General features: G+C 34.3%; 5 protein-coding genes and 1 pseudogene across 5 annotated transcripts; 1 reads left to right on the forward strand and 5 right to left on the reverse strand.

Annotated features, from left to right (window-relative positions):
- Positions 1–20,659: 20,659 nt before the first annotated feature.
- On the reverse strand, positions 20,660–23,032 carry LOC105770284 (probable BOI-related E3 ubiquitin-protein ligase 2). The gene is made up of 4 exons (XM_012591410.2): positions 22,874–23,032; positions 22,648–22,748; positions 22,069–22,394; positions 20,660–21,267 (listed from the first exon to the last, which is right to left on the reverse strand). The coding sequence occupies exons 1-4, from the start codon at positions 22,945–22,947 to the stop codon at positions 20,740–20,742; spliced, it is 1,029 nt and encodes a 342-aa protein (XP_012446864.1). The 5' UTR covers positions 22,948–23,032; the 3' UTR covers positions 20,660–20,739.
- Positions 23,033–29,891: 6,859 nt separating this feature from the next.
- On the reverse strand, positions 29,892–31,895 carry LOC105770754 (hypothetical protein). The gene is made up of 3 exons (XM_012592089.2): positions 30,914–31,895; positions 30,655–30,840; positions 29,892–30,564 (listed from the first exon to the last, which is right to left on the reverse strand). The coding sequence occupies exons 1-3, from the start codon at positions 31,403–31,405 to the stop codon at positions 30,280–30,282; spliced, it is 963 nt and encodes a 320-aa protein (XP_012447543.1). The 5' UTR covers positions 31,406–31,895; the 3' UTR covers positions 29,892–30,279.
- Positions 31,896–34,327: 2,432 nt separating this feature from the next.
- On the reverse strand, positions 34,328–40,439 carry LOC105771401 (subtilisin-like protease SBT3; annotated as a pseudogene).
- A 1,303-nt stretch (positions 40,440–41,742) lies between these two features.
- LOC105766837 (subtilisin-like protease SBT3) lies at positions 41,743–44,022 on the reverse strand. The gene has a single exon (XM_012586395.2). The coding sequence runs from the start codon at positions 44,020–44,022 to the stop codon at positions 41,743–41,745; it is 2,280 nt and encodes a 759-aa protein (XP_012441849.1).
- Positions 44,023–45,489: 1,467 nt separating this feature from the next.
- On the forward strand, positions 45,490–47,742 carry LOC105766839 (subtilisin-like protease SBT3). The gene has a single exon (XM_012586396.2). It carries the CDS (start codon positions 45,490–45,492, stop codon positions 47,740–47,742), a length of 2,253 nt encoding a protein of 750 aa, XP_012441850.1.
- A 2,623-nt stretch (positions 47,743–50,365) lies between these two features.
- LOC105769517 (probable serine/threonine-protein kinase At1g01540) lies at positions 50,366–53,691 on the reverse strand. Its single transcript, XM_012590202.2, has 7 exons — positions 52,762–53,691; positions 52,464–52,568; positions 52,216–52,338; positions 51,936–52,106; positions 51,716–51,845; positions 51,395–51,604; positions 50,366–50,790 (listed from the first exon to the last, which is right to left on the reverse strand). Exons 1-7 carry the CDS (start codon positions 53,427–53,429, stop codon positions 50,629–50,631), a joined length of 1,569 nt encoding a protein of 522 aa, XP_012445656.1. The 5' UTR covers positions 53,430–53,691; the 3' UTR covers positions 50,366–50,628.
- Positions 53,692–54,864: the final 1,173 nt, after the last annotated feature.

The following is a 54,864-nucleotide window of genomic DNA, read 5'->3' on the forward strand; positions in this document are numbered from 1 at the left end:
CCTCCTTCCCTGTTCTTTTTCCTCCCTTGTCACATTCTATATTTTAATGTTGCTTATCTTAATATAGTCAACAGTTCCTTAATGCAGAAACTTGAACGAGAAGGGTAACCATTGTTCATATTTGATCTTAAAAAAGTCTTTTGCATTTTTGAGTATGTTCGTGCTACTCATAATTAGAAACTAAGGATGAGTATTGGGTAATATGGTCAGAGTGGGCGACTTGTTCTTTTGATGCATGAAACAAACAAACAAACAAAAAAAAAAAAGGAGAGGTGGTTTCACCTCATGTCAAAACGAGGGTCCTCTTTGCCATTTTGTAGCTTTACGTTTGTTGTTTAATATCAAGAAAGCAAAGCAAAGCAAAGCAAACCCAGCCCAGGACACCCTCCTATTTGGAATCCCATGATTTTCATACACCAATATACGACTTTGTAATAGATATAAGGTAAACCATATACATCCAACTACGTGGTCACCACATTTGTTGTTCTTTTTGATAATCCTCATTTTGTTTTTTGTGATTTGCTTTCGTAATGTTCCGAACTTCAACGACGAAAAATAGACATGCCCTGTGGATGTAGCCGCTAGCTACCACCGTTACTGACTATTAATTAACTTACAATTGTAAAAACCCATATAGCTCTATGTGTTGTAGACCTTTCTCTTTGAGCCTCACAACTATGTATCAGCTTCTTTCTTTGCTCAGGTGATTGAATTATTGGCTCTAAAAGTTTCCATGGATAACTGAAAACATCACACCTTTTCCCTTTCTTTCTTGTAATCTTTCAAGAAATATTTGTTTTATTTATGTCTCTTCTCTCTCTGAGGGGCCAGGGATAATTTTCTTAAATTTGCGAGTAAAAAATGACGTTCGAAAACAGCAAGCTGAGACAAACATTCAGTCTTGGAATATTTATGGATTCTCTAATAAAATATACTATATAGAAAAGCAATACCAATAATAACATAAAAGAAAAGGGGTCGTCTAAGATTTTACTCCAACAAGTGTCAAAATTAAAACGAGATTGCATGAAAACCATATAAGCAATGAGTGGACAGTGAGGGATCCTATAAAAGCGAGGAATGGATTCATGTTGTGATGAGTGAAGGGTGGAGAAAAAGTAAGCAACATTAGGGACACCAATGGCAAAGGTGAGGTCCAAAGTGAGAAATAAAATAAAAATGATTACTAATTATTTCACATAGATCCTTATGTGATTTTTTTTTTTGATAATGCCAATGATTCTCATTATTGGAAAAACAAAGTTAAAATCTGATTCCACCTTCGAACCAAAAAAAAGAAGATATAACTTGTTCCACCACCCATTATAATTCCTCTCTTTACATTTACTTTGTGGCAGGAGAGGGTACTTTCCTTTCTCAATAAAGGAGTTTTTTTCTCCCAAAGTTAACCACCCTATAATTAACTTTTGAATATTTTTTATTTATTTACACTCACAACAATATCTTTTATTTTCATCCTATTATTAAATTAGATTTGAAAATAATTGTAACTTAATTTAGAATTATAATGTTAAAAATGTTGTGCTAATTTAAGATAAAATTATATATATAGAAAAATAATTGATGTAAAAATTTTGCATTAATTTTATTTTTAAAATTGTGTTTATTGATGTAAAATAGAATTGTTACTTGAATAGAACTCTAAGTATCCTAATTATCACTTAATTAATATTAGTTATATACCAATTAAAATTTAAGTTTAGCTTGATAAATAGTATTAGGTAATTTAGCATATTCAATCAAGTAGCATTTAAAAAATTTACTTGTAAAAATTGGATATTTTAGCATTTATAAGTTAGAATTATAAAAATAATGAAGAATTAAAGTCACGATTCATCAAAGAGGCAATAACGAATTATATTCGAACAACAATGACATCGAGACTGATCAAGATTATATTAATTGATGATGAGGTAATATGACCCTATGATATTATTATTTTTTTAAAATTTCTATAAATTTATATTATGCGAAGCAAGCACTCTTAAAACCATTTCTTTTTATTACGTTATTTGTTTAGTATAGGTGAAAACTGTTTTGTGGATTTCTTTTAAAAAGGTCAAAGTTCAACCATTGTTTTTAATCATTATTATCAAATATTTTTAGTGATTTAGTTTAAATATATTTCCTATTTATCATGAACTATTATTTTAATTGCTAAAAGTTATTTTGCCTATTTTTAAATTTGTTTTCAAATTATCATTATAGTTTACATTTTATATATTTCCAAATTTGCATGTTATTTAAAATTAATAGTAATTTTATTATCAATAAAGGTAACAATAATTAAAAATAAATTGTTTAAAAATTAATTAAAAATAAAGGTAAATTTACATGCAATGATCTAACATTAGAAACTAGTCTAAATAAAAGGTTAGTAATTAGAATTTTATAAGTTATTGACCGACACTTAAGGTTTCTATAAACAATTCATTCGTTTTACTAGTATATTTGGACACCACAAGATAATTGGATGAAAGTGTAATAAAATTGAAATATTTTATTATTATTGTATAAAAATAACTAGGCTAATATATTATAAAAGCACTTAAACTAGACATGCTTAAGGGTCTAGCTACCCAACTAAGCTCGGAGGCCCACTTGAAATTTAAAAAGGTTTGAGCAAAAATATTAGATCCAAAAAATGGGTTTTAAAAAAAGCATTTAAAATATGGGTCGGGTCAAGCTTGAACATTTAATACTCAAACCCGACTCGACCCGTTTTATAGTTTTATTATATAATTATATTATGTATTTTATATATGTAATTTATAATACAAAAGAAACTAAATCTGTAGTTATATATAATACTATAATGTAAACATTAAAAAATATTAAGTTACATATATATAAAATTATAATAACTGAAAAAATATAATTATTAAATTCTACATTAAAAATATATTTTGAAATTTGATTACTGTTTTTGAGATCACGATACCAAGCCCTGGATATCACGACACCCACCTAACATATTTTGAAAACTTTTAATTTAGTCCTGATTTGACCCCTGGATGGTACTGAGCTTTGGTAAGCTCGATTTAGACCTAGAAATGATTGTTATCATATTTTTAGTTTGATTAACACTTGATTACATGTATAAATGTTTGTATGTTGATTGAATGACTATAGTTGTTTCTGCAACAAATGTGGCAACCTGTAGCTTGGACCCAATGATTGGGTCTGGCGAATTACACTCTATCCCCTTAAAACCTTTATAATTTATAAAATTTTAAATTAGTAAAGATAAAATTACACTTTTCCTTTTAAAATGATAAAAATTTGATTTAATCATTTAAAATTATAAAAATATAGACTATTAAAATGGTGAAATTACATTTTTATTATTATAAAAACATATAATTTAATTTGGTCCAAAATTTTTTTTTCTTGGATGCATACAATAGCTTCCACAACAAATGTCGTAGGTACGTTCATATTCATATGGGTACATGTGGGCATGATCAAACCTTCTTAATTTCTTACCACTACTCCAGACCTTGAAATTTCCTGCTCCCTTCTAAACGTAGTGTCAAAGTTAACTTCGATCGGAGCTAACGTCTGGGCGAAGAACTAAAGATTCCTGAAATCGTGCAATTGGGCTAAGCTCCAATAAGGGTATGTAACTCTCTATTCTTCCTCTAATGAATATGCTTATTACGAGCATATGCCACGATGCATACAATAAAAATAAATATAATATATGTTAATAGACTATCTCAATAATAAGGAATTTAAATATATAGGGGAGAGATCTACTTATACAGTATAAAATTAAATTAATTTTACACACTTTTGTAATTATTTATATAATTAATGTTATGGTCTATTTACATAGATCATGCATGTCAAATATGATATAAATTTAAAATTTTAAACTATTTTTATGTAACAAAATTCAATCGTTAAATATATATATTAACATATACGTAAATTTATATGCATGAAAAATATAATTATATTGATAAATTAAACAATTGAATTGTTAAAATATTACTCATATTAAGATGAACTAAATCCCTCTTCATATATGATTTAAACTTATCTTTAATCGGTGTATTATAGGTTTATTGTTTTAATGGTGGAATAGATTTATGAAGGAAAAAGCGTGCTAAAAAGATTAATTGTCTCTCACATCATATCTTTTTTCTTTGTAAAATATACACCTATTTCTAATTTCACTTTAAAAACCATAATTAGTCGGTGCAAAGTAAATAACCGTACTAAAGACTAGATTTGATCCCTCTTTTTTTTTTTTTTGGGGGGCTGTTTGTTAGCTCCTTTGTTTCCAATGCATTATCATAACAAGAAAATAAATATAGAGATTTGCTAAAACAATGGCAAGAAGAATCGATGTGAGCTTCTAAGAGAACAGATAATGCTCAATAGTACATTATTTTATACTTTTATATTATTTTTAAATAAAATAATTATAAATAATTATTATAATTTCGAATATATCAAATTTATGAGATTAATTACCGAAATGTAGTGCCATAGACGGTGGCATACTAAGCAAGGACGTACCCCAAATCTTGTCCTCATTTTCCCACCAATCATTGTAGAATCAAAATTAAGATAAATAGCAAGGTTGCTTACTTATGTAGTGCCATAGACAGCGGCATACTAAGCAAGGACGTACCCCAAATCTTGTCCTCATTTTCCCACCAATCATTGTAGAATCAAAATTAAGATAAATAGCAAGGTTGCTTACTTATGTAGTGCCATAGACAGCGGCATACTAAGCAAGGACGTACCCCAAATCTTGTCCTCATTTTCCCACCAATCATTGTAGAATCAAAATTAAGATAAATAACAAGGTTGCTTACTTATTAGTGAATAATGCATAACGTGACTGCTTGTCACATCTAAGGCCACCGGTACCCTTTTCCTTCTCCCCCAAAACCAAAATACCTTACCCTTTGTACACATAAGTTTCAATTCCAAACAAGATAAAAAAAAAAATTGGAAGGGATAGATTTACTAGTTTCGATTCAAGAATGGTTTCACTTGATCTTGAATAGGTTTGGAGAGATACTATGTTCAGACTTTGATACATTTTTTTGAATGGGTTTGTAGAAATGCTTTGTTAAGAATTTCATCAAATTTAAAATTTCTTTTTACAATTCTCCCAATGTACCGCTAGAATAAACTCTTGCACTGACAGAGGCGAGAACGAGGGGCAGGCAGGGGCCTTAGCCCCCCAAAAATGAGAACTTTTCAATTTAGTCCTCTCATAAATAGAGAAACTATAAATTAATATATAGTGAAATTGTATTTTAACCCCTCAAAATAAAAAAAATTCAATTCAACCCTCTTATAAATAAAGAAATTATAAATTAATTTATAGTAAAATTGCACTTTAGCTTCCCTAAAAAAAATATAAATAAATACATTATAAACTTATATTTTGATTTATGAAAATTTATATGTTTTGCCCTGATTATATGATTTGTCCAAATAATTAAATAGTTTTGCTATAGCCTTTTATTTAGACGCCCAAACTTCAAGATTTGAGAGGGTGTATTTGAATCGAGAATGCATGTCAGCAATCAAGATGAAACTCGAAATTATATGCTTTGCTTTCACCAACGACATTATATAGTTGCAGATTAAGTCACAATCCAGTTTCAATTATCTTGTATAAGTCGTGCAAAAGTGCATGTGTGGGGTCCAACTTATTTTTGAATACCCTAAAATAGTTTCCTCTTTATCAATGGTTCCTTAACTCTCCAATTGCACCTTTCCCTAAACCTTCAACACTCCCAACATATAATGTCATGGTAATATATCATGATATTTCAAAATTTTTAAGGCATGCATTACAGCTATGTTAATGTTGCACATATGATATAAAGGTTCATTTGTTATAAGAACGCGAGTAGAACCACTAGACTGAGGGGAGTTTGTAGCAATATTGGTTGAGATGTCTCGATCAAAATCGAAATCATCACCATCACTATGGCCTTCTTCTTCGTCATCGATGTCATCAAGTACATCGTGATCATTAAATTCAGTGATATTTACATCGTTGTATGCAACATCATACGAGGCATCCTTCATACTCGACTTGAAAACATTTTTTTGAGTGCAATATTTCCAATTGGAACTTTTGCTAGGGGAGAGCATTCGTTTTTTCAATCGGCTAGACCATTTATTTTGTTAATCCAACTTTGTAACACCTCACATTTGACTCGATTGCCAGATTCGAACGTGTGATGTCACATTACGTTGCCGAAGCAACTCAAGCTACTATAACACAAATGCATTTAATTTAATCATCATATAATTCATATGCATGTATTTATAAACTCAATGACTTCATTTCATCAATTTAAAAGGTATAAGGGTTAATTTTAGAGTTAGGGCTCGAATTCCAAATTCATGTCTAAAGGCAATGATCTTTATGTCTCAAGACAGGTCATAAATTATTATACGATTTTTAGTTTTGAAATTAGCATGTCTCGAGACACTAGACATTGTGTCTCGAGGAAAGGTTCTTTGTAGCACCCCTTACCCGGTCCCTATACCTCATTTTTTGACACCACTAACTTTCGGGACGCACTACTTGTACCTTGACTAACTGATCAATTAATAAAATATATCAAATCATGATTCACTACTATATTATATTTAACTAAAAAATATTAATTAAATATATCTACAGACTCTCTCGTCGTAATTGTGGACCTGATACCACTATTTCCATCACCACTGAAAAACAAGTTGTTACAACTCTCCTCCCTTAAGAAATTTTATCATCGAAGTTTTTACCTGTGAATAGATTCGGGTAATGTGATCTCATAAATTTTTCGTTTTCCCACGTAACTTCTTCAGTATCATGTCGGTGCCATAAAACCTTCACTAACATTACTCATTAAATTTCGTAGTTCTTCTATTTACAAAGATAATAGTTTGAATGGTTTTTCTAAATATAACAAGTCAGGCTGTATTTCTCTCTCGTCGAGAGTAATCACGTAAGAGGAATTTGATCTATACCGTCATAGAATCGAAATATGGAAAACATTATGAATCTTTTCGAGCTCCGAAGGTAATACTAGTTTGTAAAGCACATGACTAATTCTCTAAAAAAATTCATACGGCTAAAAAATTCTCGAACTAAGTTACCTTTTTCTACTGAATCGAAATACCTTCTTTCATAGGGAGACTTTCAGAAATACTTTATCACCAGTCTGAAACTCAATATCTTTTCTTTTCAGATCAATATATAATTTCTGACAATATCAACCAAATGAGATTTAGACCAAAACACATATATAATTTTATATGGTAAAATACCAACTTCAACTTAAAATACATCATAATTCATTTTCTATTCTATCACCTTGTTCACATTCACCATTCAATTTGCATCATACACCTTTATCATAAACATTCATTAGCCAAAATCAAATTGCATATATTCACATTTCCATTATTTTATTTCTACCCCATGAAACATCGTAAAGAATTCAATACACTGGTGAAAATAATAGTGTCTGGTTACCTGATTGGATTAAACTTACACGAATAATGAGTAATAGTGTCTGGTTACCCATTAGGGTTGAACCTACACGATGAATAGCCTAATTAAGGCTTAGTGTACATGTATTCTCGAGTCCGCAACACATGTTGGAGCTCGGAACCTTCAGACATTAACCCGTAACCTCGTATTCGAGACTTTACCTGAGTTCATCGGGATTTAACATCAAATTATACCATAATTCATAATCACAAACAAATAACTATTTCATAATTAAGTATTACACATCAGAAATAGGAATTTAGTTATATTGTATTAAGTTACCTGACAAAACAATAGTGGTTTAGATAACAAGGGCTATTCGACAGTTTTTCCTTTTTCGTGTAAACCCTCTGGTTGTCGTAATTATTGATCTAAATCATAATTCATCTCAATCATCTAATTTAAATATCTTTTAACAATACATTGAAGTTAATTAACAGCTCAATTTCATTTATACAACAATTCTTCAAGTTTTACATTTATTTCAATTTAGTCCCTAAAACCGAAAATACCATAACTTTCACATTTGAGCTTTGATTTCGAAATCGATATCCATTCTATCATCCTACAATCTAATAGAACTCATTATTACAAAATTTTCTATTGTAAATGTTTCAAAATGGTACTGATTTTGTATCGAGCTTGTTTAAGGGTTTTTGTAAGCTCGATTAAGACTCGGTTTTGTTGTAATGCATGTTTAACATAGACTTAACTTATTTACATTGAATTATTAAATATTACTGAGTAATTTGTATGTGAATGTTTCTATTTACTATTATGACATCATATAGCTCAGGTCTGATGATTGGATCGGGTATGGGGTGTTACATTCTTTATGCCTCGAGACTAGGTCTCATGACTAACTTCTCCTGTTTTCCTATTTTTGATTCAGTGTTTGAATGTCTCAAGATAAGGGGTTCCTGTCTCAAGACTTGGTGCAGGGCAAAATCTATTTAGCTTCGATATTCTTCTGTTTTGAGACAAAGGCAATTTGTCTCGAGACCTAGGATCAATTGTCTCGAAACTATACAAATATGTCTCAACACCTCAGGTTCTTAAATGAAAATTTAAATGAAATTTGCTCCAACGGTCTTGAGACATGTTCTTTCTGTCTTAAGACTTAATGGTCAAATGGCCAAAAATACACATTTTCAAACATTCAAACCTCATCTAATTGTACCAAAAACATACCCCATTACTCCACCAATACAAAATCACCAATTTAACACATATAAACACAACCAAAAGTCATTAAACCATTGTATCCAAAACATTAAGACTTAATATACTAATTAACACATTCAAACTTACATAAACAAGCATAGATAATCAGAATTCAAGTGATAGAACTTATTTTTAAAACTTTATAGGTCATAATACCAAAAGTACCAAATATTAACTTAAAACATTCCGACAAAACTAGGTACATGCCATAAGACCTAAAACACTTATATACATGCAAAATAACACGAGATGGCTTCTGAGCTGAGTGGGAGAAATTGGATGCTTAACCCCGAATCTACTAAGCTCTTGTATAGGACTTGCGCACGGAAATAAATAAAATTGTACGCTGAGCAACATGGCTTAGTGGTGCTAACGTGATTTAAAACAACAATCAATTATAAGTAAAATAATCAAATACATTTAATATAAAATTCAACTATAATTTAAATCATGATTGCAAATCTTGTCTCGTGTATATAATATGATGTTTTACACTTATTATCATGTTATCTGTCAATATTTGAATTCGTCTATCATTGTATATCAATTACATGAAAATTAAGGCATATCACATGAAACATTTCACATTCTCATTATATTTTTGAATCTACTGATTCATTTTATAACCATATCGACCCTCAGGCTTGTAATAATCGTATCGCAAGGTCTTTCACATGCTCTATCTATGTTCTAATTTTCACATACAAATTCAACATGGTCATTCAATATTCATTATCATTTATCAAATTGCATATTTTATAATCTCCATTAACCGGACACAAACTCAAAACGGATACACAGATCATCCAACCATCACACCAATATATTCGACACTCAGTGCCTTATTGATACGTCCGAAGTATAACACACTCTGCGCCTCATCAGTATAAACCGAAGTAATATATAAATGTGCCTAGCACCTCATCTATACGTCCAAAGTAAAATGTACGTTCTATGCCTCATTAGTATAAATCGAAGTAAAACCTCATACACTAAATCCTATTTGAGATCGTTAATAGGGTATTTAATGTTTCAGAGCATATATGATTCGTATGTTAAAGGATATTATGTAACAATTTCAAGTCATACTCAAATCATTATATACTGTTGCATAAAATCACATAACATTTCCTACTCAAATCTGTGCACCAAAACATCATATCTATATCATCATACATATATTCATCACATTTTCACAATTATCTAAAATGCATATACTTACCAAATAATGAGAAAAGTATCTAAACATTACATTGCTCATTTTAACATCAATCAAATTATATATATTAAAATCAAATCATGAAAGCACAAATCAAAATAGGCTACTCCTCTACAACATTCGCCTTTCTTATATCTTAAGACTACCCAATGTCGTCTTTAGCTACGTACGAAAAATTCGATGATAGAAATAATATCAGTTTCACACAAACATATGAAACCATAACAATGTAATATAAATTGTATTTTATTCATTTTAGTCCTTATATCCGAAATTCTCATATTTTTTTATATTTAGCATCAAATCAAAATCTAATTTTGTAATCTTTCCTAAGGGATCTCGTACTTTTAACCTATAGCATAATTTCTTAGCAGCTTTCACTTTAGTCCCTAATATCATAAATTTAACTATAAAGCTAAACTCAATTTCTAACTTAATCCAGCTATTTCCACCACCTTCTAACATGATCTTAACATCATCTAAACTTATTATTCATCAATTCATCATTTTCAAGCTTAATCTCATCAATGACAACTTGATATACACTTAGAAATCAAATGATCTAATATATGAGTTAGCTAGATCAAGCTTCAATAATCATAATTCTATAAAAAATTTAAGAAAAATTACAAAATTGGATCGATTAAGCTATAGCAACCTAACCAAATTTCTTTTTTTCTTCTTCTTCTAAACAGGGACAACACTTTGGGGAAGAAGAAGATGTCTCTTCTCTCTCACACTATCTCATCTTATACTTTTGATCAAGCAAGATTAAACTTAATTAATCATGATTAAATAAATATCATAAAACCATTATACATAATAAATCAGAATAATAATGAGTGGATTTAACCATAACTTTCCACTATTCATAAAGTAATAATGGTTAAATAACCATTAAATCCCTTGCTTAATTGCTAATTAAGTCCTTATGATTTTCAAATTAAAATTCAATAGCGATTGCACGTTTACAATTTAGTCCCTATACTATAATTAACAATTTTTTTGATTTAATAACTTGGTTGTCCTCTAATATATTTTCATACTATACGTAAATCTTTCTATCCATAATTTCATTGTCTTGGTGTACGAAATTCAATTCCAAAATCACATTTTTTGACACCAATCAAGATTAGGTCGTTAGAGACTTAACTGACCATAATCCACAAAAACCAACTTGAACGAATTACGGCTTAAGAATTGACATAACTGAATCGAATTTAGGTCAATCGATTAACCCACTTTAATTGTTCGGTTGCATTTTTAGGCTAGGATAGTATATATTTATTTTACATACTATAAATATATTTTAAATAATTAAAATAATAAATTAAATTAAGTTAGTTTTTTTGGTTGAGTATATTTCAAAATTCAAAAATCGATAACCTACAGAAATAACCAATAAAACGAGACCCATAATCAAAAAATCGCTCAAACCAAAATCGATTAAATTGATTGGGCCGGTTTAGTCTACTTTCTTAATTTTAACAAAAAAAATTCTCCCCTAACTTCTACACTACCCTCTCAAAATCCTATTCCAAATTCAAACCTAGAGACTAAATGTTGTATTTCTTGATTCAAACTTGGATTATATGCACTGTTTAGATTAGGAGGTACAAATTCTAGCTAAATGTTGAAGTCGACCATACTCATATGAATAAATCAAGCTTACATTCAAATCGAAATCCAACCTGCACATAGAAGATTGTCTACCCACAATACATGCAAGTTCTGAACTTTTTATTATTAATTTATACGTGGGAAATTTTGAGTAGTAAATCTAGGTGAAGTTGGAAGAGTAGCTACATCGTACGCTTGCTCACCCTCGTCCAACTCAACATGTAGCTCCATTGCAACATTCTTATTTGAACAATGTGTTGCTATCATTGTTTCCATGCCATTATTATTAACAAATTTAAGCAAACTATATATGTATGGATTTGAAGACATTGGAAATATGTAGAAAAATCTGGATAATACCTTTCCACATAGGGTTGCAATTTTGGGATTAATATTTGATTTATTCCTTCAAGTTCTACGCTCTTCTTAAACCTCATGTTTGTTTGATGATTAGACTCAAATACAACACCAATTTTCATGAAGTGAATTTCTCCATAATAATAGACGTATTCAAATAATTGGTTAGTAATCCAGTAGGCTAAACCTACAAAATAAATTGCAATAAAGCAGATATATTTAGTTAAAATTCAATAAATATTTAAGGTAAAATTTAAAATAATAGTAGAAATTAAATAGAAGCAGTGTAATTTAAATTTTTCAATGACATGAATTTTATTATTTTGCGTGCTAAAAGAGAATTAAAGTCGTATGTAAGACATTAACAAACATTTGGGTGTAATGATAAATCACTAAACACTTTCAATAAACAACATTCTTAGAAAAAATAGTTACGAACTAAAAAGTTATATTTCGTAAGTAGTTTTTAAATTTATTATGATTATTAATTAAAAAAAAACTCTCTTCTGTAACTTCATATCTCTCCATTTTTCATTGCCTGCACCTGACATGGCGACAGTCATTGTTTTTTGTTTATTGTTGTTGATGAACTTCTTTGTTTGTTGCCATTTTCCTGATTCTTTCCTACACAACCTAAATACCGCTTCTCTGCATGTTTCATACACATTTCTGGTCAATATTATTTCCTTTGAACTACGCTAGATATTGTTTGTGTTTCCTCACCTACCACAATAATAATAGATTAACAGTACTTTGGTCTCTCTGCTACACCTTATCCTTTTCAGATTTACAGACCATAATTAGTTCGAAATTAACTAATAACCTACCTCCTTTGATTAACCTAATCATGTAATTAACCCATGGCGGTGGTGAACTGTGAAATTAGAAAAAAAAAAAAAAGGGGGTCCCAATCTCATTGATTAAACTGAACAAATTTGGGGACAAGGAACGGATTTTGAATGAATGATGATGAAATTGAAAAAGGAAGGTGAAAACCGAATGAAAACTTTTTCTTTTATTTTTCTTATTCTTTTATCTACTGGGAATGAAATCAAAATTTGTTTGCATTAAGGCATTCATGATATCTAAGGGTGTGATAGGGTCCCATGAAATGAATCGTATGGAAATCTAGAGAGGAAAGGCTCATCTTTTTCACTTTCTTTCTCTCCAAACAAGTTGTCAGCAACTTGGACACGGATCCTACTGAGCCCACCATTATCACTCCCAATCTCTCTCTCTCTCTCTCTCTCTCTCTCTCTCTCTCACACACACACACACACACTTCTTCCCTATTTCCGTCTCTGCACTTTTGAGGAGCCAAGAAGATTCGATTCTATTTTCTAAAACGCGGTGAAAGTGAAACCCACCACACCCCTGCCCTGACCCCACCTTTCCTCCTCTCTCACATGACCACCGCCGATTCACTTTCCAATAAACTGCATTTTAGTATATAATTAATACAACAACCTTACCCTTATTTAAATTTAGTATTGGTGGATATGGGAATTTCAAGGAGAGACAACTTAGAACACAGAGCGAATACGGATAAAGCCCTACTACTATACTTTATATTATTTTAAGGGCTGGCTGATGGCTAAGTGTTGGGTTAAATAAAAACTTAGGGGTAGCTCCTATTATTTTATTTGATCTTCTTCCAACTCTGTTTTCTTATTTCTAAAGTGTTAAAAAGAAAAGAAAAAGAAAGAATCAAAATCAGTATTCTATACGACAACGACAAGCTACAAGGTTCTTCCTTCTGTCTCTTCTTGCACTCTCTTTTGTCTGTTTCACTGTCTCTTTTCCTCAGCAGAAGCGAGGGAGAGAGAAAGACATTGAAGACAAATCTCATTTGCTGATTTTGCATTTCAATAAATTAATACTACATATTATATTACACATTACAAACTGGATGATACATACATATATAAATAAAATATAAAATATACCACTATATGTTATTGTTAGGTTCATTTGTTTATAAATGCAAAAGACAAGAGCATCTAATCTGTGAATCGTAGTGAGAGAAAGTTGAGAACATGTAGAAAGGTAAAATTAGGCGAATTAAAGAAAAAGGACTGAAATGCGGGTAAGGAAGAGGGATCACGAGGAAATGGCAGAGTGAAGTAAATGGAGAGAAGACAAGATAGGAAACTGTGTTGACAGTGCAGATATGGAAGGCAGGGGTTTGTCTTTAGAGTTTTTGTTTGTGTGATTGACATCTCTGTTCTTCTAGATGACACACCTCTGCACCAGTCGAAGAGAGCTACACGATCTGCCTGCCCGCTGGGTGCTGGCTGCTCTCTGATAGTGCATGCAAAAATGAACAACGTGCTATTCTTTTTCCCTCGGTGGATTAATAGTAACATTTTTTATAATCTTTGAGATTCATTTTTATAACTTTTTCTTATAATTTTAATAATAATATTAATACTTTTGGTAAATATATTTGTTTAGATATTCAAGCTCTTAATTTACTTCATTTTGATGAGTCAGCCAGGTTAAGCTCAGCATTTAGGTTCACAATTTTCTAGGAACTATGTGAGGAAAATTGTTTTCAATAACTTGGCTATGTCTCAAGTGTAAATTGTAAAGCTTTCGTTTATAAATGCATGATTCTCTTTCTCCGAACTGAATTATCTTCTTCAAATTCTTTAAATGCTGAATGCATATGGTGGTCCACCGTGGTTTCCATTTTCCAACAAAAGGAAGAATTTGACTAATAACATAACTATTTTGTGTTTTTTTCCACAATAATAAAGTTTCTAGATGTATATTTATACTTAAGAGCGTTAACATTGATTTTATGAATGTGTTTCAAATGGGGTTGATTGAAGAAGTTATCGTTTTTATCAATTGATTAAAGGAACCTGTTCATGAAAGGTAAGCTATTAGAATAATGGAGGGTTATTAGGTTCCCATGCAAAAGTTGTATTTTTTCCATCTAAAGAAAAAAAGAGGTTAAAAAGCAGCTTCTTTCACGACCAATATCTCTTTAACAATGGGTCCAAAAGAGGTGGTTTCCATATTGAAATTTTAGACTTGCATGGGCTGTTGTTTCTAAAAAAAAAGCTCATTTTAACAAAAAACACTTTAGAGAGTTTACATTAAAAGGAGAGAACAACAAGAGATATCTTTCCTCCATTATCTTCTCCTTTTCCTTTTCCTTTTCTTCATTCCTTTGTTAAAGACATGAAAATTCAACTTCTCCCTACTATAAAAAGTGTGCAACTTTGTCATGTACAAAGGACAATATATATATATATATATATATATATATAGATTATGCAAGTATATTCTACCTACGTACTACAGATGAAATGAAGATCAGAATTAATAAAGTTAGTACTTTCCTCCACACGCACAAAAGAAAGAAATAAAGATATCAATCTAGTTGGTATCAGCCAGCTAGGTATGGTTTGATGGGATTTGGCTGTGGTGGTGGCCTCTGAATTCCACTACTACTGAAACAAAAACAATTTTGCTTTTAATCAGTGCATGATGAAAACATGACCGACCTTGCATGTCTAAGTATGGGCCCAAAATTAATTAAGTTTTTCAGAACCAAGAAAAAAAAAACACACACATCATTAACATATACATGTAGATCTATATTTATATAAATGTGGTATGTTATGTGCTAAACATGGTTAACCAGAAAAGCAGTTAGCAACCGAATGTCAAAAAGTGAGTTCGAAGGAATGTAAAAGGAATGGTGGATTTTGGATGGGATGGAAGAGGGGAACATAAAGGCTGTTGGATCACATGCACATCACATTCTTTTTCTTTCTTCCTCTTCGCTTCTTTTTATACTGTGGGTGATGAACGTTAAAGAAGAAAAAAAAAGGTCATTAAAAACAAAGGTCCCACGATTCAAGGCTGCTGCTTTGCTTCATCCTCCTCCTCAATCCAAGGGATTCTTTGTGTTGATCAACCCAAATTCTGGGTCCCCCCGTCATCATCACCATCATTTCATGCATAAATAATTTATTAATGCATGTATATATGAAAGTCCCACCTCACTTTCTATTTTACTCTTGCCAAACCAAAATGCTTAAAGGTGACCCCTTTTTTTTTTTTCTCTGTTCACAACCAATAATTTAGGTTACAACATTAAACTTTGAAAGTTCTTGATTTTTTGTTTCATCGAAATTCGACTTGAATTATTGTAATTTGATCTCATTTGGGAAAATGCAGTTAGGCTCGAATCATTTGCCTTGTTTGGTTAATTCGAGCAGTCCAGTTTCCTAGTTCAACTTCTTTTCATATTTTACTACTATATATATATATATATATATATATTATTGGCACCTAACTATCCACTATATCAGGTCAATCATGTCCAACAAAAAGCTTGCAAGTCACTCTGGTCTTCGATCATTCCTCGAAAATGACCATCCATAGATGAAAATGATATAACTCCATTGTTCCACTAGACCCCGGTTAAGAGGTCTTGACATAATATTGCTAAATGCAATTAATTGATGTTGATTGTAGCCACTACGAAAATGATTTAACTTTGGCTACCAAAAGTGAGCAATTAAAAGCTCATCAACTTGATGACAAAGAACTTGCGGCTACTCATTATTAGAGAGGAAAATGCAAATTCAAGGGCTAGTGGCTCTCACGCATGAGAATTAAGGGAACTGAAAAGGATAATTATAAATTACAGTCCTCCAATGAAAAAGCCATATTTGAAGAGAATAGGACAAGGTCGTGAATTTAAGGTGGGTTTTCCTACGTAGGACCACTGTTGCCAAAAGTGAAGCCAACAAGCAATAGAGAGAGGGATAAGACTTCGCTTTTGATTGGTTTCTTCTCTTGTTTAAATAAGTGAAATTCTAGTGCAAGTCCCTCTACTACTGTAAGTTGTTGATTTCCTCTCTATAATTCAATTTGGTCAATTTTAGTCTATGTATTTTTCAAATCTTAAAATACGTTTAGTCTTTGTAATATTTGAATTTTAAAATTTCAATCCTGATATTGGATATGTTTGGTTATGATATTAGTTCTGTACTAAGCTCAAAATTATAGACTTAGTCTATATTTTCTAATTTGATCATTTTTAATCCTTATATTTTTCCAAATTTGAAATTTTAGCCACGACATAAACGACATCTGTTGAATTCATTAACCGGCTTTTTGTGAGTGATATGAGGAAATATCAAGTTGGCATGGCATTGCACATGTAATAATGCGTATGCCATATAAGATTTTAAAAATAGTAGTGCTTAATGAATTTACCCGCTATCATTTGGTCAACATTGAAATTTCAAAATTCAGAAGTGCATAGATTGACAAGGGATAAATCTCAAAATTACACATGAACTTTGGCTTAATGTGCAATCGTATACATGAACTTTAGTTTGGTGCAATTTTACACGTGAAACTTTGATTGTGTTTCAAATGTATACATGAAACTTTAATTTTGATTCAATTATTCACATTTGAAGAAATAATTGCACATTAAACTATAATCGATGTATAATTTTGAGATTTATTTAAACTAAAATACAAAGATTAAATTCACAACTAGGACTAATAGTATGAAAAGAAACCAAAAAGCTCATTTATACGTAAAATTACAAACATAGGATTAGGGGACAAAATCTACAATTAAGATGTTGAATGGTGGAGCCAATAAGAGATAAAATTCCAGTCCTGCTTTGTATAGAAAAGCCTACAATGAGCAATTGAAACACCAAGAGAAAATTCATCTTTTCCAATGACAGAAGGTGCGGTTTTTGCATTAATTGTTATATAATATTAGCCGATCGAGGAAATGATAGAGTAATAAACTAAAACTAAACTGATATGTTAATAATGAGATTATAATATGGGGGGAATGGGTGTAAAGAGATTCCACATGATACAAAGACAGTCCAAAAAAAACATTAAGAAAAACGAGGAAAGACAACGCTGGGAACTATGAAAATACAAATATTCCATTTTACATTTGGGGACCCCTTCAGAAACTTAGCAGATTGCAACGCTCGTCATACCCGAGGCTGACGCTGTGGGTATCACAAGATGCATTTTCAGTTTAAAAATGGAATAAATTTGACAGTCTAAGATCACATTGGAGTCCCCCAATATTTATATAATTTTCACGGATGTACAACTACATCTGACGAATAAAAGGAAAGGTTAAAAAAAAAAAGGAAGAGAAAGCAAAGTGGAGGTAAGCCCCTCCATTAGGGATAACTCGAAGACCCCACAATGGAGGGTGGGGGGGAGAGAAAGAAAAAAAAAACAGCTTTTTGGGGAATAAGGAGGAGGTTGGATGATTGGACTAATATAAAGTGTTACTTCGATAACATTTCAAATTTCATTGATTTTTGAAGGATAAAAGAGAGAATGGAATGGAATAAAAAAGGGGGAAATGTGGGGGTGGTGGGGGCAATGACAAGACTGAGATCGGCTGGGGTTAGCGGTGGGAGGTGGTGGTGGAAGTGGAAGTGGAAGTGAAGGTGGAAATGGAATAATAATAACAGCAATAATGGATAGCAGATAGTTTATAATCATGGGGGCAACCAGATTCACTTTCTTCTTTGTCATCACTTTCCAAGGCATGATTAGAAAAAAGTTAATCAATCTTCCACCCCCACTCTTAAAGAAATTAAAAAGCATTCCCTCCACTTTTGTCCATTTCTGCATCAAATTATTATAACCTGTTTTCCTTAATAGACTTGTACAAATATACTAATTACAATATTAGTTAGTAGAGAAAAAGTATGGGGTTTTCGGGTTATTATTCCTTTTAGGAAGTACTTTGTATAATGCACATCGGCCTTGCAATTTGATTTCTCAGTTGGGACGATGGCAGTTCAACTACTAACAGTACTTGATATGAAATTTTCTTTTTCACAAGTACTGCAGATTTGAACACAAATCCTAAAGTTGAACAGTTGGTTTTTAGAGTAACACAGAATTCAGTCAGAAACAGCAATTAGATCTCACTGATATCTCCCACCATTTTTCTCCATAATGTGTTGCAGTGCATGTGCATTGTGCATGGCCCTTGCGCTATCACTTTCCTTTTCTTTTTTTTTCTCAGTTGCCTTCAAAAGTTTCTGATTTTCTGCAAACTAGGAAGCCGGCCATCTTGTCTAAGTGATATATGGTCAGACTGTTGCCATATATATTCAAGTAGAATGTGTTACTTTTTGTTGAAAAGCAAACGTTATCTTGTAGTATTATTCTTTTCTAAAATAAGACCTTTCGAAATGATGGTGTTACGTTATAATAGTAGAGCAACAACTATCAGAAGAAAAGAAACGAAAATGTTTCAATCCAAATCCTCTTTATTATACTTATATGAATGTGGTTAAAATTAATGGAAAAGAAAAGAAGGGAGGGGAGGGGAGTTCAAAGGAACGAGAACAAGATGGAATAGGATTGTGGTGAATAAGCAAACATGGGCATGGGGATTTGTGATATTCAAGGAACTTCACTGAAATGCGAACTACTTCAAAGAGAAAGGGCTCTACACAGAAGTTAGCCCAACCAAGGGAGCAGTCCATATTCCTCGAAACAGTGAAAGAGCTAAAGGCCTACTAGTATTTAAATTACTGGGTCATGGTACCAAAGCAGATAGAAGCTAACTAGCTAAAGTTCAAACATAGATTCCCAAAATCTCGACAGTGCGTAATGTCAAAAAAAACATGGGGGTTGCTTTTGCTTTGCATCTCTGATACAAATATGAGGCGACTTTATTATTATTTTTTTCAACATTTTTGAGTTTGAGCCGTGCATGGCTTAAATTGTTCCCCTCTCCTCTCCAATTCATATTCCTAAAGTAAACTGTTTTCGTTAAGGATACAGAGATCAAATTCAGGAAGAAAGGAAAGATGACCAAACCAGGCTATATAATAAATAAAAACGCGTCTTTCCAAGGAGAAATGCGAGTTTTACTCAAAGTCTAAACAGAGACCAAGAAAAGAACCTACTAACAGTAAATAATAAATAGGGCAGTTCAAATATGAACAATTAACAATAAATACGTAATTGTTCTAAATACTCCACAATTGCTTCAAAAACCATGCATCCATGGCTCAATCACCTGTCCTACTACAATTACGTGTCTACAAACCTGTAAACCCCAACCTCCGCTTCCTAAAGTGTGTTTTGGTGGGGGCATTTCACAGCCAACAACACGCTGGTGCATCAAACAGACACAGCAATGAACAAATAAGTCATTAGGGAAAAAAGAAACGGGATTCCTTATCATTTTATAAACCCTTCAACCACCTCTGAGAATCATTGTAGTTATATATTGTTCAACCTAACAAAAAGCAACTGTAATCACAACTTTAGATATTTTATATAACCAAATACTCGAGGAGAAACCTTCTTGAAGCATTTGGGATTTGCATCAACCTACACTCACTTTCTAAACTCCCACACTGCATGTTTTTGCTTCTATATAACCCCCCTTGACAACAAAGACCATGAACCTCACATATGCATTGGTCTTCCTGTGTTTTTTTTATCCCCTCAATAACATTCTCATAACAAGGTCTCCCGAACACCTTGCTACTTAAACTAGCATAAGCATGTTAAAAATAAAACTACTTGAACATAACAGTGAACGAGAGAATAACAATGAACACTCATTCAACAGCTTAAGTTAGTGCAGGTGTAGTATCCTTAATATGCAATGGATGACATAAAAGGGCTTTTGAACAACAAACTGACAAACTAGCAATCATCAATATCACAAGAATACAGGTTATAACTTTAGTATAACATTAACGCGTTTATACGTATATCATTACATAAAGACCTCCATACCAATAAACTTAGATGACTGACACAGGGGGCAAAAACTAAGCTTACTTTCACAACTTTTACACAGGCAGAGATGCTTACAAGGTAACAAGAGCATGCAGGCTTCATTCACTGCACAAACCTTACAAGCCATCAACTCTTTCTTGTTGCTATTCTCCTTGCAGAGCAGTTGGAAATCAATGGCTCGGCCATTGCAGCATGAAGCTGTATCATCGACCTCACTATCACCACATCCTTCCTTACTATCTCTACTTTGAGCATAAACTTGCTGAAGATTAAACTTGAGGGCAGTAATCATGTTCTCATTGTATCTGGCTCGTTGCTGCCAGGCACCTGCTTCCATTGTCAGTTGCTCCATTTTCTCTTCAAGTTCCATATTCTTTTTGTTAATATTCTCCACTTCTGCTTCTTTTTCACGAAGTTTCTGAAAAACTTTCTCTTCCACAAGCGAAATTGTCTGGAGCTGGTTAGCCTGAACCTTCTCCAACACAGATTGCCGTAATCGGTCACCCTATTCAAAGAAAACAGATTAGAAGTTAATGCCAAAATATAACATAAACAATAGGTCACCTCAGAGTGTGGAGAACAGAAACATCCTCCAACTATAGAATGACCAAGCATGATAGATCATCAAAATTGATGAATTGAAGCTTGTCAATGTGAAGGACAAAAATAGTTCACTTTATTCAATTCCACACTAGTTTTCTTCATTTCTAGCATAGATACAATTAACCCTTGTTTCTGTAAATAAGTAGAGTTACAAAACTATGCACACGATGAAGAGATCCATAATTAATGACAAGCTGAAAACGCAGATGGTTAAAGATATATCTTAATTGCTATTACTTCTACAAAACAATGAAAAGAGAATGGGGAAGAACATTACTATCACAAAAAGTTCAATACTAATAGTTAAAACGTTGAAGGGGAAACATAATGACCATATGCAGGACATGCAAACACTTGACTCGTTCTCAAAAAGCACTCCACTGCTAGGTAACAACAATGACCACAATCTCAATGAAATGTAAATTTGACATAACCGCCTTATCCAGAGCTTAAAGAACCATTAACCACACCAAGAAACTTCAAGCAAACATACGAAACAAACATCAACAGCAAAATTTTAGCACAAAAGCATAATAATGTTATAAGCATTAAAGGATCATAAAATCCACTGATATCCACATATGGCGTAAATGATGTCCTAAATAATAAATCAATCCTTGCAACAATGGTGGAAGCTAATCAAACATGTTTTATTTCCGGTTAACTACATTTAAAAACTAAGCTAAAGACAACAAAGACAGACCTGAACTTTGAGGAACCTATCAATCTCTGCATCTTGTCGTTGCAACTCATTATCTATGTCGTCACCAATGAGGGACAACAAAGCCGAATCACCCGAAGAAGCCATTCGATTATTATTGTTATTGTCAAGTGACAAACCTAACCCTGTCGAGACTGACTGTGCTTGAAAAAAGTCAACAGAAGATATTTGTGAATTGTTCTCCAAAAAATCTTGTTCCTTTAACTTCTTCCTTTTAGGCTCAACCCCATTGTTCCATTGCATCTCAGCTCCTCCATCACTCCCATCTGTCACCGGAACCGGACCCGGTGCAAACCCCACAACATGAACTAAACCAATAAAAAAAAATCAACATACCCAGTTGTTATAAGAACTTTTTCATGAATGCATCTGAATCCCAAAGACATTAAACAACAAAGTTCCAAACTTGATGCCTAAAAGGTAAAAGAGAGAGAGAACTAAGTTGTAAGCTCACGCTAACTAGCAGTAAAGAAGTTCAATTTTAACTTAACTTCATATAATTCTTCATCAATTAAATAGAAAAATAAAGACCCTTTTTTTTTTTTGGAAGAGAGGAATTACAAGGAGGGATATATGGAGGATGCTGAGAGGAATCTTGTAAATTAGGCGTATTGTAATAAGCAAGTGGTGGCGAAACCTGAGCGTCGATTGCGTACATGTTCCTGAGACCAAACATATTAGAAAGAGGCATGTTCAAAATTTTAGGGTTTTCTTTTTTTTAGCAGAAAATCAAAAATGATTTTTTAGTTATTAAAAAGATCGATCTTTTTTTCTTTTGGGGATTTACCTGAAACTTTTTGATTGTTGTTGTTGTTGTTGAGGTTGGTAGTGTTGTTGAAACTGCTGCTGAGGGAACGCCATTTTTGGGAGGGTTGAGTTTTCTTTCTTTCTTTCTTTTTTTTTTTTTTTTTCCTCTTGTAAATTCTCTAGAGAGAGAAATAGGAGACGAGTTTTTCTGTCATATAGAGAGAGAAGACGATGCGTAGGCGCGTGGCGATGGACAATATTCCTTTTTATTTCTAGTTTGGCCTTATTATTTATTTTATTTTTCGATTCGCGCCATATTTCCTTTTAATTACCAGAAAGACCCCCTTGTTGATTTGCTTTTTTACAGAGTAGCCCAATTCCGATGGACAAAAAGAAATCCATATCCATATTTATACCACTATATATAAAAAAGGTCCTAATGGCTTCCACAATTTTTTTACACAAATTCATAATTGATAAATTTTAATTTCAATCCCTTTATTTTATAATCTAAAATTGATCAAATTTTCATTTGATCCCTATATTTTGTTGAAATTTGAGATTTAACAATAGACACCTGTCTATTTTTTAACATAAAACCATAATGGGTACATTTCAATTTCAATCCCTTTATTTTTAGATTATAAGATTAGTTGAATTTCAATTTCATCCCTATATTTCATTCAAATCTGAGATTTAATCTATATATTTTAATTTTGACATAATTTGGTGCCTCAAGTTTTATAATATCATTAGCTAGTCTAAACATTTTATTCTAATTAAAATGATTATGTGAATTTTAAGAATTGTTAGCACCATTAAAATTCTTTATTAAATTCAAATTGGGTACAATATTTTTTATTACATAAATATCAAGTGATTTTTTATTATTTTAAAATGTCGGACCAACAAATTTAACAAAAAAATTTAATAATCTTAACAAATGGACCTAAATTTTTAAATTTAAAAAGTAGATAACAAAATATTTGAAAATAAATATATGAAGATTAAATTTCAAATTGTAATGTTTAAACTTTTAACTCTATGATTTAGTTAAGAAATAAATAATTAAATCAACAAAAAGCATTGGTAGAAACCATACTAGCACCTAAGGACACATGGCACTCACCCACATGTTTCCCTCTTTTTGCATTTCATAGAAAAGGCTAAATTTCAGGTTTGCTCCTTTTAATATGTTAAATTTGAGATTTAATTTATATACTTTAATTATTAACATAATTTGGTACCTATAGTTTTTAATGTTATTAATTAGTCCACTTTAACACATTTTTGGGGTTTTCCTTTTATATATATATATATATATATATATATATTATAAGATAATAAAATTTGACCTTAGTAAAACTTAAGATTTAATTTATATATTTTAATTTTTTTAATTTGATTCCTCTATTTTATAATTTGATTCAACATTCCTTTTATTATTAATAACTATTAAGTGATCTTTTTTTAAATGTCATACCAATAGATTTAGTAGAAGAATTTTAATGGCGTGACTATTGCATCTGAATTTTAAATTTAAAAATAAAGAGACTAAATTCTAGATGTATGAAGTCTATAAACACTTAGAGCATATTTTAACCTTCAAATTTTTACTTTATAATTTGATAAATAATTAATCAATCCAACGCTAAATGTGAAAGCCATATTAGTACGCATTATATTTAAGTCCTAATTAAGTTAAGAGTTTAATATTTTAGGATTAAAGTAGATCCTTAAATATAGAAAGAAAATATATTAATAGGCTGTAATTTACTTTCTAATTATGTATGAGATTTTTTTTTAAAATTTAATTTTGTTTAAGTCCTATATTGCATGCATTTTACTCAGATGTTTTTGACATATGAGTGCGTGTTAGACCAGTCTATGGGCCGGGCCCGAAAAAATTTTTTGGCTCGTTTCTTAGGCCCGGCCCGGCCCGGACCGAAATATGGGTCTAAAATTTTGCCCATACCCGGCCCGGGAAAAATATCATAAGCCCGAGCTCGGCCAGGCCCATTTTTTAATAAACATTAAAAAATATTTTAAAAATAAAAAAATAAAAAATATTTTAAAAATAAAATATATATATTTATTATATTCGGGCCGGGCCCGAGCCGGGCCCGGGCCAAAAAAGTGGTGCCCGAGGCCCGGCCCGTTTTTTAAACGGGCCTCGTTTTTTTGCCCAAGCCCATATTTTGGGCATATATTTTTACCCGAACCCTCCCATATTTCGGGCGGACCATCGGGCCGGGCCGGGTTGCCCGGCCCATGGACAGGTCTAGTGCGTGTATAATGTAAAAAAAAATTACCTGTCTTAATTTGACAGATAATGTGCGTGTATAACTGTCTTAAGAAAACATCCCTTTTTTTTTTTTTTTCATCTTTACATCCCTTTCAATTAATTATAATTAAAACTCAGGCGTAAATGCGACAATTAATTTAAATTGAACTATTAAGTGAAGGAGAAAAAATTATATGAAAGCAACACCAACGATTAAACATAGGTTCAAATATTTTTAGAATTCTCAATTTAATCATTCATTTATTTTGAATTTTATTTAAAATTATAGTTTAAACTATTTAATTTAAAAATAAATGATATCAATATGTTACGAATTAATCGGATATTAATTTAATAAAAATTATAAATAGAAGGATAATGCGCTTCAACGCACTCAAACTCACACTCTTCTATATTGACAACAATGCTCATGTCAATCGAGTTAAGACTTAATCAACAATATTATTATATATCTTAAATTCAAATAGTACGGATATATAATAGGACAGAAATATAAAGAACATAATTATAGAGTTAAGAAATACATAATAAGATTCATAACAAGTTGGTTTGTTTACGTACGGTATAATCCCAAACAAATATTAAGAAAATGTAAATCAAAATTTAGGGATATATATGTTAAGATTTAAGCGTACAAATACCTGAAATAATTTTGATTTCTAGAAATAATTCAATTATTCCACATTTATTGTACCAAGTGCTCTGTCCAAGTAGATCATGAAATTAATGCCTCAATATATTAGATCTAACTTTTACATTTGTTCCATGTACATATTCCTCACAGTAGATCAAAACTATTATCTCTAATACTATGAGTTTTCGTTAAATTGAATCAAGTAAAATTGAATGAAATTTTTTAAATTAGTTAAGTTGGTATGTTTTATTTTCTTATTCTATCTCAATTACAATTATTTTTCGAATTGAGTTGAGTGAAATGAAATTGAATCGAGTGCAATTGTTCAAGTTAAATTAAAAAATTAAACATATCAAATTAAAATTTTATTACAATATGACTAATTTCATTTTAGATCATACAAATTTGAAGTCATATATATATATATGAAAACTCTTTAAAAAACAAGTGAGAAAAATATAAAGATATTTTAGTATCATAAACTTGAATTGGTAAATTACTTGTTTAGGTCTTCAAATTTATTATTTTGGAAATTTAAAAACAATTTTTTACATATTCTTTTGATTATTTTTAGAATTTTTATTTTATTTTATATTTTTTATGAAACTTAGAATTTTTTATAAATGTTTTTGAAATTTTTTATAATTTCATTGAGAGAGACTAATTTGCACATTTTTAAATTGTAAGGGATCAAAGTGGTATTTACACAATCTGTTATTCGAGTTATTCAATTATTTAAGTTGTAATTTCAACTTAACTTGAACTTGGAAAACCGAATTATTTATTCGAATTGGCTCAAGAGCTCAAATAATTCAATTTAATTAACTCAAAATTAAAAATATTATTTATTTTTGGAGCAAAATTAAATTTTAATGTAACATAAGCAAAAATAATTCTACATCTTGTGTTTATTGACTATCAAGATGTCTCTCTGATTGCAATTTAAGAAAATCAAACATTTCCCCATTACGTTCCTAGCTTTAGAATGTTTAAAAATAAATAATTATTCTTTAAATCGTGGACTGTGATTTTATTTCCATTCATTCCAACAAGCATTGCACAAGTAGCAAAAAAAAACTAGTTTAAATTCAACTTATTATGTTAATATAAAAATTCTGAGCCTTTTAAAGATTGCATCTCAAAGAACTCTGGATTTGCAATAGACCCTTCCCGTCTACGTAAGATATGCATTTTATGCATACAAACCCCTAAGACATTTATGGCACTTTCATTCTTCCTTAATATGTATTTAGGCTTATCAATGTCCAAAGTAGTCACGATGATAATATATAGTATTGGATCTTGTATGCTTTTTATTTCTCATTACTATTTGCTAAGCAAGAAAGGTGGAGGATAAGTCGAAGGTTAAAGAAACAAGCAAGATGAAATCTAAAACTGAAAAATCTGCAATGTGGTTGCTAAGGTGACTTATTCAGTGATATTTTTCTAATGTATGTAGATTCGGTCGGGCCTTTTTGAAAAGATGGATCTAATTTTGAGTTGTTTTCAAGTTTCATCATTTTCTGTATGAAACTCCCCATAGTGTAAAACTAGATATTTTAGTTAAAAAATTGATATGGATTGTTGGAAAAGTTGTTATTGTTATAGCGAAATTTTTTCTCTACTTGGGTCTTTAATAGATTTTGTTTGTATTAAGTTCGATTTGCTTGAATGTGACTATTTGACAAAACTCAAGCATGGGTTGATTAGGTGCTAAGACTCCCAACCGAAATACTTGAGGTAATTGGATAAACATGAAAGTCTTATTATTAAAATGTTATTTTTAGAAGTAAATATCAGATCTATTCAAGGGAATTTTGGAGTAGTTGGAAGATTGATCTATGAAGATTTTTATGTGATAGATACTTAGGGTAATTAATGAGATAATTTCAACTTTTAAATAGGAGTTTAAAGCTTACCAAAACAATGTTGATTGACCATTTGAAAAAGCTTATAAATAGGTTGTTTTGTGCCACACATGAAGAGAAGGTTTTTGAGTGTCTTTGTTGACAACTTTGTTGTGTTCTTGTGGTTATTTTATGACATTCTTTTAGATATTATTTGGAGAGGTTTATTGATTGTGTTGTGAGGTACTTGGATGAGTGATTTGTGACAATTGGGGTCAATATTAGGACCACAATTACTTCTTTGTGTAAGAATAGATTGGGCCTAAGCCAATAAATGATTCAAACGATTGTTGAATAACATCATTCACTGAGCGACGCTTTGTAGACGTAAGACTATTGTGTCTAGAGCTCGTCATGGGTTGGGTAAGGCCAATTCAAAAATTTAGGCGCTTTTTCTAGACTCAGGTTTGACCCCTCCCGAAAAATGGGACTAAAATTTTGCCCAAGTTCGACTTTGATAAAAATGCTAAAACTTGAGTCTGTCTCGCCCGTATTAAAATTTTTATATTATTTTTTAAAATTAAAATATAATACATTAAAATAAATGTTTCCCAACAAATGAACTAAGATAGGTGCAACTTAGCAAGCAAATATATTTAAAATAGTAACAAAATTAATAATAAAATAATAGTTATACAATTCAGAGTTGGATTGATGAAAGTTAATATGTAAATATTATTAGCTAATTATGAATTTTGATTAAATCAACTCTAAAACTCAAATTAAACACTAAAATGTATAACATAATTATCTTCAAGTATCAAAAAATATATAACTCTTATCAAATATAGTACTAAATTTGACAAAAAACACAAAAACATATTAAAAAAATCAAACTTAAATACCTAATTGAAAATAAATACATGGATCAAATGTACGGAAAAGGAAATGTTTGAACTTTTGGGTAAATTAATTAAATTCTCAAGCTGTCAAATTTGACTTTAATTATGAAATTTATTCAACGTTGAGAAATCAAAACATGCTTCACTTGAAAATTTGTGTTTGCATTGTTTTTTAGAACCTTGCCATTTTGAATAAAATAAGTCAAAACATTTTTATCTTAAAAGGTCACCAAGCTCCAAAACTCTATTTTTCTTCTAAATCCAAATTGTTGGACTTTTCACCAATCCAGCCAACTCCATTACCGACCATGTGATAAAAATTAAAAAGCACTAAGCATTGCTAATTAGAGGAAATCGATGCCCTTGGTGGATTCACTTCAATGTTTTTCATGCCCTGAGCCCAATGATATATAACCCATTCACTGATTGAGTGAGACAAATAGGCATGGGCAGTAATGATGTCCTTAGCGTCGCAGTATTAGAAGAGTCGGGAAGGCATGCAGTCATGTAGTATCAATTGACACGTGATTCCAGTCGCCTACTACTCTAATGATTCAACCTTCCACCATCAATGCTCCAAATCTGAAGTTTCTTCATCTTGGCCAACCTCATCAACGCTACCTACTGCTGTAGTCAGCGCTTGGGTTGGTCACACCAACTTCTACCTCGTGTGTTAGGAAAATTGAACGCCCTGGAGATTGAGGAAGAAGGTGGCATTGCTTGGAGGCCTCAGAGGATCTTCTTTGCACCAGATAACGATTGTCTACGACAATATAATTGTCACCCAATACAACCATGCATGCATATAGCCATCTACAATACAATCTAACTTTAATCAGATACCCCATTTTTGACTCGGCCGAAGAAGGGTATATATCCTCCTAACTCACCCAAATATTCCTTTACTATATCATTGGAACCAAAACCTTACTTACTATTCAAGAAAGAACCTGATCTTCGTTTCTTGACCAAGTTTTTTAAACCTCACTGTTATTTGTCAGAATTAGACTTGTTTGAAATAACTTAAAGCAAGATAAAGATCTCTGTCCAAAAGTTGTTAAGAAGAGAGATCGGCCATTATTGAATCTAAAAACTTATTTTGAGATGTTAATCCTGTTAATGATAATGTCTGGAGTTTCCTTTTTCAGAAACTGAACCATGTTCACGAGGGTGTGTTAGTAAGCATGTGCACGAACATGCCTGACCTTTGTCTTTAACGAGGCCTTATTCTGTATTCACAAAATAATTAAAATGTTCCAATATATTATATTGCGTGCTTATTAGGACATTCCCTGCAAATCACATGCCAAAGAGTCGAAGCTTAATCCCATTGTTTTAATCTTAGATATGGAAAACATAATGGCCTGAGAGAGCTTTAAACTATTTGTTAGTTGAATTTGACCAAAATCATCTATTATTCGCTTTTCTAACACTGAATTTACGAAAAAGAATGGATTACATTTTAAGTAAATATAATTTCTTTTCCTTACTTTTACATTAATAAAAGAATAATAAAATTTGATCACTCACAAGCCACCCACCGAATTCAAAGTATGTGGTTTTTCTGACTCAATGGACACACGGGCAGCCCCAATAAGTCCACAACTGCCCAGGATCTCCAAACCTGCCCGCTTAGCTGTATCTCTCGTTCATTTCCCACTTTTTCAACAAAAGAAGAACAATAAATTATTAATAAAACCCAAGGAAAGGGAGAAAAAACAAGCATCTTCAACGTGTTTTCCATGTGATTGGATCTTATCAATCGTATGTGCAAGATTTCTTGAGCGAAATAGGAACATTGAGTTTCTTGGGATCGAAAGTTATGTCGCATTCTATTTTCTTGTAGAACTTTGGCTTCACCAATTTGCCCAACACATAAGCTCTTGATCGGACAACGAAACTCAGTTTAAGTGAAACCGGAAGCGATGTCGTGCCTGTTGAACTGCTCAAACTGGCTCCACTCCCGTACAAAGGAACCTTGTTTCCCATAACCATTACAGTTACAGACCTTTGGCTCTTCCTTGATTGATAAAATTTCTTCATCTGAAACCACCCAGATTCAATAAAAATGACAAGACATTATAAACTTTGTAATATAATGCAAATGTTGGTTTCTTTTGGAACTGGACTTACGGTTCCTGAAGCAATGTTAATTTGAGAATAGGATAGATCAAGAGGAGTTGATGCGACATGGACGCCAAAAAATGTTCCAGTGTTTCGATAAATCATTTTCACTGTGGAGTTCATGGTAATCATATCTGTTGACACCCCCGTAAAATCTGAACCAGCTTGGATCTTGAGTTGCTCAAATTTTATACTCTGCAAGATGAAACAAAAGCAAATCCATCATAACCCATCTCGTAGTTGAATCTAAAAAGCTCAATGGGAGTACCTTCATTGTAATCTTGGGCTTCTGGGGTCTGCTAGCTCCCCAGAGAATCAAAGAAAACATGGAGAACAGAATGAAGAAGCCAAGAACAAAAGCTAAAAAATAGCATCGCCGAGGAAGTCCCTTCTCACGCTCTCCATCTTCAAGGAGCCCTTCTTCTTCAATCACATCACATTCTTTCCACTGCTTATGTCCCTTCCTATGTGCTCCCCTAGACGACGATTCGTTAGGCAAGACCTTGCGGGATCCGGGTTTAAGGGACCCCGAAAACCGGCTCGATGAGGACTCACGCGAGTGACGGTCCACGGAGGCATGGGAATGCGGTGGGGATCCCATGGGGCTGAGCACTGGCGTGGAGTGGAACGACGTCGTTGTCTTTTCTCCATCGTGAGAATCACGTGAAGGGCTCTGCACGTAGTAAACCGGACGCCGTGGTGACCTCGTTGGCGATGATGGGGCGAGGCTGGTGACCTCCGAGTCCGTCTTGGCGTGCATTGTCGGCGGCGTTAACTTCAGTTGTCACCCAACAAGACAAAAACCTGTCTTTTTTTGGCGTCAGTTTTGTAGTAGGGTTTATTGCAATTTCGGGGTACGTTTTTTATTATTTGGATTGGCGTGATGATATGACTTTATGGAGGAGTTTGTTTGTCAACGGTGAGAGTGAAATGGAAGAAAAAAGTATGTATTGTTTGCTGTAAGCCTGTAACACGTGGATTATATTTTTAATCTGCATTAAAATAAATAGTGGAGGAGGAAGACAAATGCAAAAGTGTGCGTTTTGAGTTTGGGGATTAGGGAGAGGAAGCAACGGAGGAGTCATTAACCGACAGCAATGTTACAGTTGGCACTTGGCAGCTCTTTCTGGTTATGGCAGTGGCACCAACAAACTATTATTTTTGGTTCCAAATATAAAACAAGCTTAGCTTAAGGGTTGAGGGTTCCGTATATTGGACCGGCAAATGAGAGGTGTGTTGTTTCTGGTTGATGGACATATCATCTGGCCTGTGACCGACCACTTCAAAATATGGTTGCACTATTCTAATTACCAACTCTTTATTTAATCTTGAAGTTCTCTCTCTCTCTCTCTGTTTTTTTTTAGTACTTCCCTTGGTGGGATGAGGGCAATAAGATACACAATAATAATTAAAGAGAAGTGGCTGGTGGGTTTTGACCATTTGTTTGAGAATTACTTGTAAAGGAGAGAGAGAGAGAGAGATGCCAAACTAATTGTCGATTTGTGGGTTACACACTGTCAATCTCTTCATCAACGGCGGGGATCTCAAGTTTGTTGATGAGAGCTCTAGAATAAACCATGTGCCCCCATGTGGGATGATACCTGCTCTCAGCACACCAATAATTCTGCCGTTCTGTAAATTTATCTTTTGGTTTTTCATTTTTCTTGGATAATAAGATTTTTTACATATATAGTTGTTACCTTTACAGGTTAGATTAGCTGCAGAGTTAGACATAGGTACCTTCACTTACGCTAAAAGAAATCATGCCATGCGCTTACCCCTCTCACCAACGAAACCGAGAAAGGTTGTTTTCAATGGAATGGCAGAAACCCAGATCCCCCAAACACAAGGTTTGGGTTGTTTACTGCACTCTTGAATCCAAATAAGCTCACGACATACATGGGTTACAATCAAGAGAGCCTTTCATGAAACTTCCAATAGCTAATGGGCTTGAAGTAAGTTTAAAACTAGCCTACTAAGGGCACTTTGTGCCCCAAATATTCAGCAGGAAAGATCATTGACCCATTTCTTACCTTTTTACATGGATTTTTCTCTGAATATTTTTACTGGCCCAAAAACCCTGCTCTTTCTGTTACGGGCTCTAATTTAATGACATTGATCCATTCTCATTCCCAACCATTATATTGTCCATAAAGTATTAAACTAATCATGCACCCAACAGCATATGATCAACTATATTGATCTGATGAGTCAACTCCCTGACAGCTAACATTGCCCATAAATTATTGATTTTAACTTTCCTTTTTCTTTTGGCACATTGACTTAATTGACCCTCCAACTTTACAACAAAATTATTTTAGCCCTCCATTCAATTTTTCGTCTCTTTTACTTGTCAAATTTTTAAAGTACGTGGCATATACATGAATTGCCACGTGAATGCAACATCAACAATTAATTAATTTTTTTTTAAAATTTTAAAAAATAAAAAACACTATATAAAATATTTTTAAAAATAAAACATTATTAAATTTATTACAAAAACTATAAAAATTATAAAAGCATATATTTTTCTTAATTTTATAAAAATTAATTAATTGCTAGCGAGCATGCACGTGGACTACCACGTAGATGCCACATCAGCTAGGGGTGAATGTTTAATTGAATTGAATTGAATCGAGTGAAAAAATTGAGTTAATCGAGTTGATGAGTCTTATTTTACTATCCTAACTCAATTTGAAAAATTTTCAAATAAAATAAAGTGAAATCGTTCGAATTAAATTAAAAAATTAAACATGTCAAATTAAAATCTTGTTACATTATAAATAATTCCATGTTAAAGCACGTAAATTTGAAACCATATATATTTGAAAATTTTTAAAGCAAAATAATAATAATAAAAGATTCTTAGTATGATAAACTTGAATCACTAATTAACCTATTTAGGTCCCAAAATTATTAATTTAGAAAATTTTAAAATTTTTACTTTCTTTATATATTCTTTAGATTTAAAAAATTATAATTTTTAAAAATATAAATGTTATAATTTCTATAAATATTTTGAATTTTAAAAGTTATTTTGAAATTATTTTGAGAGAGACCAATTTGCTTATTTTCAAAATTGATAGGGACCAAAGGAGTATTTATACCAATCTGTTATTTGAATTATTCGAGTTATTAGAATTGTAAAATTTAACTAGACTTGAACTCAAAAATTGAATTAATTATTCGAGTTAGACTCGAATAACTCAAACAACTCAATTCGATTAACTCAAGATTCGAATTCTTTTTCGATTTTTTTGAACCGAATCGAGTTTTGCTCACCCCTAACATCACTTTTCCATCCATATTTTAGGGTGATATGACAAATAATGCAAGTTTAATGGCTAAAAAATGTGAAAAATCAAATGGAGAGCTAAAATAAATTTTTTTGTAAAGTTGGGGGGTGAAATAAGTTATTATCCCTTTTCCTTTATCATTAGTTACAACTCATTTACATCACTAACAAAAACAAAGCCCAAAGGGTTTCGTTTTTCTTTTTCCTTTCATTAAATACGCATGATTAAGACTGGAAGTCACTGAAATGGAACGGTACAAGAACCTTAGTTATCCCACAGATGCAATTTGCAAGCCTGCAACAGGCAAGTTGAACCACAACTCACCCTATACCATTCGCTTTGCTGGATTTAAAGTAAATTGTTTACATGTTTACAAAATAAGTTGGTCATGTTTCTAAGCTGTAGCTTGTGGCAACTATGGGGCTTTTCACAACATGTTTTCCCCCGATAACTTCCCAAGTGAGATGACCAAAAGACACTGCCTCAGCCGTCTGTGATGGACGTTCGATACTCAACTTGAAGATTTTCTTCTCATTTTTTACCATGAAAACCAATTTGTCTGGCTCGACAGTTACCTTAACTCCCTTTATTGGTGTCACTGTTGCTATGTAAGTGGAGCTCCCCTCTCCAACATGAGTCATAGTTCTTTGAAATTCCTTCACAGTTCTTGAACTCGATTTTTCATTCTTGTCGTTGAAATAAGCAATAAAAGAAGGGTAATTCAGATCCAGAGACGGGTTGGAACAGTTGTTTGGAGATGATTTTGTGATGATTTTAATTTGTTGTTGTTGGTGCAACAATAGAAACTAGCAGACTCAGCAAGTATCTTGTCGAGCAAGCCTCGAGACTTGCTGAGCAAACAAGCTATTTCGAGCAAAAGAAAGAAGGAAATTTAAGCTAAGGAAAAATGAAGAGAGTATTGATGAACAAAGTTGATTTCATTCATAAAATTGAATAATGGCACAATGCCAATACATAAACCAAGCACTAAGCTTGTCAAAAACAGTAAACATTCACCTAATGGTTACCTAACACCACTAAACATTGAAACTTGAAGTAATTAGCTTGTGTATACAAGCAAAGCTGAATTAACAGCTCATATGTCAGCAAATTACATCAATCATCTACCTAACATAGTTCTAAATGAACTAGATTACATTTCATTAACTAAAGATTACAAAATGAACTAAAACAAGTTGAATCAACAGCTCCTGCATAGCTTGGTCTTCCTGGCCTGCATACTGTCAAGAGTTTGCTGCATGCTGAACCAACTTCTTCACTCCTCTTTGGTTTGCATGGGGCAAACACCTAGCTTCATTCTTAGACATTCGAACCTTGTGACATTAAGAGCTTTAGTCAAAATGTCTGCAAGTTGATCCTCAGAATTACAGTGGATCAGTTTTACTTCTTGAGCTTGCTCCATTTCTCGAACAACATGCAGCTTGATGCTAAAATGCTTTGTTCTTCCATGGAACACTGGATTTTTAGCAATTGCAACTGCAGATTGATTGTCATAGAAGATCTCAGTAGCTTCCTTTTGATGCACATTCAAGTCACCAAAGATTTTCCTTAGCCAGATGGCTTGGTTGACAGCATTTGTTGCTCCCACATACTCTGCTTCAGCAGTTGATTGAGCCACCAGACTTTGCTTCTTCGAGCTCCAGCAAAACATGGCTGAACCAAGGTTAAAAGCATACCCTCAGGTGCTTTTCATGTCATCTATCGAGCCAGCCCAGTCACTATCAGTGTAGCCAACCAGCTTCAGATTTCCTTCTTTTCTGTACTTCAAACCATAGTTTAAAGTGCCTTTGACATATCTCAACACTCTTTTTGCAGCTTGGAAATGCTTCTCATTACAGCAATGCAAGAACCTTGAGAGCAATCCTACAGCATACATGATGTCTGGTCTAGTGGCAGTCAAGTATAGCAAGCAACCAACTAGACTCCTGTAGGTTGTTTCACATACCTTCTCAAAATCACTTTGGCTCGATAGTTTTTCTCCAACAGCAACAGGTGTTTTAGTTGCCTTGCTGTTTTACATGGAGAACTTGGTCAGAATCTTTGTGGCAAAGCTTCTCTGGCTTAGAAATATCTCATTTTGTGCTTGAAACACCTCCATTCCAAGAAAATAGGACATCTCCCCAAGATAAGACATTTCAAACACTTCCTGCATCTTAGTTTTGAAATCAACCAGCACTGCTCGATCTCCTCCTGTCACCAGTAGGTCATCAACATATAGGGACACAATGAGTTGTGTTTGTGTCCCTTGCTTCTTGACATACAGTGTTGGCTCACTCTTGCTTCTATCGAATCCCAGATCAGTCAAGTAGCCATCAATTCTGCTGTACCAGGCCCTTGGAGCCTGTTTTAAGCCATATAGGGCCTTCTTCAGTTTGTAGACCATATGCTCTCTGCCAGCTATTTCAAACCCTTGTGGTTGTTCAACATAGATGTCTTCATCTAAGAAACCATTCAGAAAGGCTGATTTCACATCAAGTTGATAGATTTTCCATTCGAGCTGTGCTGCTAAGGCAATCAGCAGTCTGATGGTGTCGAGCCTGGCTACTGGTGCAAAGGTCTCTAGGTAGTCCAGGCCATACCTCTGACTGAACCCCTTGACAACTAGCATTGCTTTCAGTTTGTTCAAGGTTCCATCAGCATTCTGCTTGGCTTTGTACACCCATTTCACCCCAATCACCTTCCTTTTGACTGGTCTTTCAACCAATTCCCAGGTCTGGTTCTTCTCAATCATGCTGATCTCGTCAGCCATTGCTTGCTTCCACCCTTGCTGAGCTTCAGCCTTTTCAAAGTTGATAGGTTCAGCTATGGCTACATGAGCCCTTTCATAAATCTCAGCCAATGGCCTTGTTCCTCTGACTGGTTCATCATCAATATCCATTTCAGGGACATTTTGGTCTGGCTCAGCTTGGTTTGCTGCAAGTTCTTCAGAAACTTCTTCAGGTTCATGTCTTTCCCAGTTCCAACATGACCTTTCATCAAATACCACATCCCTGCTTACTGACACTTTGTTTGTTGAAGGATCTAAAATCCTATAGCCCTTCTTAACAGTGCTATAGCCCACCAAAACACCAGGTCGAGCCCTTTCAGACAATTTGTCCCTTTTAACAGCAGGTACATGTGCATAACAGATGCATCCAATGACCTTCAGATGAGCCAGTGATGGCTTGAAGCCAAACCAGGCCTCGAATGGGGTCTTTTGATCTAAAGCCTTGGTTGGAAGTCTATTTTGAATGTATGTTGCAGTGTTAATTGCTTCTGCCCATAGTGCTTTAGGTAGATTCTTCTGAATCATCAAGCACCTGGCCATATCCATCAAACTCCTATTCTTCCTTTCACTTACACCATTCTGCTGAGGTGTATATGTGTTGGTAAGTTGATGTTTGATGCCTGCCTTATCACAGAAGGCTTGGAACTGAGCTGAGGTGTACTCAGTCCCATTATCAGACCTTATGGTCTTCACCTTGCAGCCTGTTTCTGTCTCAGCAGCAGTTTTGAACTTCCAAAACACAGTGGCCACCTCTGATTTCTGTTTTAAGAAGTAAATCCAGCAATATCTCGAGAAATCATCAATGAATAGTATAAAATACCTGTTTCCATTTAATGACTCAGTCCTCATAGGGCCACACACATCAGTATGCACTAGTTGGAGTTTTTCAGAGGCTCTCCAAGCTTGATTCGAGGGAAATGGAAGTCTGGCATGCTTTCCTAGTTGACATACTTCACATACATCATCATGGTCCACTAAGTTGATGAAATTTTCAGCCAAGTCCTCTCTGACCATTCGGGCCATCGATCTGAAGTTGGCATGTCCCAGTCTTTGATGCCACAGCTTGGATTCATCTGAAGTGGCTGTGTAGGCAATGTCTGACTTCTTTGTCCAGTCAACCACAAAGCTCTTATCAGCCATGGGGACTGCCATCAGTTTGGATCCACTTGGATCACTGATTTGGCACTGGTGGTCTTTAAACACAACAGAATAACCTTTTTCCAAAGAATCGAGCTATCTTTGAGCGAGTTTTCATCAATTTCGAGCACAAACAAAGACATTTGAAATCACTTTGGTACCTGTAAGGGTGCATATCAGCATATCACCCTTGCTTTCAGCTTAAATAAAATGACCATTTCCTATCTTGACTTTAGTTCTGCAGCTTCTGTCTAAAGACTTGAAGATTGCAGCATCAGGTGTCATGTGGTTGGTGCATCCACTGTCTAGGAGCCAACCAGATGAGGACCTTTCCTGAGCAGCTGAGCATGACACAGCAAAGACTTGCTCATCTTGGTCACTGTCCTCCTTAGCTACTCGAGCCTCAGCTTTCATCTGTTGAAACTAATTGTGCCTTGATTTGGCCTTGCTCTTGCAGACTCTCTCAATATGACCCTTCTTCTTACAATGCTGACACACAACATCTGGATTGAATCAGCATTTTTCTTCTGAATGACCAACCTTTCTGCAGTGCTTGCAAGTCTGACCTTCTCTCCTTGCAGCATCATTCTTTGGCTTGTCTCTCAAGGCCTTCTTGCCTTTATAGGCAGTGTTTGTTCTTGCCTGAAAGGCACCTTCTTGATGCTCCTCCAGTCTGCTTGCTCTCCTCTGCTCTTGAGCATATAGAGCATTGATCAACTCTGTCAGGGAGATGGTGGACAGGTCCATTGAGTCCTCGAGAGATGAGATTTTTGCCTCATACCTCTCAGGCAGAGTTGCTATAACCTTCTCCACTATCCTAGCTTCATTGAACTGCTCTCCAAGGAGCCTGATGCTGTTAACCACAGCCATAATCTTGTCAGAATATTGCTTGACAGTTTCTTCTTCCTTCATCTTCAAATTCTCGAAATCTCTCCTCAAGTTCAACAACTGTTGCTGCCTTGTCCTCTCTGTCCCTTGAAACTTTTCTTGCAGCTTATCCCAGGCCTGTTTTGGTGTTTTACAGGCTATAATCCTTGTGAAAATCACATCAGACACTGAGTTCTGGATGCAAGACATGACTTTGTGCCTCTTGGTCCTTTCATCAGCATGCTGCCTGATCTGAGCCACTGTTGGATTAGCTCTAAGTGGCTCTGGTTCAACATCAGAGTTGACCACGTCCCACAGATCGAAAGCCTGCAGGTAGTTCTTCATTTTGACCACCCATATGTGATAGCCTTCTCCATTGAAGACTTGAGGTGCAGCTGGTGAAAAGCTTGATGAAGCCATGGATTTGTATAACAGATCCCTTAAGAAATAGGCTCTAGATACCAATTGTTGGTGTAACAATAGAAACTAGCAGACTCAGCAAGTATCTTGTCGAGCAAGCCTCGAGACTTGCTGAGCAAACAAGCTATTTCGAGCAAAAGAAAGAAGGAAATTTAAGCTAAGGAAAAATGAAGAGAGTATTGATGAACAAAGTTGATTTCATTCATAAAATTGAATAATGGCACAATGCCAATACATAAACCAAGCACTAAGCTTGTCAAAAACAGTAAACATTCACCTAATGGTTACCTAACACCACTAAACATTGAAACTTGAAGTAATTAGCTTGTGTATACAAGCAAAGTTTAATGACTCATATGTCAACAAATTACATCAATCATCTACCTAACATAGTTCTAAATGAACTAGATTACATTTCATTAACTAAAGATTACAAAATGAACTAAAACAAGTTGAATCAACAGCTCCTGCATAGCTTGGTCTTCCTGGCCTGCATACTGTCAAGAGTTTGCTGCATGCTGAACCAACTTCTTCAGTTGTGCTGTGAATTTTAGCGGGCAAAGGAGATTCAAGTAATCTTCAACTGTAACATCATACATGAATCCAGGGTGTAGCGCTTTGTTGGGATTGATATGGCCAGCTCCCATGGCTAGAGGTCTGGCAGGTCGAAGATTAGCCCCCATACCCTTAATAGGACTTCCGGTATTATCGATGGTATTAGTTGTACTCATCAAGGCTGATCTGATGGCTGCCAGGCTCCACTCAGGATATGTCGCTTTCAAAAGTGCTGTTACTCCTGATACATGGGGGCAAGCCATGGATGTTCCTGAAATTAAATTGAAGTTGCTAAACACAAGATCCTCATTTAAACGGGCCACACCCACATTTGGAGGCCATGCAGCAAGGACTAAGTCGCCGGAGGCCATAATGCCAGGCTTCAGAACAGATGGGCAACTACGGGATGGCCCTCTAGAGGAAGAGATAGCAACAATTGGTGAAGGTTTAGTGCCAAGGGATGTTATTTTAAAGTCAATGCTGGCTTTTGGGTCACTGTTGCTCTTAATGTAGTCCACAACTGAATCACCATCTTTTTGTTCCAAGAAAATGGCAGGAAAAGGGCTCGGGGTAAAGAAGTCAAAGACACTGTTCTAGGTTATGAAGACACCAGCTATATTTCCTGCAGCTTGAATGTTGTTAAACTGGTCACTGAGGGAACCTTCCTCGCCCGGATCTTGGCACACAACTATCTTTTTGCCCAAGTTTCTTGAATTGGCTTCAAGAAACATACCCTGGTTTTAGCTTCCAAGTTGGCTGATGAAGATGCAAGGGTGGCTACGTACCAGCTCTGCCAACCGGAAAACGCTTTGGGCATGGCTGATAGGTCCATTTGTACAATATAATTATCAGCTTGTGCTAGTTTGATAAAGATAAATGAAATGCTAAAAGAAAGCCAAAAGTACAGAAGTTTGGTGTGATCAGTAGCCATGGTAGAGAATTGGAATATGGCAACCGATAGTTTTCTGAGGATTAATCGTTACGAATTTGGTAAGCTTATATAGGGACTTGGGAGGCGAGTGAACATGAGGTTTATTATAAAAGTTTTTCGAACTTATGTAAATGGATATCCATATATCAAAAGACCTCTAGAGTCTTCACTACCCACATATTTTTCTTCTATATATGAAACCTAAGAGGTACTAGAGTCTATGTGTTGATTCACCCTACAAATTCTATCTCATTTAAGATAAATTGATTAATTATCATCAAGTGGGTTTGTCCAGCTGAAAGATCGAAAGGAAGCTTTGCAAACATATAGAGAGGTGGTGGTACCAAATCACACCTCAACTCGATCACCCAAAATTACTTGTAAATATCTGGGCTAAAATACTGCTAATCTCATGGAGACATGAAAACAATATGAAAGAATAAATTAAGACTCGACAGAAAAATATTATGAAATTACACAAGAATTTATACAAAAATGTATTAAATTTGTATAAAATTAATTATTAATGTGTATAAATTTAAATAAATTCATAATATTATAAACATATAAAAGAGTAATGTGGACATGTACAAGCATGCTATTTTTCTTTAAGTAATCACTATCACATATCATGTAAAATAATATATGAATTAACACACAACATAGACGCAATTTAATTTATTCTATAAATTGAATTATTATAATAACCTATTTAGAATATGATACATCATAAAAAGGATATAAACATATAGGAAGACCTTAAAATATACAAAGACTTTTTTTTTTTTACATTTTCTAAGACAAAAATATTAATAGTATTTCACTAAGTACAATTTAAATTCTTCGAATAACTTAACCTCGATAATATTCAATTTTGGGATGAGAAATAAAATAAAATAAAAAACACAATAGTTATCTACACGTTTACTCAAATAATAGTAATATTTTAATATTATTTTACATCTTTTCGTAATTTATTTTATAATATAAAATTTAATAATTTAATTGCCATGTTTCATGTTCTATTTATAAAGACAATGTATGTTAAGTTTGAGGTAAAAAAAAATATTATTTTTATTCTAATTAGACATAGATGTTAACATTCAAGCCCCTAAGAAACCTAGCTCCCCGGAGCTTACAACAGGTGACACCACAACAGGACTCCTCACTTTGTGTTTTCCATTTGCTTCAATCCAAACAAGTTCACCAAATGAAACTTTCCCCGTCTTGTTACTTCTGTATTTTATACTTACTCTGAAGCATTGCTTCTCATATGTTTTTCCAAACACCAATGTCTCTGGCGAAACAGCAATGATTGAATCCTCAGGCTGCACTATCTCAACCTTGTAAGTTGCAGAACCTTCTCCCACATTTGTCACTGTCCTGTTGAATATTTTGACACTAGTTTTCGGCACATTAGGATCGTATAAAGCAATAAATGATGGGTAATTAAGATCAGAAGATGGATTTGAACAATCGTAGCTCTTGGATCTTGTGATGGTCATGATTTGTTTCTGCGTGAAATTCATGGTGCACATAAGGTTGACGTAGTCCTGTGGGGTTGCATCGTAGATCAAACCCGGATCCAGTGCTTGATTTGGATCGATTTGGCCTGCTCCCATTGCTAAAGGTGAAGCAAAAGTCAGATTAACATCACCATTGTCCCTGATTGGTTTCATAGTGTTGTCTAATGGATTTGCAGTAGTCACCAAGGCTGACCTTATAGCAGCTGCACTCCACTCAGGGTGTGCACCTTTTAAGAGTGCGGCTACACCAGAAGCATGCGGACAAGCCATGGAAGTTCCGGAGAGCATAGTGAAGTTACTAGATAAGAATATGTAATCCCCTATTGTTGCTGCATAATTGTTTGGAATATAAGCCGCCAAAACAACAGAACCGGGTGCCATTATATCTGGTTTTAAGATGCCAGGATAGCTTGGTGATGGACCTCTCGAAGTGTAAGAGGCCACGGCTGGTGCAGGCTTCGTCCCTAAAATGGTCTCTTGAAACTTGATGCTAGCTGTAGCATCCTTATTACTTGCGACATATTTGATAAGAGCATGTGAATCCTCAGTGCTTATTACAACACCAGGGCAAGGCATATCGAATAATTCAGGTTCATCTGAAATAAATATTGCTGCTTGCACCCTTGACACGGCGGTTTCCCTTACTTGGGTATATAAAGAACCGATATTGTCACATATGATGATCCCACGGGGGATGTTGGATAACAATACGCTTGAATCGCATGCTGAGAAAGTTTTATTGTAAATCAAAGCAAAGTCTCGAACTAAAGCACTAGCTGGAAACAAGGTCCGTCCTGTGATGGTTTCCCCATCTCCTAGAGACACAATTCCTGTAAAAGAACGATCTATTGTGCCAGCTGCAACTGTCATGACCCATGGAATTCCATTGTGCAAGCTCCCTAAAGCTGGACCCCAATTTCCTGCCGATGATGAGACTATCACACCCTTCTCCATGGCAGCAAATGAGGCAATAGCAATAGGATCCTCATACAATGGCACTCCGTCGAACCCCATAGATATTGATATCACATCAACGCCATCATCAATAGCCTCGTCCATACCAGCTAGAACATCAGATGAGTAGCGTCCCTCGTCCCACAGGACCTTGTACATAGCCACCTTGGAGCGCGGGGCAATACCTCTTGCCGTGCCTTTAGCGTAACCAAAAAATGATACTCCACCGACATAGTTCCCGCCTGCAGTGGAGGAAGTATGCGTTCCATGACCAGCAGTGTCTCTAGCAGAATTCATGCTTATGTTAATTCCAGGATTTGCTGCAATCACACCCTTGTTGAAGTACTTAGCTCCAATTAACTTGGAGTTACACACGGAGGAATTGAATTCCTGCCCTTCCTCGCATTTGCCTTTCCACCTGGATGGAACTGGACTCATGCCATCATCTTTGTAGCTCTCACTCTCCGGCCAAACGCCAGTGTCAATAACGCCAATGATGGTACCTTCACCGTAGTTTGAAGCAGGCCATAGCCCGGAGTAAGAGTTGAGGGACAAGAATTCAGGGGTATGAGTTGTGTCGACAGTGACTGTCCTGTCAAGATAAGCCGAGACAAATCCTGGAGACTTTTTCAGTGTTTCTAGTTCATCACCCGATAGAACAGCACTAAAACCATGAGCTCCACTATCATAAGAGTAGATGAGAGAGGGTGAGGATTGAGGAATGTTTGTTGATTTTAGAGAATCAACAATGGAGGAGTACCAGCTATGATGACTTGCAAAGACTTTGGGCATGAAGGACTTGTCCATGTGGACAATATATGTATTTACTGACGCTGCATGAATACGCAGAGTGAACAAAAGAGATGTCAAAAACAGGGAATGCAGATAGTTCAGATGACCCATTTTTGATCTGACAACCTAAAACTAGGCTCTGCCTTATTTATATATGGAAGTGAATATCTGACCCAGATGAAACCCACCCATCCTAAAACTGACGAACAAACAGAAAATTAAAAGTGTAGACAGACAAGGCTCAGTACATTGTTTGCTTCACTTTTTTTTTTCTTTTTCCCACAAATTCTAAAAAGATTAAACTTACTAATTAGGTTGACATTGATATAATTATATCTATTTTTGACTTTGAACTTTGAAAATTAAACCACTAGTTCTTGATTCAACCAATTTGATTAGTTCAATCGTTGGACCAATAATAATTAAAAATTTATAAAAAAAATTTAAAAATAAAATATAAAAAAATTATTAAACTGATTCAACTTGTTCAATTGTAAATTTTTTGCCCCATTTTCTAATATTTACCAATTTCAAATAGTTTCTGAGTTAACCGGTTCAACCCTTTTGTTCGGACTAATATATCGATTAGTTCTCAGTTCATCCAATCTGATTTTGTTCCGGTAACACTAGTCATATCATCAAATCTTGACATAATTCAAATTCAGGATCAAAATGGATTTAATTACCAAGTTTAAGGACCAAAATAAAACAAAAAAAATTATAAATACTAAAATAGACCTAATTACCAAATTCATGAGCCAAAAATTATATTAACCCTTCACAAAATTACATCCCATTTATTATTTTACAAGAAATGAAATTCAATAAGAAAAATACTTGTCCATCATAATTTAAAAGTCTTTGGAAGCCAGTGATCCCTACCTACGGGTCTACCTCCCCAAAGATAGCATTCTATCTTTTCACAAGCAAATTATGAGTAAACTGTTTGAATTGGCACCAAAAAAACCCATCAATATGAAATATTATAGCCAAGAAGCTTACGACGTTTTCGTTTAGTGGATTGAATATGAAGGTGTTATTTTATCACATCATGCTGTTCATTGAGATAAATGAATATCCAAATTGCATTTTACACTGAGAGACATAGGAATTGGAACACAAAATTAAGACACTAATAACAATAACCAGCAAGAACTGAGAAAACGACACAAAAGCCAAACAAAAAACTCTACCGGCCTCGTACAAGGTGGAAGTTAACATTCATGAGGAAAACTTTGGAGAAATCGACATAAAAGAAATCGAACATGGAGCCAAAACCAACAAAAAACTGGGGTAATGACAAGAAATCCAAACAAAAATTCTACCGGCCTCGTAAGCTAACATTCATGAGCACAACATAAAAGAAATCGAACCCAAAACCAAGTTGGATTTAATGTTATGAAGTTCATGTCGTCTTTTGTTTCATTTATGACTCTCTCTCTCTCTCTCTCTCTCTCTCTCTCTCTCTCTCTCACACACACACACACACACACACATATATATATGTATGTGGGAATGATAAACGATCATCAAGCTAAATCTTCCTAGTCTAGCTATTAGTCCAGCAAGACTCGAAAGATGAGTGCCTGCAATTACTACATCTCCATTCTAACTTTTCTACTGGCGTTGTTGTTTGGAATTAACAATGTATTGTCGAAACCTGAAGAATACAAGACATACATTGTCTATTTGGACCATTCACAAAAACCTTCATCTTTCTTGACCCATGAAACTTGGCACCAAACCATCTTGAAATCGTTGTCAAAACCGGTTCATGGCAAAGAGATGTTGCTTTACTCTTATAACCATGCCATGAATGGGTTCAGTGCTAGGCTGACACCAGCTCAAGTGTCAAAACTCAAGAAATCACCAGCTCATATTGCCATACACGAGGAGAAAATTGGCAAATTGTTCACCACGCACTCCCCTCAATTCATGGGATTAAGGCATTCTTCTGGACTGTGGAATGCGTCATCGTATGGTGAAGGTGTAATCATAGGAATGATTGATTCAGGAGTTTGGCCTGAGACTGAAAGCTTCAATGAAAAAGGAATGCCACCAATTCCTACAAGGTGGAAGGGAAAGTGCCAGAATAGCACAACTAATCCTTTTCCGTGCAATAGGAAACTCATTGGTGCGCAAGTATTTATTAAAGGGATTCAAGCTGCTGATGAATCAGACTCCCCAGACGATTCACCAAGAGACTTCTTAGGACATGGAACACATACATCATCAACCGCTGCAGGTAACCATGTACCAGGTGCAAGTCAATTCGGATATGCAAATGGCGTAGCTCGAGGCATTGCACCAGGTGCACATGTTGCTATGTACAAAGTGTCTTCCGGAGGATTTATTGCAGAAAGTGATGTTCTTGCTGCTATGGATCAAGCAATTGCAGATGGTGTTGACATTATGTCATTGTCTCTAGGTTTTGATCATGTACCTTATTTCCAAGATGTCATAGCCACCGCTTCTCTTTCAGCAATAGAGAAGGGGATTTTTGTTGTTTGCTCTGCTGGGAATGATGGCGCCCCTAATACTACATTCAATTCTGCGCCATGGATTACAACAGTTGGCGCGGGGACACTTGATCGGAGTTTCATTGCAACGGTGACTTTAGGGAATGATCTAACACTCGAAGGACAATCAAAGTTCCCAGATCGGGTTTTAGTTGTAGATACACTTTTATACTATGGCAAAGGTGATTTTGAAAAATCATGTAGCGATGGGGCATTGAATGTCAGTGAAGTCTTTGGAAAAGTGGTCATGTGTGATAACAATGGCAGTAGTACCATTTTTGAGCAAGTGAGAGAGCTTGCAAGAGTTGAAGCACTTGCAGGAATACTTATTGCAGACGAGACCCTTTATAATATAGATGAACTCGAAATCCCCAGCCTGATTTTACCATCTTCTTCAGGTGCTTTGATCAGAAAGTATGCCATAGAGGCAGCTGATGACGCAAGTGTAAAAATTATGAGATTCGTGCTCACAAGTTTTGGCACAAAGCCAGCACCACAAGTGGCTTTTTTCTCTTCTAGAGGACCAGACCCTGTCAATCCAAATATTCTAAAGCCTGATATTATTGCTCCAGGGGTCGAAGTGTTGGCTGCAATCCCACCAATAGTTTCAGTTGAACAATTTGGCAACTATGATTTAGGTTCAGATTATGCATTTTTATCTGGCACATCAATGTCAGCACCTCATGTTGCAGGAGTGGCAGCTTTGCTTAAAGCTGTTCATCCTGAATGGAGCCCAGCAGCTATCCGTTCAGCCTTGATGACCACAGCATATACCGTTGACAATAATGGAACTACTTTAACAAACCAATTTACTAGCTTATCTGGAACTCCTCTAGATTATGGGGCAGGTCATATCAATCCAAACAAAGCCATGGATCCTGGACTCATTTATGACATAGATTGGCAAGGTTATGTTGATTTCTTATGTGGCTTAGGCTATAATGACACGGAGATGAAAGCTATTCTTAGACAAAGCAAATGGAGTTGCAGCCAAGAGGGAACCGACATAAACTACCCATCTTTTGTTGCCATGTTTAGTGCAGACTCTCCAAACGTAAAGAACTTTACCAGGGTCCTAACCAACGTAGGAGATGACCAATCAGTTTACCAACTGATTACAGAAACAAGCCAGGGAATGACAATCAAAGTAGAGCCTACCACTCTAACCTTCACAAGCAAATATCAGAAGCAAAAGTTTGCTGCGAGTGTGCAGATGAATGGAAAAGCTCCTCCGGTGGCCTATGGTTATGTGAAGTGGATTGATCAAAATAACCACATTGTTGCAAGCCCCGTGGTGGTCCTGAATTCTTAACTGACATTCTTAGTATGATTATTTATTAATAAATCATGTGATTGTTTATCTTGAAGATTTAAATCCTTAAGATAGAGCATTCAGCTGTAGATTCATAAGGAAATAATGTTTTCAACTTCTTAATTCTATATGAACAAGCAAATATGAATTGGACATTTGAGCTCTCTTATTCATCACAAGTTCAAAACCAAATGTAATGGCCATACAATCATTCTGGAAATCTTCTTCTTTAACCAAAAAAAGAAAAAGATTTTAAGTGAAAAATCTAACGATTCAAAAGCCGCACATCATTTAAAAGTCAAATGACTAAGGTTGCATGCCAATTAAAAAGAAATGCCAACATAGAAATTTCTCTCCTGTAAAACCAATTTCCAGTTTGTTTGAATCCTGATATCAGTTCTGTCAATTGAAGGTGACTTGTTCCAATGTCTCTATCTTTGAATTCTCCAATCGAAACAACAAGGATTTACGAATATTATGAGCTTACATATTCTTTTTTTTTTTTTTTTTTGTTTATGTTCGTTTTTATTCGACACGAATTTAATTTTAAAGTTAAAATTTTAAATTTACACCCACTATTTTTTTTCTTTTTTCAAATTGAATTGAATGGTATGAATGAAATTTGTTGTTTTCCCTTGGGTTCTGCGGATGGATGGATGTGGGTTTTGTCATGTATCTCAATCAAATTGGGGTTATTCATGGGAATATATTTTCAACAAAGCCCCAAACATATGACGTTCAAAAAAGCATATAACAGAAGAAAAATCAAGTTGCAATTGTTATTTTCTCTTTTCCGGAAAACTCTCCCTTGTACTTTTGAAGCTCAAGCATTGAAGTCCAGCTGAATTTATATTTAGGACCTTCTTGATCAGAATCAATTCTTTTCCAACTATGATGAATTTATGCCTGCTTATTTACATCTCTCAGTTATTTATTTCCCAAGGTATCATTGTTTGCATATGCTTTTCTTGTTAAGTTCTTTCATTTTCCTTTCCATTTCCAAATCTTCATTATTCATTTCTCACTGTCTTTTTCCTCATGGCTTTGGACAAGGACACTAATAGTGATTTGCATGATGACTAAACCACCGAGGTAGAGCTTATCACTTCGAATTTGAATTCTAACTCCAAAATCGTTAAGCGCATCCGTGAGAAAGTTGCTAGACAAGAGGCAAAATAAGAGGAAATTCGTTGGGCTTGTCAAAAAGAGATTGATTTAACTTGATGAATGACGAGGGTTTAAAAGTAGTAAAATCACTAACACGGGACGGAGAATCAGTGATGTAGTGGGATGAGGAGGTAGAGACCTCTTCAACAATGAGGTTGAACTAAAAAACATAGCTTTCATTCAAGGTGAGGAACAAAACCTTAAATGAACCTATGATCTTTGGACCTTTTCCTCTGGTGAGGAACAAAACATAGCTTCCATTTCCAACCCCTGGAAATGTTGTTAATTATAACAAGAACTCGGTCCCAAAGAAACTAGGAAGAAACAAAATGAAAAATTATATAGGTAACAAACAACAAGTTTGTGGGTATTGAAGTAAACTTTCTTCAATTAAGGGGTCCAAAATCCAGGCTTATCATTCAATTTTTGCCAAATCTGGAATCCAGGTAAAGTTTGATCCGCAATCGAGCTTTTATGTTGTGAAAGGGATTCTTAATCAGCAGATGACCAGGCAAATCTCACAGAAAGTTTCTAACCGAGGAAAGCAAGTCAAAAAAGGAAAAGCATTATCAGAAATTTGAAGGCGTATTCGGAAAAGAAAACAAATCATACAAAATAAGAAATGATTCCGAGCCCATTCCTAGACCTTTAGCTGTCAAGGTGTTTCTCATGCCGTAAATAAAAGCCCCCACTCCCATTAAAAGCTCGGATAGAGATGCATGTGAATTGTAGGACCCAAATCTTTCATCTTGTTGAATGAGCTCTCTTTTAGGATCAGATTTATGGAAAAGAGCTCATTTGAAGATGTAATAAAGCTGAATCTACCAAATAACTCACATGTTTAATATTTCTGGAATATGCTTGGACACTCAAGCTACTGAAGTATCCAAGGAGATTGTGTCAAGTTTAGAGAGAGAGAGAGAGAGAGAGTAGCATAAAATGAAAATAATGACCTAATGTTTTTAACTCTTTATCATTTCCCTGCCAACTATGGTATTAGTATGTCCTTTTCTAATCAGTGAGTCAAGCTGTGTCCGAACAAGAGAGGCTTTTGTGTCATGTAACCAATGAACATTGCTTTAGTCATGAACCTTGTGAGCTTATCTTTATCTTTATCTCAAGAGTTTTGGACTTTGAAAATAATGAAAATAGCATATCCCCACCTAACTTAGTACAAAAGGTATTTTGTCATTTAAACAAAGGGAATCTATCAAAGTTCAAGTATTTGTTTCAACACTTAAAACCAATATCTTTTGTAACAATCTTGTCGTTTGTCGGCAATTGAGTTACAAAGAAATTAACTGATTCCGGCTTGGCATTAAAAAAGAACTATCACATAATCAACTAAAACAAAACAATAGTTGGTGTTTAGCATTAAAGGTGGTAAAATGGTATTCATGGCCTGCCTACAGCAAAATATTACTACTTATGTTAATGACATCAAAAGCCAAATCACTTGGTAAAGTTACAGCACAAGATGAAACTATATATGCGAAGAAGCAGTATTACATGCACTAAATAGCAAATGACATACTGAGATTGGCATAAAATACCTACATAATCTACAAAAAGAAAAAACAAATTCCATTTAAAGACAACATGAATCATGTTTATACATGTACAGGGAAAAAAAAGTAGTCTGATTGCCTGAGCTAGCTCTGGATGTAAGGAATTAGCTGAAGAAAATGTGCCAATTCACCTTAACTTGAGTTTGCAAAGCTATGGCTCTTCAGATTCTTGTTTTCTCCATATTGATCTATTAGTATGGGCGCCACTTTCATATCCACTACTGTCACCTGATTCATTTACAGGTTTATCTGTCAATCTATCCTTCAGGCCATCTCGTAGTGACCGCATGTTTTCCCTTCCAGCTCTGCGGTCCTGAAATTTAAAAGCAGAAAGAAAAAACGGATGAAACAGAATAATCTGCTAATCAATATACCATGTAGCCGAATAACACCGACACGTTTTGGAAAGATGTATATGTTCAAGATATGTGATTTTGCAAAAGCATTATCTAGAAAAGGTTGGACCAAAATATCATCCAATAGATTCTAGAGGTTCATGGGGACTTTATTATTCCATTTCCCAATTGAACTCGAGCATCACTAGAAGTGGCAAAGCTCGTCTTGGTTTTCTCATCAATAAGGAAACTAATGAATAACAGAGTATGCATGAAATGGTTACATTTTGCTAACCTAAGTGATTTTAAAATATGATTTGTTCTATTAAATTGACCAAAATATATTGCCTTAAAAATGAAACATCTAGGAAAATGCAAGTAAGCAAAAATCGTATGACAAATCTATGATAATCTAGTTTGTCTAGGAAATGCATGTGCTCCTTCACCAGATTTTTAACAATCACAAGCACAGAGATATACATGGTTAAAACTCAACAATGGTAAGTGTAAAATAAAAATATGAATGCAAATCATGATGTTACTATCACTAGGTACAAGCATCAATGATCGATGTCGACTTACATCTCTAAACGGGAAGTCATCAGCCTCGAGCATATGAATCACATGCCCCATCTTAGGCCTTTTCTGAGCATTTGGGTCCACACAGCGTAAAGCGACTAAAAGGGCTCGCTTCAGTGCTCTAGAAGAAGGTTTTTCCGGTAACCTTGGATCCAAAACACCCTCTGAATTCCGATTGGTAACCATTGCTTTAAGCCACTCGACCAGATTTACCTAATACGTTAAAACCACTTACATACATTGAAAACAGAAAAGACCAAGAAAAGCCATCTAAAAGTTATCATAGGAACACATTATCAACTGACTAAATCGATATCTACGAACCTCTCCTTGAGGCCGGCTATAATCTACTGGATTTCTTCCAGAAATTAATTCCATGAGAAGAATGCCAAAGCTGTACACATCACTTCTCTCATTTAACATGCCAGTGCTAGCATATTCAGGAGCCACATATCTACAAAACAGAGCCAGTACAAATGGATCAGCCATGACCAAATCACAACATTAGATGAACAATTTTCACAAAAGAGAAAGTTTGACTTACCCAAATGTTCCCATCACGCGAGTTGTCACATAGCTCCTTTCCGAACCCAAAAGCTTCGCTAGGCCAAAGTCAGATACTTTTGGATTCCACTGCTTGTCAAGCAAAATATTGCTCGACTTGATATCGCGATGAACAACTTTAGGCTCGAGTCCCTCGTGCAGATATGTCAACCTAAATCAAGTTTCAAATTTGGCAGACAACATCATTGTCAGCAAACATGGAGGAAAAAACCAAGGACAATTCAAGCTGTGCTAACATTATCAGTTAACCAAACGTTTACCCTTTTGCAGTTCCGAGCACTATATTCATACGGATCTCCCATGTAAGAGGACTGCAAGGCCCAACATCTCCATGAAGCCATTGTTCTAAATTCCCATTGTCAACGTACTCATAAACAAGCATCCTATAGCCACCAATTCAGCACGTTAGCTATCCTTGCATGATACTGAGATTTTGCAATTCAAAAAAAGTTGAAAGCACCAACATAAAATCCAAACTTTAAATGCAGCAAATTAACACAAAGAGTACCTATGAGCTCCTTCCGCACAATAACCAAGTAACCTCACCAAATTCTTATGTCGTACGCGTCCAATTGCTTCCACTTCAACCTTAAACTCCTTTTCAGCTTGGCCCCTAAAGAGAAGTACAAGAAAGAACACAACAGAAACTCAATTTCCCCAACAAAAACACTCCATGCAGTGAACCTGCCTATCAATTCTGAGAAAGGTACACTAATCCAAGAAATGCATTAAAGGGGAAAAAAGAGAGAAAAACTCCCAAATAGCCTGCAATTTGTCAAAGAAAAAGATAGCTTTTTTTTTTTTACCTATTATTTAGTAGATTCTTCACAGCAACATTTGTATTATCTTCCAAGACGCCACGGTAAACAATTCCATAGCCGCCTTCACCAATCACATTCTCAGCAGCAAATTCATCAGTAGCCTCCTCAAGCTCTCTCAAAGTATACCAATGTCCCCACCCCAAGTGGGAAACTTCCGGAACCGCCATAATCGCCGTCCCCTGATCACCAGAACGGGACTCACCCGATCCATGACCCGACCCGGCTCCACGTTCCGGATATGCAATCCGATGATCCTTTCCTATCTCAATGTGGATTCTGTTGCGGCCAGAGATAGCGCTGCTGTCTTCTTCTGAATGAAGCGCCAATACATGGTCGGATTCTGGAAGTGGGTCAGGGTTTGAAGCTTGGTGAAGCTTGACGTCAGGATTAGAATGACGAGATGGGTCGACCCGGATTTCCTGAATCTCTTTGGAAACACTGGGGATAGTAGAGTTATGAATAGGCTTGAAGCTGCCGTTGTGGCTGCTACCGGTGGCTTTGTTCTGGCGTTTAGAAGTAAACCAAAGGGAGATAAGGAAGAGAACAATGACGATAGCAGCTCCAACGCAGATTCCAAGAACAACCCACATACGCAAACCGAAAATTGAGGTGCGCTTCGAGAGCTGATCGTTTAAGAAGGAATAATCAGACATGATTGCTCCTCCTCCTCCTCACTAGTTACTCGGTTTCGTTTCTTTAGCATCTAAAACACGGTCAAAATTGAAAAGTAATCTCTCGGTTCCTTCCTTTTTGTGAGGTGGAGTGGAACAACTGCTGAAGGGAATGAGGCTAAATAATTGTAAACGAACAGTGAGAGAGTCAAAGAAAGAGAGATTTTAGAAGAGAGTTACTAAGAGAAAAACGAGAGCAGCAGCTGGCATGATGCGACTTCTAGAATTTTAATATGGGAAATTTTGGCAAAACCCCTCCACTCAATTTAATGCTCTCTAACCTTAATATAGTGGAAAATCAATTATAGTCAAGCATATTTTCATGCCGATGTGATTATACTCTACTGGATCATCATTCAGGTATTTTACTTTGAATATTACTAGAAAAATCTTTAGGATGCCTTTTCAATTTTTTTAAAATTCAACTTTTCAAATATTGTGTAAAAAATTATCTCTTTATTTTTAAATCATTAACTTATATAATTAGATTTTTTTTATAGATGTTCATTTATTACATATTATATTTTAATTAACAGATTTAGAAGACCATTGGATTCACATAAGAGTGGTTGAGAATGGGAACTATTTAGTCTAATTAATATAATAGTATCTTCAATTTTTAAATTAATAAAATTTTGGCAGGAAGTATAAAGGAGGGTGAACCTCTTTTGACTTTGGTTTCTGGCTCTGCTCTTCTCTTTTAATTAAATATGCTTCTACTTGTCTTGTCTTCAGCTCAGGTTTCCTATTTTGGGATTATTATATGTTTTTCACTCCTACTATTTTCTTATTATTTTACACCAAATTTTATTCCTACTTTTCTCACGAGACTAAATAGTTGTATCTTTTATATATTGATTTTTTTTAATAAAAATAATTAAGTTTTTCTCGAAAGTATTAAATAATATTTTTATTTTTAATTGAGTTATAACTTATTATATATGTTAACTCAATTAAATATTAATATTGTTTCAATGTATAATTTGATACATAAATTTTAATTTCAGTATAATTATTTACACGTGGTTCAAACGCATACGTTAGACTTTGATTTTGATTTGTTTGTACACATTTAAATAAATAAATATATCTATTTAGATTAATATAATTGTTTGTGTGTGCAATATATAAACCTAAAATGGTGCTACATCTATAATGTTGCTAGTGGTTTGTAAAATTGAAAACAACCAAAGTTCTATATATATAATTGCACAAAATTAAAGTGCACATGTAATTTTGATATTTATCCCAAAATTTTATATAAGATGGATTTTTTTATTTCTTTACTATGGAATAAGAATTAATTATTCAACTAACTTTTAGGTCAAATTTAGTTATTGGTCCTTATACTATGCATAAGTTACAAAACTATAATATGGTAAATCTTTGTTTTTGTAATTTTAAATTTTAAAATTTA

Source organism: Gossypium raimondii, chromosome 5, assembly GCF_025698545.1.
Source record: "Gossypium raimondii isolate GPD5lz chromosome 5, ASM2569854v1, whole genome shotgun sequence".
Lineage (NCBI taxonomy): Eukaryota > Viridiplantae > Streptophyta > Magnoliopsida > Malvales > Malvaceae > Gossypium > Gossypium raimondii.

Bases quoted from the DNA above. Each gene is read 5' to 3' on its own strand.
- LOC105770284 (XM_012591410.2), bottom strand. From the start codon at position 22,947: ATGGCGTTCCCTCAGCAGCAGTTTCAACAACACTACCAACCTCAACAA. The intron at 22,749-22,873 runs GTAAATCCCCAA...GTTTGGTCTCAG, and splicing joins CAACAATCAAAAAGTTTCAG to GAACATGTACGCAATCGACG. The intron at 21,268-22,068 runs GTCTGTCTTTGT...TTCTTTGAATAG, and splicing joins ATAGGTTCCTCAAAGTTCAG to GGTGACCGATTACGGCAATC.
- LOC105770754 (XM_012592089.2), bottom strand. From the start codon at position 31,405: ATGCACGCCAAGACGGACTCGGAGGTCACCAGCCTCGCCCCATCATCG. The intron at 30,841-30,913 runs GTACTCCCATTG...TTCATCTTGCAG, and splicing joins AGCCCAAGATTACAATGAAG to AGTATAAAATTTGAGCAACT. The intron at 30,565-30,654 runs GTAAGTCCAGTT...GGGTGGTTTCAG, and splicing joins TTAACATTGCTTCAGGAACC to ATGAAGAAATTTTATCAATC.
- LOC105766837 (XM_012586395.2), bottom strand. From the start codon at position 44,022: ATGGGTCATCTGAACTATCTGCATTCCCTGTTTTTGACATCTCTTTTG.
- LOC105766839 (XM_012586396.2), top strand. From the start codon at position 45,490: ATGAGTGCCTGCAATTACTACATCTCCATTCTAACTTTTCTACTGGCG.
- LOC105769517 (XM_012590202.2), bottom strand. From the start codon at position 53,429: ATGTCTGATTATTCCTTCTTAAACGATCAGCTCTCGAAGCGCACCTCA. The intron at 52,339-52,463 runs GTACTCTTTGTG...TGGTGGCTATAG, and splicing joins TGTGCGGAAGGAGCTCATAG to GATGCTTGTTTATGAGTACG. The intron at 51,605-51,715 runs GTTCGTAGATAT...TTAACGTATTAG, and splicing joins ATAGCCGGCCTCAAGGAGAG to GTAAATCTGGTCGAGTGGCT.